Raw genomic sequence first — 71,016 nt, 5'->3', positions numbered from 1 at the left:
TTCCTTCTTTTTTTATTTTTTTAAGAGCATCTCTCACTGCTCCATTAGCTGAGTATGCTCGGATACGCGGGGAATAGCAGCATGAGAGGAGGAGAGAAAAAAAAGGGGGGGGGGGGGGGATACTAACATTTGAAGAGATAGAGGTTTGCTGAGTGCACTGTTCTGACTTTGGTGCTCCACTTATTTCCGATGCTCCGTTGCAGGAAACCGGAAAGAGGGCAGCGGGGGGGGGGAGATGAGTCAGAACTCCTACACTAATGACTGAAACGTGCCCTGCAGGTTTACATCCCAGATCAACGTTTTACTGTACGGCATTTAGCGGAATATAGGGCGAGCATAAAAACATAAACCACTTACGACGGTCAGGACAATAAAACCCACCTCAGACTTTAATCCGGAAAACGGGGAGGTAAAATGAATAGGTTATACTTTTTCTTATTATTAATCAGAGCGTCTGCGGGGAGCGCTCATTACTCACCCGGCATTCATTAACACGTCGTATGACTGTTCGAGGAAATCACCCCTTATTTGTTAAACATGTTATTCCAGCCGGCAGCGAGAGCGAGACAAACCGTGATGACACCCCCGCTGATTACACAGTATTTACCTCACTTGAATGACTGTAATAAACTAACGTGGAGATCGCACCACTCGGTTGTGTAATGAAGACTGGAATTCATATACAATAACTGTAATGTGTTGAATGGCACTCCAGAGTACGTGTCCCCCGCCGCCGCCACGTTTCTTCATGGCCCCGACATTGAGACGGCTGGGTTAATGGTGCAAAACTTGTGTGGCTCACATTCCAGTCTGCGTGTTCGGGGTCCTCCTCTGTTTAGTCAGACTGTTATTGGCTCATTATATCTAAAGGGAGAAGAGGGGGTGGGGGGGGGGGGGGGGGGTAGGTTAGGCTGCTGGTCAGATTTGTATTTACTCCCCGCTGTCTGTATGCAGAGATTTCAAAGTGCTGACCGACGATGAAAGTAATCTGCTTGACATTTGATCGAGGATTATTTATGAATTATGCAGCTTAACTGTGATGCACGAGAAGATGAAAGATTTAGCGATGACTTCCTATCACTCCTCAGTTTCTCAGACACGACACAGAGTTAACACATCGCCGTCATTCTTCTTGTCTCGAGCGGAACAATGCACGGAACATCTGCGACCTCGCGTTTAGCCTTGTGCCTGACGTCTGAGGATTCCTGATGTTTTTTTTAAGAGAGATGGGTTTTTATGGAGTTTTTTTTTTAGGGGGAAACACAGGGAGGTATCACACGTCTCATATACAATGCAGTGGCACAATATTATAATATAACATTCTATCTTAAGCTGTTTTCACAGCCCCGGAGAATCGTGGAGATTCTCAGGTCAGACATCTGCAGGCTTTTAGGTGTCGGGGGGGGGGGGGGGTTCACTGTGTGCAGGCAGAAAGTAACGCATCAATTCCACGGTGAAGATCACGTGATTTTGTTTACAGCAAATCAACACCAGGATTTCCTGCTGTGTTCTCGCAGGTGCTCGTTTGGACGTCATGCAGAGTTTCTACTACGGCGCTGGCCAGAGAAACTCCTGATAATGTTCAGAGCCTCTGACTTGGAGGTTTGTGTTCTCACATCGAGCCCCTCCAGAGAATGTCAGGAGAGAATCTAGAATTCAACGCGTGGCTAAAAGCAGATAACTTTATTTTTCTCCTTTGTCACATTCTTGTTCTTCTCTGCTGATAGGGAACCGAAGACAAAGACATCACATCATATCTGTGTTTACCTTCTAATGCCCGTCGGCAGCAACGGTTATGACTGAGCCGAGGTGTCTCCTCGAGTCCTTCTCAAGTCCTCCATGTGGCTCTCCTTTCACCGTTATGTCTGTGTCTTGTCCTCCAGTGCAGGTCGGCCATAGAAATGATGACAGTGTCCCCAGATGCATTATGTGAGATTTATATACTGTTGTGCCGTCGCTGATTTACTCATTTGTCTGGTTGTTCGTCAAGGACATTTCAGCTTCAAAATACAGTCACCTGTCCGTACAGTGCAGATTAAGAACAGATGGGATCAGGCTCCATGTTGCTCTTTGCTATTTGACCGTTTGAAAACATCGGCACATGTGTGAGGGAAGAAAACTGTGAAGGAGGATCCTCTTAGCTGCAGTGTGAATGTGCCTTTGTGGCGGAGAAGAAAGGAATGTTTTCTCTCATTCTCCCTCATGCTCACGGCTTGTGTTGAAACCTAATGATGGTAAATGCACTCTCCTGTGTATGTGCCATAAGTAGGTGGTGCACTTTTTCCCGAAAACAAGAAAACACATTACTATACAGTCTCCATCTTTTTCAATGTTCAGGAAGTAGACAAAATGAATAACGGGTGACTGAGGGATTATTTCTCTGACTGGCAGCCTCGTGTCACAAATCCCTGGTCCTTAGAAAACATCCAGAAATCTGAATATGTAAATATTCAGATTCAGGGGGGTTGGGTGTAAATGAAGCCATTAAATCAAGGAACGCTCAGTCTCACCCCTAAACCTGCGTGAGCCGGCCTTAATGGTTCTCAACTGCCAATCAGCGCTCCGCTAAATTCTACCAACCTCCGCAAATGAATTCAAATCCTCCGTCGTCCTCCTCTGAGAGGCTCCGATGACATGCGGGCTGTCTGGAAATGGATGTCCTCCGGAGAGGCACTCAAGTGATTCCTGCACGTTATTGAAAGGGAAAAGTGCCGAGGGACTGTAAGGTCACAGTCATAAAGAGTTCACCTCACCAGGGCTTATGTATTACATGGTAAGGTGTTGGTTTCTTAATGCGTTTAGCATGGGGAGACAAAGAATGAGGAGAGGCCCTTTAGAAAGACAGACATAGAATAATTAGGTGACATTTAAGATAATTAAGTTTTGAATTGTAAGATTCAATAGCTGCAAAATGACATGCAGTCAACTATATTTCCATGATGCCGCCGTAGATAAGGGTTTCATCTTTTATACTCTCACTGGAGAATCGAGTCGAGATGAGCAAACTGGTTTTATGTCGCCCGGAGTCACAGATTAGTCACAGTGTGAACAGAAGACAACCTCTATTCTTCGACTCTTGATTTAAATGGGCAAACATATTCAACAAAAAAATGTTAAGGTTCTACGAGAACAAAAACCTAAAGGAGAGGAACCATCTTCCAAGACAGATTCAGTAGATCAAATGTTAAATGTAAGGAGCAGACAGAAGTAGCAGCCGCACCGGGAATAAAATAGAGACCCCGGTTCTTCCCCCTTTTGGTCTTGCGTAAATCCTGCATGGTGCAATTTATTTATTCTCGAACAATCGTCAGCGCAAAACGATACTAACAAGGGAAAACGTCTCCTTCGAAACTTCCCAGAGAGTCACTCGCTTGTCAAGTTAAACTTTGAGACTTTGGAGCCAGGGACAGTGGCTGATGCTCCCCTCCTTCGATCGGTCACGTTAACCCTTCCAGTTTCCACGCTAAGGGCCCAGTCACACAAACAAGAATGTGAATCGCACATCGCGTGTCAAAGTTCACCAGGGGTCGAACACCACGTGAAGCCTCGCTGCGATTCGCCTCGCCACAGAAAGCGAATGTGTTGCACTCCTCCTCGCTCTCACAGATTGAACGGAAGGCGGCGGTTTGCCTCTGAAATATTTACGTGCCACCGGGCCCCAAACTCTGATCATCTAACCTTCTTCCCCTTTTTTCCAGCAATTGTAAACTTCTGTCGCTTGCAGAGTAGAAATGCTCCTTGGTGAGTAATAGTTTTGCCCTCGTGCGGTTGTGGTTTCTGTGCGTGTGCATATTGTGAGACTAAATGAACGCCATCATCCTGTCAAGTGCCCGTAGTGTACAGTGCACACAGCAGACTGCACATGGCGGCCTCATTACACTTTATCCAGACAGCGAGAAACTAACCGCTTATCTTATTCTGATATATTGTTCCTCTCTGCAGCTGCATCAGCAACACGGGGCTCCTCTGTGAGACTGACCTGAACCTGACACGAGCACATTGTCTGGACACTTGCTCCTCAGTGGTCACCAGCTCTAGTCACTAATTGGGTCAGGTAGCATACGCTGGGGGTTCGGGGGGGTTTGATGGCTCAGGGTAACGAAATGGTTCAAACAATGGTCCTGTTACAAAGAAAACTTTTCAATATGTCACAGTCGAAAAGCTTCAGTGTTAATAATCATATATTTTTTTGTATAAATGGTTAAAGGATTGAATTTCTACAGCGCTTATCTTGTGTTTAACTGCCGCTCAAAGAGCTTTACACTATGATTCATATTCATGCACATATTAACACACACTCTATGATGATCATAGCTCTAAGGCCTATTGTATAATAGTTACACTATTGCCCCATTAAACATAATTGATCATCAACATTGATAATCAATTAGGCTAATTGATGCATAGTGGGCATTATTCCTGAGGTTTGGAAACCCCGGGGGGAGTTTCCAAACCTCAGGAAGGCTAAAGTCCCAGTTCGACATTTAGCCTTGACTTGAAACTAGTAATAAACAGAAATAAAAAATGTCATATTCTCGAACGTACTGTGTATTACTGTGCTCTGTGTGTTATCAGCTGCAGTAAATGAGAGGGTTTCAGTTCAGGTAAAGTGTTTGTGCTCTGGCATAATCTTGCCGAACTGGAGCACATGTTTTGATCGCTTTTTCATTACCGTCTGAAAATCTCTCACACGTTGTGTCACACATTGTCGAGTTCAATATGACAACAAAGCCAACAATGCTGTATTAAGTGCCACAATAATAAGCACTTGTGTGCAGCTTTAAATACTCGGAGGGGTACAATACCTCCTCTCATTTGGTTGGTAACTACCACGCTGCTGCGTCTCAGCTTGTCAACAGCGGTGCCAAGTCCCCACTTGGGAATTTCCAGAGTCAGTCCCGTTACCTTCGCTAAACTCGGTGCAAGATGTAACAAAAGAAGAAATGCTCCATCAATCACTTTGCAGATGCAGGAAGTGAGAGTGCGTGTGGAAGCTGAGAAATAAACCAGGGGAGGCTCTGCCAACAGGCATTTCCTGCGTGAGATGATGGGAAAACTTCCCGGAGCTCTCCGGGGACATTATTTGTGAGAGTTGCCAACGTCCTCCAGAGCCCCCAAAGTTTCAGAGCGTAGAACCCGTGCACTTGGTCGAGGTGTTTTGAGCGTTTCTAAAGTGAAATCCTCTTTTGCCTCTGTTGCCTGCTCCATCAGATAAAGTCGGCCTGCCGAGGCTTAAGTGTGTCAATGAACAGGGAGGGGAGGATCAATGATAAGTGCAGCTTACCTTCTCAACTGCTCCGCACCAGCCAAATAGAGATTAAACCATTTCAACCTAATAGCACATGTCAGTCAAAAGTCATCCCCCCCAGCCCCCCCCCCCACCCACTCCCCTCTGCACTCTATCTATAATTGTCTAACTACGCAGGCTGGAAAGATGCTGCCATTTACCTAAAAAAACAACAATCAGAACAAACTGAACAAATTTTCAACACGAAGCCCCCTTTGTAGCACGCAGATCTCTAATTGTATCGGCTGCTTCTCTGAATCCTCCGCACTTTGAAGGTTACTGTATATAATGCGTTCAAAAACGCGACCCCAGATCAAAGGCGCTGACGTCTGTTATTACGTTGAATGCAGCCGCCTGTTTAAACAGCAGCTTTTGTAAATGCTGGTCATTTCTTGCTCTAATCACTGTTGTGGACAATGCTAAATCACTCACTGTGATCCAGGGAATTACTCGAATGAAACCCACAGCCGCCGCTTTGATTTGTTGTTCAGCGGCCTCAGATGCGAATACACCCCGTTGTCTGTAAATGAGAGCGTGTGTTGTTCCACCAGTGTCCCTTATTTAGACATCACAGTGCTCATTAGGTGGATCAAGCTGATATCAATGACTGAACACAGACGGACGTCAGTGTTGTGGAGAAGCTGGGACTGTCACTGTGGCTCTTTAATGATACATCTGCCGTCTACTCAGCTTCATTGTTGTTTCACTGTCATTTCTCCCTCTTTTATTTGATGTCTGGACGTTTTTTCCTGCAGGTACACAGTAGTTGTTCAGGGGATCTGTTTGGCAAAAGACTTGGACTTGGATGGAGGTTGCTGTTTTGTAAACAGCCTAAACGCTGTATCTGTTACCCCACAAGCTAATGTGGTTAAGTTTGGTCCTTGGCAGTAACATTACATTAGCATATAATGTGGGCGCTAAGCTATTTAGCTCAACATGCTGCTCACTGCAACTATCTTTAAGAAGATACATTTGAAATGCTGACATGGTGGGAAATCCAATCTTAAAGGTGCAGTGTGTAGAATTTAGTGACATCTAGTGGTGAGGTTGCATGTTGCAGCTGAATACCCCTCACCTCACCCTCCACTTCCAAACACGAAAGAGAACCTTCCAGTCTGGGCTGCTTAAAAAACATGGCGGCCTCTGTAGAGAGGACCCGCTCCCAATGTAAATATAAAGTAACAAACAGATAGATATCAGGTCCTTTTTTTGGCAAGATCTGTTTTTTCCCTTAGAAATTGGTGACAATGTCAAAAACAAATCCCTTTCTCGCAATGTTAAAGAAAGTTATTAAAGCAGTTCCTGTATTTGCCTCTTTGTCCAGATCTGTGCCAACATTTAATTGGTTCTTTCTTGGCCTATGTCCCATCCTTCCACAAGTTTTGTGGAAATCCCTTCATTAGTTTTTGCATAATCCTGCCAACTAACAAATAAACAAATAAACAGGCCAAAGGGCAGGGGTAGAAACATAACCTACTCTGAGGAGGTAACTGACATCAGTAGAATTGTGGGGTTTATTTTGTTGTAAAGACTTCAATTACCTTGTGGATCCTGGGTTATGCCTTTAAAACACAGAGGAGGAAACAGATAAACGACTTGTGAGATGGATATTTTCTGCAGTGCAGAGGTTTAGAAGAGAGACGTAAACAAAGAGATGATGTGTCACCCGCAGAGACGGCTCCTCCGATAGGTGGTAATGTGATAACTCATTTAAAAAGCCTCTCTCTCTTATTGTCTTTTGTTTTCTTTTGTTTTCTTTTGAAGGAAGATTAAAGACTCTCTTGTGCTATTTGATATCCCAGCGTCTCGGTGGTACTATTGAACAGCATTGTTCAGGGTTCATGCGGTGGACGCTGGGAAATCATTCAAATGCAGCTTATCAAAGTCCGTGAGGGGACTGAGCCGAGCAGACGGCATCCGGAGGTGTTGTGGGAATAATGTTCCGCAACTAGCACAGGCTCGGTTTGTTTATTTGTCTTGTTTTTTTTGTGTTCCATATCTCTGCCTTCATTTCAATGCACGGCCAGCACAAGCCTGTGTCGTCCAGCAAGTGGACTTTGTCATGTTTATGGTGATTGTCCTGATTTGAATCTCTACTCTTTCAGGTTTACACCAGATATGGGAAATGCTACACTTTTAATGGCAACAAAAGCACATCCAGGAAAACCAAGCAGGGCGGAATGGGAAATGGTCTGGAGATCATGCTGGATATACAGCAGGATGAGTATCTGCCCATCTGGAGAGAGACAAGTAAGCCTCAAAACTATTTGTCCATTGTAATCCTATCCTACGCTACTGCAGAGATACCTCCACTGGGCTATTTCTCTGGGACATGCACTGTAAATAATGCAGTTTTTGATTGCCTCCCTGACACCTGGAAATTGTGATTCGTAAAAGGAAATTCCTGAACACAATATACCGCCGCAGACACTGCTTGTCACATAAAATTATTCCCTGCTGACTTATTTTTCAAACCTGACTGAAATATGGTTCGCAGTTAACATCAAACTAAGTCCAGGCTGTCAGATGAGGCAGCAATCTGAAATTCCCTTGTACTCTCCCCTTTGCAACGCTCTGTGCTCTTGTTTCATCCCGAAGATGAGACGTCCCTGGAGGCCGGCATACGAGTTCAGATCCACAGTCAAGACGAGCCTCCCTACATCCACCAGCTGGGCTTCGGCGTCTCTCCGGGCTTCCAGACCTTTGTTTCATGTCAGGAGCAGAGGGTAGGTCTTCTTCATCAGACGCACACCTGCCTCCCCATCTCCCTTCCCCCCACCAGCAGATTACTGCTCTTCCTGAGACCGTTCACCCCTGATGGTTGATGCTGGGGTCTAATAAATCTCTGTGTGCTTAGCTGACCTACCTGCCCCAGCCCTGGGGGAACTGCCGCTCCACCAGCAAGGAGAAGTTCCCAGGATACGACACGTACAGCATCAGCGCCTGTCGCCTGCTCTGCGAGACCAACGAGGTCCTGCGAGTTTGCAACTGCAGAATGGTGCACATGCCTGGTAAGATCATCCCCTACAAGATTTGAATTTGTGCACATAAATTGTAAATGCACTCAATTTAATATATAATCATGTAGTACTAGTATTAGTTGTATTCATGCGCTCATATTAGGTCTTGTTACTGTAACAACTGGAAAAACAGGGAGGTACCAAGGAGAGAACATATCTCCACCCGGCCGAAAAATCCGTCACACGATTCTGAGTTTGTCTCTAATTATGCATTCATACCCAAATGTAATGATTTCTTGTCAGGCCTGTGCTCCGTCCCGGTACCAAGTTCGATGGAAAACGGTTGAGTAATTATTGCGTAAACCTGCTAATAAAGAATAAAGAATGACATTCAGAGAGTGCATATCTCCCCAAGGCCCAGCAGTCCCCTTATTTTAACCACATTTAAATTCACTACATCCAGATATATTTCATTTGGGGATCTGCACCACATTCAAGATCCATGAATTATTCTCTGGGAAAAATCAACAAAAAAATGTTAATGAACGTTTAATGATGTGAAAATAAATTCTTGCATCCACTCAAACTGAATATAGGGTCGTGGCCCGACCCTCACAAGTTTGGAGTAGTTTCTGCATCATCTTGCAAACAAACACACGCAGATAAAACTTGGTGGATGTAATACTAAACGTAGGAACACGCATCCTGTGGCAACCTTAAGGTCATGAAATAGCCTTTTCACAGTTAAAAATCTTATATTTGGAGATTTAACAAATTCTCCATTAGTCCGTGATTTCTTGGTTTTCCCTGTTTTAACAGTGAGTGGTCTTGTGTGATTTAAAAAGCAGCCGTCCCACTATTTGCATGATATGACCCACTGAGCTGTGGGTCATCATATTTGGCCCACTTGCAAACATTCCTACACAGATATAATTTGTGCTGCCACATGGCCGACCCCGATGCTTGATATCTGCAGTGGGATGTTCCTCAGCTCTGCTGCCAGCGACTCATCAAAATCAAATCAAAATTAGGTGGTTTAGTTAGTTATTTTTTGGCTTATTTATCTCAGCTTTTTGTGAATTACTCTGTGGTGGTATTCATGTGGCAGAAAGCAAATCAGAGTCTAATCTATGTTTAAATAATCAGGTTTGATTTCATCTTTAGGGAAATGGAAACATAAATTGGCCCAGTTTAGTAGAAGGAATCAGTGACAGTATTTGATATTAAAATATAACTGCATGAATGGGTGAGTGGATCCTCTATCACTTCAACACAGACTGAAATAAATGCAGACAATTTTAACGCAATATTTTTACGTTAACATGAAAAACATTTATATATATAACTATGTGTATGTTACTGAAATATGATACAACCATGTATTGAATCATGATTATTGGCATCGTAGAAAGCCAACTGCCGTTGTCTCTGTTCCGCTCGTTGTAAAGTGAGTCTGGTAAAACACAAAGTTAGATGTCTGGACACGGTGTGTCATCATAGAGTACATGAAGTCAGAAAGTTGAATCACTGAATTCACACTGTTTGACTGACGTGTCTAACGAGTCGCCATGTTTAGAGACGCTGCATTTGAAGTGAAGGCATGAAACCCACAATGAACGCATGACTCGCCCCCATTTCCATATTTACACAGTGCACCGGACATTTGCGGCTCTATTTAGCACAGCTAGAAATAAGTAGATATATTGAGAACACAGTGTCAACTGTTTGCTCTAAGGTGGTTTTGATATTGTAGAGTTTTAACAAAGGAAAATCTCTTTGCAAAGCATTACCGTATATATATATGTGTTTGTGTGTATGTGTGTGTGTGTGTGTTCTTTTTTGTTGCCTATTTTATTCTATTTTATACTTTCACGTGTTCTCTTGTCTACCTCATTCAGCTGCAGTAATTAGTCATTTCCTGGCATGTGATCAGTAAAGTTTAACTTAACTTAATGTATCCTCTGATGTGTCTCACATTCATGCAAACCCAGCTTCCCAACATTATACATTGGATCCAAGCCAGTAAAAACTCCTGTTTCATCAATTAGCTGTGTGGGGAGAAGTGCACCTCTTTCAAAAAATATTCTTCATTGCAATAATTATTCAAACGTATGAGACAAGGGCACTAAAGGGGGAAACTTTGGAATGAACAGATAGTGAGGAATGTTCCCAGAGCAGAGGTGTTTATGGGGCGGCAGAACCACTCTACCTCCCATGATGATGTATTACATCAGATTAGATATTTATTATATCAGATATATTAAACACTGAAGCTTTTCCAGGCCATTTGCCCATTGTAGCTTTAGCAGAGGCCTTCGGTCGCTCGCAATCGTTGACTGCAATTATCAGCAGTGGATATAATTTACTGTTGCATATTAAGTGCACTGAAATTCCTTCAGTGGGTTCCAGGGAGCGATTGCTTCTAAAGCTCGCCCAGGGAGCACGAGGCCGAACCGAGAATTGAAAAAGCTTTTTACAGCCTCGATGTGACAACACGGTGTCGATGGAAAATCAAAAGAGACAAAAGCCTTTTACAATTCACCGTACAGATCTTCTTCACCTCGGTGGAGCCGTGTTAGATCGCTGCTACAGATTTGTGTTACTCAGATTTACACATTAATAACGTTTGTTTTTGCGAAGACAGCTCAAATGTTTGTAATTCGTTTCTCCGTTTCTGTATCGCACTCACTTACACAATCCAGCAGCTGTTTACAGTCGACTCGACATGGCAGCAGATTCTCATTAACGTGCATGAGCATGAAACCGCACAGTCGGCTGCTTCTCGTTTTTCAGCTTGTTTGACTTCTGTCGGTTTCTTTTCATAGCTTTGTTGTGTGTTTGTTTTCTTGCCATGTAAACAACTGAACCAAGTTCTGTTGTTCACAGATCACAGTTTCCTTCGCCAAGGAGGTTATGTTTTCATCCCTGCCCGTTTGCTGGCTGGTTTATTTTTTGTCAACTGGATTATCAACAAATCCAATCGATCTAATTAAATTTGTATAGCCCATATTCACAAATCATAATGTGCATTATAGGGCTTAATGTGGTGCAACATCCTCTACTACACAAAAAAATACCCCTAAAAGGTTAACTTACTGGTTGATGGATTTGTTTAATAATTTATTTATTTAAGGTTTATGCAAAACAACTTTCACGTATATTTATATCATATCATATTATACAAACAAAGGGGCGGATCACTTTTTTATTAGGGTTTTTAACATTGTATGCTCTACTTGGTGCCATTCTCTTCTTTCCTTCATTCGTTTGTTATTACCTCCATCTTGAAGATTATGTTTTCAGAGACATGTGTACAAACATGTTTGTTAACTGGGTATCACATGATCACAAATTACTAAAATGTAAGTTCAGACCAAGGAGCAAGCCTTCACAGTTGGAAGTGGGGTTCACCAGCATGTGGCCGATAATAAAATATAAAAACATTTGATGCTTTCGCACATAACTCCTGCACTTTGAGGCATAGAAGCAAAACTGTGTTTCCCCCGATTTTTCAGTTCAAGATAAATATTTTAGTGTTTTACCCTATTTCTATATTTGGATGACCACCCAAAAAAACACTATTAAGTTGTTCTTGCTCTTGATATGTAGACAGCATACACAGACACTCCGCTGCTTCTGCCTCCACACTCAAAATATAAAAGAAATATCTCTTCTTCTTTTTTGTTCAATCAGTAAAGTTTCACGATCATTTATTTAGCTTTAAAGCAATGCATTTTTACTTTTTAAGAAAATGTCTAACCATAAAAATTATAGAGAAAGACTAAATGAGTGTTAAGTGCCTGAAAGACTCGTGAGATATTATTTTTCTGAGTAATAATTAACATTTCTTAGTAACGGGGACGGAGTCGTCCACAAAACATTAACTCACGGACATTTCACACACAGACAAACACACCTCTGCCAATTAATAGTGCTTCTGATGAATACCTGTCATTAATGGTGAGTCCAATATGTGTGTCTGCAATAAAGTGACTCATTGATTGGATTTTAAAGACCTTCTAAATATGCCTCGCAGGTGGAGCCACCATGCTCCATTTCTCAGTGCAATCAAGGACAGACGTCCGAGATGGTCCAGTCTCTCTGAATGGAGGCCGTCCTCGGCGTGTGTCTGCCATCATTTGGAGATGAATGATAAGCCGCGGAATGTTGTTCACAGCCACGGCTCCTCATCGCAGCAGACACGGGTCACTGATCATTTTGTTTCTGATTGATCAGACTCATTTTCTGTTCATTTTCTCCCCAGGAACCGCAGATATCTGCCCGCCCAGTAAAATCTACTGTGTTGACAAAGCACTCGGTAAGAAACAATCTCCCTTCATTTCTTTTCTCATTACAATAGATAGGAAATGGAAACACAATCAGTAAATATGATAAGGATTTTTTTTTTCTTCTGTCATACAAATACCTGCAGGTAGACGAGATATTTTCAAATGACTTTTCCTCAGTGTCATTTAGTCACTTCCGTGCGTGATGGCTGTGCCGCCACCATTGTTGAACTGTTCATAATTAACCGACGCTCCATCGCTGCAGATCTGCTCCCTCCCCCTCCACCCTCAGCCCTTTGACTCCAGCCCCACTCCGCTCCACCACATGCTGAATGATCCAAGGGGTCTTAGTTTCAAAGGCATTACAGTCGCAGTAAAAAAGGGACATTTTTATGGGGATGGCAGACATATAAGTACAATTATCATCTCTCGGCCAAATAATCCAGAAATTTAATTACGCCGCTCTTTGCTGAATTCAAACCCCATTTAAAATATGTCTGAGTGAAATCTTAGATATATCTTACAACAAAGAGTGGCTCGTATTCATGTGGGTCACATTACTGAATCAAATAATGTGGATAAATTCCCCCTCATTGAAAGGTAATAGATTAAAATATCATTCATATATTTATATTCTTCTTACATCAGACGGAGAATAGGTGCCACCATGCGTACAAGTTATCTTATTGTTCGAGTTATAAAATACATAAATCATCAAATTACAATTACTTGCTTACACTGCCTGTTTGTTGTTTGGGCTGAATGCATTGAGAATTTGAAAAGAGATATATAAAAAAAAAAAATGTTACCCTCCTGTGTGCATAGTGTTGCTTTAGAATTTGGATTATGAATGAATTTCCTACTCTGTAAGTAGTTCATGTCTGCATGGTAATTGGTTGAAAGCTAAGTTCCCCGAGCCCTCGGCCTCACTTTACTGCCCTTCATTGTTTATTCTCGGAGCAAATGCTGTAATTAAATTACTGTTACTATAGTCACCGCCCAATAAAGTCTGACATTACCTGACATTTTGTGAAACATATTGTCCATGAAATGATTTTGTAAACTAATTCATTCTTTATGAACTATGATTAATTTGTTACATCACAATTATCAATACCCTTCACTGTTAGTCATTTCCTGGCCATGGAATTACATTTAAAGGTCGTGAGTGGGATTTAAGTGGATCTATTGGCAGAAATGGAAAATAACACTCATGATTACTATGTTATTTGTGTGTAATCAGCACCATAAAGAATGATTGTAATTTTGTTACAGTTGAATGAGCTCCTCTCTTCTTTCTACACCAGAATAGTGTACAAACCAACCATTGGCTCTATTGAGGCCTTTGGCTTTTCTGTGATACCTGAATAACCCCTGAGGATTCTCCAGCATCCTTCTAACGTCCTTCGAGGGCCATGCAAAATAATTGAGCGCATATATTGTGCTAATCTCTCTGATGCGATGGCTGGAAGCTCCTGAAAACTCACCAAATGCCTGAAGGAGTTTTGCAAACTAACAAGCATACACACAGTGGTGCTACCGTTACAGTGGCACCTTTCTTCAATATACAATTCAGCAGTGATGCCGGACACAAAAAATGACTAGTTGTGTTTTCTAAGCTGTTTTTCCTGCAGCATTATTCAGTGTCTTCTTCTCAATAACTTGAAAACGAATCCTGCAACTTTCTTTTAACCAACTGGATCAGTCACTTGTCAGTTGCAATCTGCAACCTGACCACAAGATGTCACTACATCCTATACACTGAATCTTTATTGATGCATAGGGCTGACACAAAATCTGCTTCTCTTACTGAACATACTCTCTTCATTTTATCCTTCATAAAAAAGAATTCAAACTGTACTGTACTTATTTGTACTATAACATAATATACACCCTACGTACTGTTGTCATGGTAATTCTTAGACGACCATTTACTAACAACCATAAAAACTGAGATAATATGCACAGAGTTTACAGCTTGTTCTGCTGCCCCCAGGGAACTATAAACCTTCCTACTCCTGTCAGACACTCATTCTCCACATGTTTTTCTTTGTTGAAGATGGTTGGTTTTTCTTTAGACTCTTTTGTAGGTTTCTCGTGACCACCACATATCACACGCTGAAACTGACCCATTTAATATCTGTAAAATCACTTTTTCCATTGTGCTGCAGCACAGCAACAGAAGAACACGGGGGAAAGCTGTCCATGCGAGACGCCCTGTAATCTCACCCGCTACGGTAAAGAGCTCTCCATGGTTAAAATCCCCAGCAAGGGCTCGGCTCGCTATCTCTCCAGGAAATACGACAAGACCGAGGACTACATCAGGTACGACAGGGAACCGTCAACATGACCAAACTCACTTATGAGCAGTGGTGTTCAATAAAAAGGGTCATAAACTATGACCTCCAGTCTGTAATCACAAACAAATAACCATAAATATAAACAATCACACAAGCATCAAGCGTTTACGTTTAGTTCAGTAATAGGAAGCTGATTGTCAGACACCAGAATACACAGGTCTTGTTTTTTATTTAATCTTAAAATGGTGAATAAAAATGTTCTCCTCTTTTTGTCTGATTTTCAATAAATTTGGTGGTGGGGGGGGGGGGGGGGGTAGTTATGGACCAAGGACAAAGGGACAGAACCAGGAGTTTTTAGCACTTTCTCCAACATTTGCAAAAATTAATTTTAACTAGGTGATTTAATGCAACCATTGGGACAGAGTTCCTGCATTTGATGGCCTTCAGAACTGTGTGTGTTTGTACATTATCATAAAATATAGATAAATAGATAAATAAATCCAACACAACGTTAACATAATTATCATCGAATGATTCTTAATGTTTTAGGTGACCTTGCTACCTTTCCAGTTCCAATATCACAGAAAACAAATTATATTTAAAAAAAGTCATGGTTTCATATGCCAATTGTTGAATGAATACTAAAATAGTCCGAAGAGGATGAACCTTTTCAGTTTTGTTCACCCCTGTACACCCAGATGTGCAGGTTTGGGACAAACCACTATAAATGTTACATACCACAATCATCAAAATGTTTAGCATGTACGTTTATTCTTTTAAAGTAGTAGGATGTTATAATCGTAACACTATGTCTGCTCACTTTATTTTGTGGGGCTTATTGAGCATCTGCCCTCGACTCTGCACCAGCAAGTGAACACCATCTAATGACGGCTATGAAATGCAGCTAAGATAATATTTATTTGGTTCTAAGGTGTAATGAACATCATAACCCCCCCCCACACACACACACACACACTTGCAGGGCTTTAACTTTTTGTCTGTTCTTCAATACATCTCATGAAGCGTTTGCTCATATTTTGGTTCAATGAATTCAGTGCACTAACAATGTGCTTATACTCTAATTCCTGTCTGTGCCTAATCATCGGGGGTACGTGCTATAACGCAAAGACTCCTAAACCAAAGAGCCGATGATGCTTCTCACACTTAATTTTGCCAGACTTTCTAAATCCAAAGAGATCAGAGTCGGGGGAAGTGACGGTGCACGCTGTCAGTGCTTCTTTCTGCTCGTCTCAGTTTAAACCCTGAAACACCTCATTATCTCACGGTCGCTGGTTAGGTCTGAGCAAAGCGCTGTCGGCCTCACAATCCCATCAATGCAATTTACAGCCAGCATAAAGATGACTGGGTTTGGTATTTCTTTTTCCCCAAAGATGTGTTAGATTTGTAGAAAATGATAAAAATCACCCTGTTTTTCTTTTTTTCTGCTCAATTCACTCTCCACTTGTTTTTCCAGAGACAACTTCCTGGTCTTGGACATCTTCTTTGAAGCGCTGAACTATGAAACAATTGAGCAGAAGAAAGCCTACGATGTTGCAGGTTTATTAGGTAAGATTTCTGTCCGACAGTTTCCTGAATATCATGTAGACTCGCTGGTGCAGAGTGAAAGGTGTTGTTGTTATAGTAGCGGCACTCACTTTCCATCACAATTAGCAGGAAAACAATGTGTCCATTGTGCTTTTCCTTAAGTACTCTTTCTTTCCAGGTGACATCGGTGGCCAGATGGGCTTATTCATCGGCGCCAGCATCCTGACAATCTTAGAAATCCTGGATTATATATACGAGGTACTGTCCCCACACGGCAGCCGGTCACAATATGAATTCAGACCCACAGTAGCGGGTGATTAATAATAATTAGCAGCTATTGTCCTGCATCGTGTTCCAAGCAACAGTCGCTATTTACAAAACACATTAGTGCTCCGTCATTTATTCAAGTTTTCCTCAATATCGACTTTTTTTTTTTTTTTGTAAATGTTAATGGCTGAGCATGTTCGTGTGTGTGTCAGTGTTGTTTCCAGTGTAATCCTCAGAATGTTACCACTTATTATACAGGTGAGAAGTTTCAGGCAGGAGAAGCTAATATCCGCTCACTCGGGTGTGTGTTGAGGACATGCCACTAACTCCTGCCTCAGCTGATTCCTCTTAAAGCCGGCTGCCTGCTGACTGCCTCACATGTATGAATAAAGCCCAGTCAGAGGTGGTGGTGGTGATGGTGGTGGTGGTGGTGGTGGTGGGGGGTGACTTTAATGCAGACTTCATAGTGAATAAACTCCTAACTCTGCTGCGTCCCTTATCTCCCTCCTGTCTCTGCTGGTCCTCCGGGGGAAACCAGGGGATGAAGCAGCGGCTACGGCGTCTGCTGCGGCCGCCGAAAGAGGAGAAGAAGAGCAAGCCACCGACCAGCACAGTAGCAACAGTGGGCCTGGAGGAAATGAAAGCGAAGGTGCAGCACGTGCATATTGTACCACAACAAATGATCGCATTGTTTTCATGCCTCGACTTTCCCTGCGTCACTGTAGCTGCTGTGGCTGCATTAAAAAATGATGAGGAGAAACGAATTCAGGGAAAAGCTAATTAATGTTTTTCCACTCCTGAAATAATGAAGAGTGTAATGCTCCTAATTAATCTCCCCTGGAGCTCGCAGTTGTCTAACACAACTTTATCTGCGATGCTTTTTTCATATTATTAGATTTCATGTCTCACGTCTAACCACAGCTCCACGGAACAAAACAGGGTTTTTCCTTTTTAATCGAGTCCGCCAGAGGCACTAAAAAGGCAATCTGTTTATTACCATTCAATTATTACAGTTCTGATTCAGTTAAGCTTTAAGACTTTGGCTCAGATCAAATTTCACTGTTCAGTTTAGTAGTCGCCACACAATTAGCTCAGAGTACGAGCAGAGAGAACCCTGTATCATTTGAAAAATGTGTTAACAATGAAAATGACAATTGAATTCTGTTAAGATTCAGAGAGGACAGAATTACCCTCTCTGTTAATGTAAATTATACAGTAATGTGTGTGTGTGTGTGTGTGTGTGTGTGTGTGTGTTTGTGTTTTTATGTGTGTGTGTATGTGTGTGTGTGTGTAACCCTCTCACCCATAGAGAGAGAGAGAGAGAGAGAGAGAGAGAGAGAGAGAGAGAGAGAGAGAGAGAGAGAGAGAGAGAGAGAGAATAGTAGTCTACGTCCCAAAATGTTGACAAATGTTTATTTTAAAACACAAAAGGATTTCTTGTCTAAGAGTCGACTGTCTACCTCCCTCCAACAGGAGCCTCATGACGTGACTCGGACTCACCCTGAGGGGGCGTACGCCAACACGATTCTCCCCAATCACCACGTCCCTCACCACCATCACACTGGACACCACGGCGTGTTTGAGGACTTCGCTTGCTAGAGCCACAACCATCGTTCCCAGTCCTGGTGACAACAAAAGATATGAGCTGCCTGTGAGATTCATCACAGAGCCTCGGCGTCTTCTCCCCTCCTTTGCTGTCACCAGTGAAGAGCTACAGCCAAAGTCAGACAGCCGAGCTGTGCTGCTTACAAACCACTTGTATGTGCAGTATGTAGGCACAAAATGGACACAGCTTCTTTTTCTGTCCTCTCTTTCTTTCTCTCCGTCTCTCTCCGTCTCCCTCTCTGGATGGGACCCCTCTCAGCGTTGTCCTGCTTCACGTAAGAAGTCCAGGCGATTTGGGATTTCAGGACCAATTTTCGGTACATGATCACTTCAATGGAACAAGCGGAGGACTGCATGTCACCTTGATCCAGTTTATAATCAAAAAAAAAGGGAAATATGATTTATTTATTCAGCTAACGTCTCTCTTTTTTTCCATCTGAATCCCTCCTTCATCTCTTCTTAAACTAATCCTCCTCTTTCTTGGATTATAAAACACACTGTATCATACCAATTCATCTCACATTATAAATTATGTAATTATTTAAAGAGAAACTATTATCTATATGTTCTATATTGTATACGAGATGAGAATACATGAGTAAGCAAATCTTCTTCATGTTAAATCCATCAAAAGTACGGGGGGGGGGGGGGTATTTAGGTAAAAATGTATGACCTCGGCCTAGAACGTGCTAGAAGCATCTTTCCACATGATACATTTTGTCTGGTTGTGGTTGAGGTGTTAGACAGTAGCACTGTACTTGTACATAATGTCCAACTTTAAAATGAGAAAGTTCTAAAAGTTCTGTTTGAATCGTCGTTGTTTATATTCAGTTGATATATGACATAGGTAAGTTTAATTTTAGTCATTTATACATTTTAGGGAAAATACTTTTGTACGACAATAGGAATCACGATTGTAGCAATTTCTGTACACATAAAATCTGCAGATATGTCAGAGTGCCACGCATTTTTTTGGCCGGATCATGTCTGTTATTCACCTTCTGTTTATGTGTCACCGGAACATATTAACATACAAGTCGGCTGCACACGGACGAGGAACGGGTGATAGTTTCCGTTCTAACTTATTCCAATAATTTCTCATTTTGGCTAGCATCATAACTTTAAGCTGACTGAAGCAATAAGAAATATATTTTTTTGCCACGTCATCTTCCTCAGCTGTGGGCCAGAACCCCTGTATAACAGAGTAGCAGCTTTTTACAGTGTCGACCTGGCATCTGTGTGTTTTTGTCTGCATGTGCACTTTAACATTTTGCACACACGACTGAGCACATTGGACGGACGCCGCTCGGCCGAGCTGAGCCGTGAAAGGAGGAGATGGTAGAATCAGAAGAGATAGAAAGGAAGCTCAGAGAGTTTTATTGCAGCCGAACAGTTTCAATCTAATAAATCTAGTTCTACAGCCGCAGAGAGGAGTGTTGTGTAAACAGTAAACTCTGGAGGCCGAAATATTCTTATTGGTTTACTTCAGGCTAAAAGGGCGAGACAAGGTCGCCACAGATTTTAAGAGCACAAGGTTCACAGTGTGTGAATAAAACTAAAAACCTTGCATTTATCCCGTCATTATAATAGATGTTATCATGATGGAAGGTCGGCTTGTTCTCAAGCAGCTGTTTTCCACCGCATGAAGTGAACAGCCTCTAACAATGAGCATCAGGTCACCAAGTCTCTGAAGAACTTGGGAGGATTTGATTCAGGGTTTGAGTGGATTTTCACTTTTAAAAGGCAACAATACCAACGATACTAATGTGATCTATCTGTAAATGGCTGTGAGGAAGAAAACCAGAAATTAATTCAAACTACCGACCAGCACAAGACAGTTTTTCTGTTGTCCCGCTTCATATAGATGCAGTAGTGAAATGAAAGTTGCGTTTGTTGTTGTGATGTGATAAAACATCTGATGGATGAATTCTAATCATCAGCTCAGCAAAACCTAAAGCCACAGGTACATACTTACAGTTTGTTTGTGCATTTGCGAAAAACAGAAGGATTTGTGTGAGCGCAATTCTTCACATACTTGCTGTGCATTGGGCTGTGTACTCCACTAGAGGGCACACCACAGAACTCAGACCCAGAGAATGTATATAAAGATGGACCTCGCGTCTTCAATTTCTCCCACTATCCAGAAATAAAGCTAAAGTATCCTGAATACCATCGGGGATGGAGCGTTAGTGAGGTCCCTTCAAAGCCCATGCTCGACCAATCACATGGGTCAGTCTCGGCTGTCAATCAAGACATTTCAAATCGTTTTTATACCATCAAATCACTGAAAAAAAATCTGTGTGATAAGAGCTACCTAAGTGATTTAACTGTTTACTTTGGTCTATGTCCCCCCCATAAACATAGCGGAGGCGGGATTTATGATCTATACTGCCGCCAGCCACCAGGTGGCGATTGAGATGTTTTGGCTTCATTTTTTTGGGAGCATTTTTGTCGTCCATCTTTATTTACAGTCTATGCTAAGACCCTATAGAACTTTTGGATTTGACCACATACTGCCCCTACACTGCCCCTGCTGGTCATGTGTGTAATAGGTGCAGAATTTCACAAGGCAGCCATGAGTTAGACCAAATCTATCTCTGTCCTAAAATGACCCTGACTAAAGTAAAGTAAATTACTTTAGCGTGATTGTTCAAATTTGTTTCGGAACTATTCCCCAAAAAGGCAATGAGTAACAGTGGAAGTAACAATTAGCTAGCACTGAAGTTCTAACACTAGCTGGTCAACGAGGAAAAGTTTTGTAAGTATATGTTTGTTGAGTTCGTCTCCACTGAGAACCACGTGAAAAATGTTCAGTTGGATGATCTCTGACCTGCAAAATGTGAAAAATGTGGCTCTGAGTGTATTTCTGTTGTTTCACCATTCATTTATATATTTGACAATGTTTGGAAAACTGCTGACTCAGCTGTCACATAGGACTGCATGTGCTTAATGACAAGAGGGATGTTCTTTTCCTCGGTTGAGATCTTCACACGTAGCATGCAGGCAGCTAATTTGCGAAAGTGCAGCAGTTTGACGTCGGCTGCTTGTTTGGTTCAAAAAAGTGCGACAAACTACATTTCAACCTCAGTGAACTGACGGTAGCAGACAATCCACTCTTAGCAAATTAATAAAATGCTTCATGTCCCAGGATATCATGTTGACTAAGATAATATAAATAAGTTTCTGTTAATTGGACTGTTGATTTCTGTTTCCACAATACCGCCATAGATCACATTTGCTCACGGTGAGATTCCAGACTCCTCCATCTGTCAAATCCCTTCCTCCCGTCAAGTAATCATGGGCTATACATGGCTGCTTAATATTCATAATCATGTGTCACTTTGACATTTTCAAAAGGTTCCCAATCACAGTCCCTGATGGCACGCTGTACAGGCTATGCATAACAATCTTCTCCTCTGTCATCAATAATTGTAGCTATCCTCAGACAAGTCGCACGGGGGGCTGGTGTGTTGAGATGAATACGAGGCTGAATTATCACGGTAGTCGTGTTTGAATGGTTCGGCCTGGAGACGCTGGAAAGGGGATTTTATTTTTTTTATCCTCACGAGGCTGTGTTTATGTGCACTGTAAAACTCGGTCGGGAGTAATTCTGTATCCGAAAGCAGGAAAAATCACAGATAAGTCGATTGGAGAGAGTTGGTGCTACAACAGGCTGTGTGTGTGTGTGTTTGAGTGTGTGTGTGTGTGTCTCTGTGTGAGTGTGTGTGTGGGTGTGTGTGTGTGAGGTGCCACGGGAGCGAGCGGCTCTGTAGCAGACGGGACAATGTCACTGCTTGATAACATGTAGCTCACATTCCTGAGATCCCTCCAGCCTCTGCTCTATTTCCATTCTCGCTCAGCTCCTTAAGGCCGCCCTTTTTTTTACGGCTCTGTGACATTCAGCCTGTGCTCGCTTATTGCATTATCCATAGAAATCAATTTAATGCAGCCAGCCACCGATTATATGTTTCTGAATATCTTGTTATTTTGTCCTGTATTATTTTTTTCCAGCTGAATATGTTTAAGCCGAGCCCTGAGAGGTCATCTGAGAGGGGTAAATATAAAGTGCAGGGGGATGCAAGCGCTTGTCAGGAATTTATAATTTCATCCCATCTCTTGACAGGAATGGAAATGGTCCTTCACTGCAGCAACAAGGAAAGCTTACATTTTGTACAGAAATTGTGATCTTGTGATTATTCCCTCTGTTAGGACACGTTTTATAAATGTTACATATGGTAAATACGATGACTATTAAAGTTTAGATAAAAACCAGCGCTTCCTAAATCAGAGCCTAGTTCACTGTGTAACTCCATGTTTGTCTTATTATTTATTTATTTACTTTAGAACACGTTTCCACACATTTTAAGGTATTTCCACCTGTAATCTAGTGATAATAAAAAAAGATTTAAGAGACTGAAAGGGGAGTTTGGGGACAACTCATAGAGGGTATTTTATAATAAGAGATTTATTAACCTCTCTTCTTTCTGTGATTCCACTTCTTTGAATCCCCTCCAGGTCAACCCAAATTGTGAAAACAAATATCTACATTTTTCTATTCTTAGTTCCTAGAAGTCTTGAAACGCCTGTGTCGCCGTGTGGGAGGAGAAAGTCCTGGGATCGAACGTAAAACGAAGTACAAAATAATGACTCACAATTATCTCCCAGCTGCTCTGTAGTTATGTGGTTTTTACTGCGTGCCTCAGGGTAGTGCGTACAGACCCCTGAAATAACTAAAGCTGTAATTAAGGGTTCAACGTTTTCCCTGTTTTTTAAACCCAGCCCCAGACGTCGGGAATACCTCGGCTCTGACAGGAGAAGGAATGTTAACTGCAGCCGCACTGATCACATCCTGAGAAACGAGAAGGAGATGAGCGGATCGTCTGAATCCAAATAGGATTTCTAATGTTCACCGGGGCTGCTCTCCTCAGCCACCAGCAGCCAGCCCTGGTCAAGGAGCCGCTCCGCACTCAGACGGCAAACATGCTCTTCTGCTGACACCTAAAGGACAAAGTGGATTCTGTAGCTGCAGCGTAAAATCCACTATTTTCTAATCTTCAAAAAAAAAAAATCAAATAACAAAAACAGAATATTTTTATATTCAAATATTCTTTATTTAAAAATTACAATAATTCACAGTTCATTTGGGAATTACAGCACACAATACAAAAAACTTACAGAGCGTGAATTTAAACATATTGCTTTGGTTATATTAGTACCCATATATGCTTCAAATAATGTAAACCAATGAGTCAGATCGCGATGGAAATTAGAAACCGGAGCTCATGTATTTGCCTACTTTTTGAAAAGATTAACTTGATTCAAAGTGTAAAGGAAAAACACACATTGTAAATTATCTTCATGGTGAAAGGACAAGATTTTTCAAAGCACAAAACACAAGAGGATACAGCAAAAGATTGATTGTGTCAACAAGGAAATAAAATATTATTGCTGTGTAAATAAAGCAAAAAAAAAGCCATAAAAATAGTCTATAAAATATGTATACATGTACAGAGGATATCATGGAAGCCTCTGATAGTGCAGACGTGTTCAAAATCTGCTAAATGCATAGAGAAATAAGTTACAGACAACATGTTCTGCGACGGTGGCTGTGTCAACTACACAGGGTGAGGAATCTGCCCCTCGACCTCAGGCCTCTCACGTCTACAGAAGGCAAAGACGACGCAGGACACCAACGACTTCATGTTCACAAATCGCCTTTCACAGTGGTTCATTTATTTGGAAGATGCAGGTCTTTTTTTTTCGATTCTGCACATTATTAATGTCGTACTCTTGAAAATCACGCCGGACGCTCTCGCAGTCAGCTGGAGCACGGCCGCCGTGAAAGACTGCTCTCGTCAAGATAGAGATGCGTCATGAATATAAAAGGAAATTATATATATATATATATATAGAAATGCAAAAAGTCAGCACCAACTGACTGCGTCTGTGTTCACATGGCAGAAAATAGAGCAAACACTGCTTTTGATCACCAATGTGGATGTAGTGTCTGCTTTGAAAGAGGAATACAGATAAAGTGACTCACCTTAATCTTTATCTATTTCAAAGTTAATTTGATGACAAAAAGTTTCTAGTGTCTGCAAAATACATTAAAGTTCTTGTCAAAGTGATTACAGTGTATTTACTTAGCAATAAAGTATGAGTCCTGAATTAATGTAACATCAGGAACAGTATTGTAAAATACACACATTTGCTGTACTTGCAGCAAACATCTTTGACAGTAAAAGTCCTGTCCTCCATCAGACATCGGTCCAGGCCTGTTTTCAGTAATATTGCACAAAATGATAGAACATCAGAACTGTCTGGTGTTGAGTACCGCTGTGTGGTAACGTGGAAAAAGGCCTCCCATTGGATTGTACTGCAACTAGGAGAAAGTAGCCAGTAAGTGGAGGACGATGACACCGTTCAATAACTCACAAAGTCTTAAACTCTTTTCAGTGTCTTTTGGTGACACAGAAGAAATCTTTCATACATTCGTAACTTCAGTCATTTCTAAACTAATTAAATTCAGTTTTTAAGTACCGCTTACTTCAATGAGGACTCTTGAATAAATTAATCGCCTCGGCAATCACTTCAGACATTTTAGCAAGATGATTTTACCCCCATTATTCATAATCACCCTTTGACTCCACGAGTAAGAAATGGTATGCAACATCAAAAGATTTCAAAGACGAAGACTAAACGTTCTCTGTTGGCGGATTGTGACATCATCTAAGGACATTCGATACTTTTCAGGAAGCTTTTCCTGCTTGAGGCACATATACAACCTGTGGACGCCTGGGACCCTGATATTTCCAAGTCACCTGTAATATATAAAGTTTTTACCAACTACCCATTCAATTCAAAGCTATGTAACAGTCTCTATCCTCAGTGAAAGTAAGGATCTCCAACCAATGTTTAAAACTATTATTAATGATGTAAAAAAAGCAAAATTCTGATGAAAAACATCCGATGTGCAACATCCGAATGATTAATAAGATCATTTCAAAACAGCCAGCATATGAAAACATCAGTGTCAAGGCACATCCACAAACATGTGCTTTTAAGAATACTCAAATCAGTAAATATCAAAAGCTCAACGTTCCAGTGCCCTTCCATGAAAGGGCAAACAAACTATGGCGCAATGGGCCTTTTTCACGGTGGACATTTTGAAATGTCACGGTGCAAAAAAAGCACTGGTGTAAATAATAAGTGGAACGATGGCTGAATTCCATTTAGCTGCTTCAGTTCCAGGGGACCTGGTGTCGTGCGTGCTGACTCACCGTCACACAGACTTAGTCCTACTGGCACAGAGGAATAGAAGAGCAGCATAGATATCAGTTGTACCTGTACTTCTTCTATTCTTGGAGAAGAGAAGTGTTTTACTTAATTAAAAAGTAATTTGAAAGGCAACACACATGTTAATTAAGTTGTTCAAATTAAAGTTATTTCTACATGATTCACAACTTTAATTTAATTTGCTTGCTACCAATCTAAATGTATTTTAAGTTGTTAACTATTTTCTTTTCCCAGTGTACTTTAACAAAAAAATGTCTGCCATGAAAAAGGCCTAAATATTAACTTTACTCTAACCCCATTCAAAAATATCTGACATTAAAATCAGATTAACATTCTGTGAAATAGGAAAACGTTGCTGCTCGTTCTTCTGATGCCACTGAGAAGCAATAACCCGCTAAAGCTTTCTGCTATTTTGAACTCCTTGTATTAGTTCACTTGGTTTAATCCTCCGACTGCAAACAAAACCACGAGCAGCTGTACCGTGCACACTAATTCAGCCAAGCCTCTTCTGAGTCTTTATTCCAGGAGTTGGTGGATTAAACGAAAGTCCCTCTGAATATTGGAATTTCACTGGACTCGTGGAAAGTAAAGTGACTCAAATCACAAATGGCGGCGTCCACTGGAGGTTTGGAGGACACCGTCACAACGGGAAAAGCTAACCGTACCTCTAGGCTCTGCTGCTTTGATTTTCTGCCCTCTAGTGGTATAAAAATAGCTCGACGCACATTTTTAAATCGTCAGAGTAGCAAAAGCATTTTGGTTCTAGGTACTCATCTGTATGGACAAGTATTGTAAACATTTGTATATTTAAAAAAAATCATTTTAAAAGGGTTTATGAATGTACCGCATCGGTACTAACTACCTAAAAACTCTAACAGACCAAATAACCCTCGATGCACAAGATAGGGAATGTCCGATGAGGCCACATACAGTTCATGACCACATCTCCAAACATGGGGGGTGTTTCGGGCAAAGCAAACTTACGGGTGGAACCTCGTATGTTCTAGCTTGCATCAAAACGCTGTCGAAAAACAAAGTCACCTCTTTTAATGTCTGTTTAAAGAAGTGCAGGAGCCGACAGGTCAGTGGAAATTTCAAGTGCTGTTTCCTTGCTCTTGCTCAAACAGCAGCATGGCGAGCTGCGAGCGAGAGCCGAGGCCTTCCAGGTTGCTCTGAACACACCTGTGGTAGATGTCCTCGCTGAGTCTCGGGTTGCAAGTTTGGTAGCGGTACTGCTGGTGCAATGCTGGCTCCACCGCCCTGAAGACGTGCAGACCCGAGTACTTCACGAACATGTCATAGATGTCCGTGGTCTCGAGAATCTCCTCGTTCTCCTGGACGTCCGACACCATCCGCGTGCGCGTCGACATGTAGTCGGTGTTGTAAAAACAGGATTCTTCAAATGACAGGCGGTCGAATTGGCCCGCGTCCTTGATCAGATCGACCGTGGCCGGATGCGGTTGGTTGTGATAGGCCACGTCAGGATTGTAGTCCTGGAAATGGACGGGGAAGAACACCTGCCAGTTGTTTATGGAATTCATGCGACAGCGGTTCAGGAATTCAGTGTTGATATTTGTGTTGACGCCAGCCAAGAAGAACAGCGTGTCGACGGGGTGCTTCTTGGAGATGATGTCCATGAACTTGATCTGGGAAGGCGTCTCCGTCTTGACACTTATCCAAGGTATTTTCACTGTGGGATATTTGCGCTCATAAGTATTAATCTGAGTCTTTACACCGGCGAATATATCATTCTGATTCACCTGTTGCGCCTCCACCGGGTCATAAATAAATAAGAATGTTAGGATAGCATTTTCACTTGTCTCAAAGGCGTTTGAGGCAAAGACTTCAAGGAAATGCTGGACAAAGCCCTGGTCCTTCAGAGTAAGAGGTATTATGATGTGAACTCTTGTGGCTTCAGTCACATAGGGCATGGGAATTATCTCTATTTGGCTCAAAGGTCGCACCAGGTGAACCCTCTTAGTGATGGAACGGCTGTGACCTTTCTGGTTTACAACCTCCAGCTGAAGGTCCAAGGTGTACTCCATGCCCCGGACGGGGTCGAAGCGCCTGTAGCCGTTAATTAGCTGCTGCTTCTTCAGGTGTAAAACAGGCTTGTACTTCTTGTTCAGCTCTCCGACGGCCGTGTCGATGACATCAGCCACATCCATGCGGTCGATGCCACGCAGCTCACACTTGGGAGAGCCATCAATGCACAGATATATCTCCTCCTCTGTAAAGTATTCCCACTTCAACACTTCAAACCGGGATTTGGGCTCAAAAGGTGGATTGATCCCCACGGGCCACTGGGAGCTTCGGTTGCCATCAAAAGCAACAACACTCACGTTCTTTATTTCTGCCTGTGGTGAAACAAAAAGAGTTAAGACATTTACAGTTAACAACCTGTTATTCAAAAAATAACATAACGCTAAAACCTGGAGCTACAAAAGTGGAGGCCAATGAGGAAAGAGAGGCCAGGTGTGTATCTTTGACTGAAACTAAAGGTGATTTGTGACTCTTGGATATCAGCTTACCTGCAGCTTAGCGATCTCATCGTAAGTCTTCTGCAGCTCAATCTCAGTGAAGTATCTGTGCAGCCGGTACATCTGTTCAGGGTCAGAAACTGGATGGACGGTCAGAGCGTTCTTGAAATGTTCGTTCTGCTCTTTACTGGGATCAGAGTTTTTTCCCAGCTCGTAGTGGTGGTACTGCCGCTCCTGAGAAGAAACAGAGAGATCCTTTCATGAGCTGTCACAAATCTGCCATAACAAAAAGATGCCCTGGGTTATTTCAAGCTTAGTTGTTGTACTGCCTGTGCGACTTCCATTCCAATAGACTTTACATGTGATCCGGGAAGCATCTGGCTCAGCTCCACTGCAAACAGCCGGGTTTCAAACCATAATTACAAAGTGACGAGTGGACTGAGATTCACTTTTTTGAGAACAGAACACTATTGTTCTACAATAAGTTTTATTGAGTAATTTTCAGGAACTACAGTTGTTCTGGGAATATGGGCTATATTTTAATTAATTCCACCACAGGGTATATTTGTAAACTGATCATTGTTGCCTCAGGTCAGAAAAGCAACAGTTAAGGATTTAGAGGTGAAACCTGACTGGCTGACACTGGCAGCAGAATCCCACTTAAAGAGCCGGTAATTTAAACTGAAAACACAGTAACCACCTAAGGAGCTTGAGCGATTAAAAAAGTGAATCCAATCTGATCAAGCTATTAAAAGAACAAGGAGCGGAGACGCTGCTTAACTGAGCAATGAGGCCACTCTGGCAAATGTTTGCCCACAGCTCACAGCCTGTCATGGTGCACTTGGTGAAGCATTGTCAGGGCCTGATTGTCAGCAACGTTCTCTCTGAACAGAAACGTCGATCACTGGCTCTGTGTTCAAGCTCTCTCACCCTCACCAGGCCTTTTAACTTTCCCCTTGCTTATCTGCGGGGCTCTTCTGGCTCAGGGACGTTAGCGTCACCATGCAAGTCACTCTCAATTGCGAAACAAGATGGTTTCCTGCTCTGGGTCACAGCCAAGGAGGAGAAAATGGAGGCAAAAGGCATCATAACACCATAAAATATATATATCTAGACCTGTGTTTATAATGTGTCATGAGTATAGTTACATTTTGTGGTAGTTTTCTGCACAGTGCATTTTTTTAAAGGTGTCGTAAGAGACGACAAACTGTAGCATGGAGGAGTGAAAACTGCTGAATGCAGCAGACAACCACCTCAGAAGGGCACTGGGGCAGATCAAGGTGCTACTGAGCTTGTTTGACCTTAAATGCTAATGACATTACAGGAGCACAGCATGTTGACCCACAGGGGATTTTCACACCATTGAACCCAAGCAAGACTGATCTCAGCTGTGCTCGGCTTTGCCTGTTTACCCGCTGCTGGGATCAATGGAAAAGGTGGAAAAATGAAAGGGTAAAGGGTATTAGCAACCCACTCTGTTATATAAATACCACCTCTGCGCTAACATGGTAATTATAGTTTTATATAGCCTGTCTGTCAGTTTTAAGTGCAGTCCCAGAGGCCATGCATGATTTCTGCCTTGACCGGTTAGTTTCTGTTCAAGAAGGACAACCTGGGCAGTAATGTGTCACACAGCTGTTCTGAATGACAGTGTTAGAGCAGTTTTTCTTTGTAGCTGCTCATAATTCTAACTTTGTTACGAAGCAAAGAAACAGTTTTGTAAAAACAAAAAATATTTGCATCAACTAAAATGGCAAAATACACAAACACAGTCGCCAAAACATTGCCTGATTTCTTTCACCAAGATCCATGAAATTAAGAAAAATGTTGGAAAATGTCTTATCTTGCAATATTAAAGAACGGGATAAAAAATGTCCCTACCCTCTGATGTCGGATCCGCACCAAAATAATACCCACACCACATAATCCCACCAGGTTTGATGGTAATCCTGTAGTTTGTGTAATCTTTCTTACAAACACACAAACAGCCAGGGGTGAAAACATGACCTCCTGGGCTGAGGTAATGAAAGGACACAATCTTTTACTTGTGGTGAGGATTACATTCGACCTACCTCATATTCACTGACACAGTTTGTGTTGGTGTAATCGATGATGCATCTCCCGAGCCACTCGTCAGGCCTGGCGCTCAGGATATCGTTCCTACAGTTTTCCAAGAAGGGCTGGAGTCGCAGGAGCAAGGAACGCGACAGGAGGTACCCGAACCCCCCGTAGCAATACTTCCCTTCCATCTCCCCGCCGATGAACTCCTCAGGACTCCCCATGTAAAGCTCCCTCTCCATACTCAGGTGATCAACCAGGGTCTTGATCCTGTCAGCCTCCGTGTAGGTGTCGTCTTGGACGAAGTAAAACCAGTCGTACTCATTGATGTAATGGTCTAAAATATATCTGATGGTCTGGAACATGTTCCAGATCAGTCTCTCGTCTCCATGGGAAACCACAAACATGCCGTGGGGAACTTTGCGGTTGCGCATGCCGGTGAAGAAGATGACAGAGTCCAGGTGATGGCTGATGGTGCGATTGACGGCTACACCCATGGTGTTGATGGTGTTTTTGGATGTCAGGACCCCGACAAACAGACGCTCACGTATCCCCAACTCTGTGCTTATGTACCTCGCCCTGAAAGAAACATTAAAAAAAGCTGCTGATTAAGACAAACCTCCACCAACATGTCTCTGGAGCGTCTCAGTCGTCCAGGTCAGGGTATCTTCATCCAGGAGGCTAGTTCAGCTCTGAGCCTCAGAACTGAAGAAGCCTCTCGGATGTGAGGTACGTAAACTTGCACAGCTTCTGAAGAGTCCACCAACAAGGATCCACCTTACAGTCACATCATTATTATTTTAACTTTCAGGTATAGCTAATTGATTGGCTGTAGAATAAATGGGAATAATAACTGAATGAAAACCCCAGTTTATCGAAGGAGAAAGAGACAGAAATCTGTGGTTTGGTCCAAAAAGTGTCATGGAAATTGTTATTTCTGTTGATACACAAGACTAACAAGACTAACCAGACTAACCAAAGGCCCTGTTGAGGTAAACATGTAAGAACTCGTCAATCAAACATGACCAAACCTAACTTGAATTTGAATGTTACACTGTACAATGCATCAGTCAGGGCTAGGGTTACAGATCTAGATATATAGTTTAGTGGATTAAAAGAAAGCGAATGGGTAAATATTTGGATAAACTATGAATATCTCATAATTTTTCAAGCAAAAGTTCGAGGATGTGACACTGTTCTTTTCTTACATGATAATAAATGAAATACATTTGGTTGAACCAAAGACATTTGGGCTCTGGATGGTTGTGCTGGTTATTTTTACCTCCTTTTTCACATTCCAATGATTGAATCAATCCAGAAAGCAAAGCTCTGATCCATAATCGTCAGACCAATAATGAACGTGTATTTTGTGTCAGCTGTACCTCCTACTGTACAAACTGCAGCCTGGCATCGATTCGAAAAGGGGGGTTTGACACTTACAGCGCTGACCTCAGCAGAACTCTTCTGTGAGGAAAAGCGTTTCTCAGAAATGTTGTGAAATGCAACCACTGTGGTTGTGAGGGCTAACATTCACACAAGGGCTCTATCCAGGAAATCTTGGACGTGTTTGCCTGTTTACAAAGAAAATGTTGAGTCAGGTTGCCTTCAGCATGATGTGTGGGAGTCAAATATGTATTTGATATTATCTCTTTGGCATTGAATCATCGGAGGCCAATGACATGTCATACAAAAGAAGAAGAAAAAAGCCTTTGGTAAATAAAAACTTAGTTCGCTTTTTTTATACTGGATGTATATATTATGTTGTATTAAACTTATATTGCACCATCTAATTAGTTGTATTTACTTTATCTACTTCCTGGGATAATATATTTAGTTACTCTTGTCTTTTTCTTTTAAAGGTTTTATTATTTGTGGTTTAGAAACAGTCATTCTGATCATTTAGTTTATAATTATTGTGATGTATCAGAGTTAGTTAGTCAGCTTTACATATTATGTTGTGTTATACTTATTATTCTAGTTGACTCTATCATGTGAAGTTTGAATGATAACGTTATATTGTTTGTTGTGTTTTACTAGCTTATAATGTTGTATTGTGCTTGGTTATAATTGTGATTGACTTCTAACTGAGGATCTTTTTGTGTGAATTCATAAGTTGACATGACTACCAGGTTCACCTGTACACCCAGTGAGATGTACACACACACACACACACACACACACACACACACACACACACACACACACACACACACACACACACACACACACACACACACACACACACACACACACACACACACACACACACTCACACTCACCATCATCATCATCAGTAGTTACACAGCGGCCTGCTGCACTGTAACACACACAACTTGGTACATGTGTGTATTCAGTCATGTATGTACAGTGTTCTACGGGTACAGTGTGTATTTACAGTGAGCTGACCAGGGGGACACACACTGACCTGAACACTTTCTTGGGGGCGCCCTGCTGGACTTGTTTGTACGGGACGATCCTGGGTTCGAACTGCTCCTCGGACTCCCCCTCGCCGAGGCTGGAGATGGAGCTGGGCTTCCGGGCTCCTCTGAGTTGTCCGTCCGGCGCCGCGGTCACGTCCTCCGCCCCGGCCGCGCGACACGCTTCGTCCGTCCAGTTCACGCTCAGCAGACTCAGCGTGAACCCCAGAGAAATGCCGACGATCACCGGGCCAACAGACCGCAGCACCGACATCAACGCCGAGAACCTCATCTTGTGCGTCGGGCTCCTGTCTCCACCAGCCGCGGGTAGCCTCCGCCAACAGCCCGAAGAAGAAGCCTCTGGTCCCGGACAGGTCAACCACACATGGAGTCCGAGGCCGAGCAGCCGTCTCCACTCTCCACTTCAGGGAAAAAGATGCGGCGCCTTCCTTGAAGTTTAAGCAGGGTTGTTACGTGTCAGTGCCGCGGCTTCATGGCTCCTCCCCGGCAGGACGCTGGCGGAAGGCGAGGGTCTAGTTTCAGGAAGTGTGGATGGACTCAAGCTGCGCGGGGCGGAGGGATATTCAACGATACTTAACGAGGGGGAAATGTGAACTTGAACGTAACCGAAGTCCCTGTGTCCTTCCGAGGCCCCTGTTCATTTATACTGTCGCTTCAAGATACTGTATTTCTGTAAGTTTTAAATATCGCTGTGGTCGTTTATTTGTTACAGATAAGGAAATAACAACATGGACAAATTCAAACCATTATATTTGTTAGTATATATATATATTATATGATAAGATAACATAATCCTTTATAAATCTGACAATCAGGACATTTGCAATAGAACAGCAGCAAGAGTAAAAACATAGGCATCTGTAAGTAAAAATAAGTTACATGCAATACTTAGGTGTAAGGATAATAATACTTAAGTGTAATGCTGTGGACACAAATTAATGCTGTGTTTTTTTAAGCTTTCAGATTACTGCAACCCTTAAGGTTCAGTGAGTAGAATTTAGTGACATCTAGTGGTGAAGTTGCATGTTGCAGCTGAATACCCCTCACCTAACCTCCCCTACAAAACATGAAAGAGAACCTGTGTTATCCTTCAGTTGTTATCAAAACTCAGAAGGTGTTAATTTTGTCCAGTTTGGACGACTGTTAAAAACATGGCGGCCCCCGTAGAGAGGACCCGCTCCCGATGTGAATATAATGTATTTAGATATAAAGGGCCCATTCTAGGGTAAATAAAACAACAATTCGTACAATTTAGGTAATTTAGGGTCCTATCAGTGAAAACATGAGATGATTATTTTCTGTTCAATCTCTGCCAATAGATCCCTTTCATCTTAATCTGGACCTTTAATACAGTTATTAACTTTTGTTCCATTGTCATTGGATATGTATTTGCTAGTAATGTGCAATATTTGCAACTTACACTACTACACCCTTAAGTCTTAGTAAAAGTAATATTCTAACATTGCCCTTGCTTTTCCCCCCTATTTCTCAAAGTTGTCATTTTATGGCAGTGTCATCAATATTTGGAATCTTCTTTGGTCTTCATAAAGATTCAGTTTACTTCTGTTCGTTTATATTTAATCTATGCTATCTCTGTTTGGGTATGTGCATGTTTAGTTAGGATAAGATTTAATTAATTATGAAAGAAAGGTTTTCACCAAAGATGCTCAGTAGACATACAGCATGTACATATAGATTCATTTTTATACTTTCTATACTTACATAAATAAGATGACAATAGAAATATACAATGTGTAGAACAGAGGTGCAAATAGCTGTATGTAATATCAATTTCCCAGAGAGTTTCGCCATCGCTCTCTGCAGCTGCTCCATGTTCATATCAGTGATGATCAACTTTCAGCCCATCCATCATACTTTTCCCTATCAGCCTCGGTGTTATTCACACAGGTGCCAGGAGCACTCTGCTTTATGCTCTTCTCAGTCAATGCTTCAAACAGAACGTTATCTGCTTAAAACTCCCTGCCTCTGATCTCACCCAGTTCACTAAGACCTCCATCATCCCCCCTTCCTGAGCCCCTGATCCACGCGCACTGAGCAACATCAACAGCAGAATATAAGAGAACTCCTCATTAGGCATTTACAGGTCTCAACACTGGTGCATTTGCAGAATTGGCACGTTTTAATGTTCTCTATGCAGCTGTATTAATTAAGTCAAGTATTTGTGATTGGCAGTTTGAATAGGATAGAAGGGGATGAATCAATAAGGCCTTTGTGCTGGTGAGATGGTGCAATGTATTACAAGCTGGTTTACTTTCTTTGTATGCATTACATGAAGTCACAGCTTTACATGTATGGTGTTTGAACATGCGTTTATAGACAAGAACACCCTCAAATGTATTGATATCTCTAAATGTGAAGGGGAACCTGTGACTATTATAAGTCTAATTTAAGTGAATAATTTTGTCTTGCTTAATGTCATCACTTTAATGCCGCTTTTACACTGAAATGGAAATATTTAAACGTGAAATTCCCTTTTTAGGACACTATGATTGTCTTTTACACTTAATTTGATTTCAAAGTGAAATTAGTAGTTGTATCCCCCTCTTGTGCCCCCTAGTGGTGATCTAGACACACACCTCAATTGTTTTTTATTCAGATTGATTGAATATGATACAGGGTTACAGGCACTAATGAATACATAATTTCATTTGACATGAAAAGTATTTTGGTTTCCAAATAAGATATACAATGGAAAATTACATGTTTGTGTTTTAAAGAAAAGTCAATGGAAAGTCAGCTAGTTTCATAACATACATAGCTTTCTCCTATTAAATATTATTTTAAAGAAGTCCTTAAAAGCTGCCCAAGATTGTCTGTATGCCAAGTTTCAGAATAACATACAAATCCTCCTCCTCAGGGGTTAACATTAAATGTGAAATATTAGTCATTGTCTCAACTTTACTACTGAAATATAACATGTAGTGATTTTGCAGGTATTTACACAGGAAACAGCCAAAAGTTATCAGACTCTGCTTTATGAAATCTAACTCAAGAATAACAAGGAGGGAAAGCGTTATGGTCCGGGACAATTCAGGGAATGGGAAGACTGACCTTCAGTGGTCTACTCAACTCTCTAGACGGAGTGGCTTCATCTGAGGCCATAATAGTTTTTATGACCACCAACTTCATTAGCAGGTCATTCATCTCAATTTTTCAAATAAATGTAACTCAATTTTTCAAATACAATTAACTCGAATATTTAGGTCAGTTTAACTCAATTTTTCAAATAAATTTAACTAAATTTTTCAAATAAATTTAACTCAATTTTTCAATAAATTTGACTCAAATATTTAAACCTGTGCCTTTTTCCCCTCCTCCTCTCTCTTTTTCTCCTTTGATGACTATGGTTACAGATGATTATGTCATCAAAGGTGCCTTCATAATTAAGGAGAGCTGTATTCCAAGACACAGCCACCGCTCCAGCTTGATCCTGTAGAGGATAGTCCAGGTCCTCATCATTAGAGAATTCAGACTCAGAATCAAGACAAAGAATTGCCTCCTCATTTTCGTCATCTTGTTCTTCATGCACCTTAAGTCTGAAATGATTGAAGTGACCAGCCATACTAACACTCTGTATAAATACAATTTAAAGAATATATTTTCAAATGCATATCAATCAGTATATTAAGTGTATACTGTTATATTCCGAGTTTTATTTTGTTGATCTAGCTATGGTCAGCATTGCAATTAGTATGGTACAAATTTGTGCTTCTTTGTAAAATAAGACTAACATGCATCAGATGTGCAAAAAGCAGTTGTGTGAAATGAATGATATGTGTTCCGTAGTGAACACCTACCATTCAGCAAAACATATTTATCTTCACAAGACAGTTACTTCCTTCATAAAAAAAGTTGATTTATTTATTAATTCTGGTAAGAAACTAAGTCAGTGCCCCTTTCTCCCACGTTTATCGCGAACCCTTAAACGCAGCAGTGTAGGTGTCCTTACAGTTGCCTGAGAAGAAACAGCAACTCTCAGCAGCAGCAGCGCTTCCGTCCGTCCGTCAATCTTTGGACTTGTCCGTCACACGCCGAGCTGCGGTGAACCTCTCGTCTCCAGGCTGTAGCCGCCTGCGCCTCCGTCCCGTGTGTCCTCAGACGCAGTCATGGAGTGTCGCGTGCTGTCCATTCAGAGTCACGTTGTCAGGGGATACGTCGGGAACAAGTCGGCATCGTTTCCTCTGCAGGTGAGAACTGGAAACTGCTGCTGGGGAGGGGGGGGGAACCAGTTCAGTCTGTTCTGCTGGGGAGGGGGGGGAACCAGTTCAGTCTGTTCTGCTGGGGAGGGGGGGGGGGGGGACCAGTTCAGTCTGTGCTGCTGGGGCGGAAAACCACCAGGAGAACAGTGAAAGATGTAAAGTTCCACTTCCTGCTTCGAGAGAGGAGTCATGCATTCAATATAACGGTGTATTAAACAACACTTCCCCCTGCTCCTTGAAAACACCACAGGCCATTTGTTTATATTATGTGCTTTCAGTCACTAATCTTAATCGGGTAGTGGCTGTAAAATAGCTTAGGGATTAGCAAATGTGCTGTTTTATAAATGAGGGAAATGCCCCTTTGCAAACAGCATGTTCACCATATTGTTGTCAGGTTGTCTTTTACTATTTCAACTAGTCCTCACCCGGGGAAGCTACAGGTAGCAAACCATCAAACGAGAAAGACCGGTAATATGTATGGGTCTGTGAGTCCAGGGCAGATGATCATAGTGTAATAATGAGGGGACTGACTTCTCTGTTAGTTACCATCAGTTAGAGCTTTGTTGTTGACCATGTTCATCCCTTTATGGCCACAGTTTATCATCTTCTAATAGCTCCAATAAGAATTGATATTGTGATCACAGTATTGTGTTGACAGTGGATATATTTGTGAAATGATCTAAATCAGGGGTTCCCAAATCTCTTCAGCCCCTGAGACCCCATTATCCTAAAGTATATTGACTTGACAAATAGTGAGCTTCATGCACACGTCACAATGTGTCCTGTTTTTCTAAATTGACCTTAATGCGACTGATGCTTCCTCTAATTTGTCCTCTTCACCGTAGAGGTCATGTGGGGGACAAAGCAAATCAGAAGGCTAACAACATGTGATTTCTAAATTGTATTTGTAATTCTTCAACCCCTTCTCTCAGACATTGCTCTGTTTAACTCTTTAACTTGTTTTTATCTCTTTTGTCAGGTGCTGGGCTTTGAAGTGGACTCTATCAACTCCGTCCAGTTCTCCAATCACACAGGTTGGCTCAGTGATTTCATGCGCGCATGACAGATTCTCAGCACTTGGTTGTAATGCACTGTAAATGACAGGAACACATCAGATAGTAAAAGAGCAGAAAACAAATACTAGAAGCTCATATAACCAGTGCAAGTTAGGAAATCTTTTGTTATCCACGACAATGATCAGAAATAGATACATGTTAGAAGCAGTGATTTTTTTTTTAGGAGTTAAACAACTTGTAGGAGATTTGGAAACAATGAAGACAAACAAACCCTTTTGATCACATGAGGACTCCACTGTGAATCTTAACCAGGCCTTTTAGGTGTCGGGGCAAAGGTGCAATGTGCAGAGTTACTCACTGTCAGTGTAATTTGCCTTGTTTGTGTAAACACCTTTTGATCAGACTCGGTGGAATACAGTCACATCAGTGTGGTCCAATCAGAAAGTTAAACCCCATCTCCTCACAGTTTACAAAACGACATAGTCCAGATGGGACCAGGTCCATTTGAGTATGTTGTGTCATATAGATACTGTTGTGAATCATTTACTTTTTAATTTTTATAGTTCAAACAGTTAAAGAACAGCTGATGCATAGTTCAACACTTGAGCAGTCAATAATCTGCTCTGTAAGGAGACTACAATAGATAGAATACCTTTTTAAAATGAGTCTCAAATATGTTATAATAATGTTACAGGGTTCCGTGAGGACCAATATAAAGACAGTTGCCTCATTGTTTAGATGCATTGTGACAGAAGTTCATGTTAATTCAACTTATATAAGTGGATATTATCTTAGGCTATCATTTAAATAGATAATAAATGCAGTAAAATCATTACAATGGAGATATTGTACACAAGGTAGATTACCATACAGTTAACAGACTTGTTTGATGGTCTGGATTTTTAAAACCTCTTGTATTACGTCTCTGTCACTTGTTCAAGTAAAGAAGTTTTGAGTTGGCAGAAGTCGTTTCTGTCAATCCTGTCGATCATATGTGGAGGTTGATGAAAGACTGAGATCTTTACCTCCTGCCTGTTGGTTTACATTAATCAGTAACTCTATGGTCAGAATCCCACAGATATACAGTGTTAGTCATTTTGAGTAGTCGGGCAGTCAAAATGTCAACGTCTAAAATAACACGTGAACGTCAGAAAAAACACGTGACACTTTACTTCTCAGGATTATGATCTGAAACCCATGGGCCGAAGTATGTGAAAAATGTGCTTTCACCACAGGTGCAGTAAACATGATTTAAACATCAGCTCCTCTGACTGGGAGAACTGCTCAGTGACCAGGCTGCAGTCCTACTCCGAGTTCATTCTAGTTTGAGTAAACAACATTAATATTCATAAAGTTCGACCATCAGTGGGGGCATTAATGTTCATATTCCCCTCTAACTCCAACCAATGCCTCTTCTTGTGAGCTGTGAGTTTGCTTTATTTTAAGTTTCCTCTGCAGTAGGAGCAGCTTTTCAGGATCTGTTCTAGGTTAAGGTTGAGAGGGGACAAACACAGTGGGAATCTAGCAACCAGGACACAAGCATCCCATTGAGTCGGGGTGGAGGCCCCGTTTGGCCCTGGACAGCACACAGAGGAGGGACCACAGCTGAGGGAGAGTGGGGGATGGGAAGACAGAGCGAAGAGCGAATGTTTTCTTAGATTTTCTTAAATTTCATCACAGCTGGGATGATACAGTGAAGCTGTGTTTGTATGAGTTTAAGTAATACAAAAGCTTGTTTGTCATGGTTTCCCAATGACTCAAAAAGAAAAAGTTTTGAGTTCAAAATTCGAAGTCTTTGACCTTTGAAAAAGCTTGAATCCTTAAATCTACATTTGTCTCATCACAATGTTACAGCAGCATTTTCTTTTAGCTGATGTTTTTGCACATTTCAGCTCTTGTGTATGTGTACAAGTTTTTTTATTGAAATCCAAACAGCATTTGATCCAAATGTCCTGTATCTCCTGATTGTCAGGCTACTCCCACTGGAAGGGACAAGTGCTGACAGCAGAGGAGCTGAACGTCCTGTATGAGGGCATCAAGCTCAACGAGGTGAACCACTATGACTACATCCTCACAGGTCAGTCAACGCATGATAACGTCGATCCTGAGCAGCTGCAGAAGCTACAATAAGTCAACTAGACCTAATTTTCGTTTTGCCTTCTTACTCAAGGTTACAGCAGGGACACGTCCTTCCTGGGAACGGTGGTTGATATTATTCAGGAGCTGAAGCAAGCCAATCCGAGCCTTGTATATGGTAAGTGTGAAATTGTATTTTTCAAATTAGAAGGAAGGATGTTGCTTTTCTGAAAACATTTTTTGATTAATGTTCTTCCAAATCTGAATTTGAGTTTTATTCTCCACAGTTTGTGATCCTGTTATGGGTGACCAAGGTGCTATGGTAAACACTGAATTCCCATACATCTTACTTCCACATCATTGATAACACTTGTATCTGTGTGTTCTTTTGAGGCACACATTTCACAAACACTTTATTCAGTCTCTAAAACTAACTTCCAGGAATCATGATAATGTTTGGTCATGCAGCTTTTCTCTAACAGGGGTTACTTTTCTTTTTAGTATGTTCCAGAGGAACTTTTGCCAGTCTACAAAGACAAAGTAGTGCCTTTGGCTGACATCCTCACCCCCAACCAGTTCGAAGCAGAGTGAGTTCACCTTTTGACATCATCACTGAAGAAAGTACAGAATTATCAATGCAATCTGTCTGTCATTACTATTACATCTGAATAACATTTGTTTTTCCACAGGCTATTAACTGGGAGGAAAATCCAAACAGAGGAAGACGCTCTTGAGGTAAATATCATGAGCAACTCCAGTTTTTCGCTGCATTTGGATTTAATTTGCGTCACCAAGAAGCAAAATATTTGAGAAAATGAGACCGTATATATTTTCCAGGTGATGGAGCTTCTTCATAAAATGGGGCCGGACACTGTGGTCCTCACCAGTACGGACCTGCCATCAAAACTTGGGGACCAGTTCCTTGTGGCCCTTGGGAGCCAAAAGATAGGTAAAGGGCCAGAACAATTATCTCCCAAAAGACTTCTTTCTTTTAGCCGTTAAGGAGAAATTAGATTTGGTATTTAGTTTTCTTAGCGGAGAAAATTATTGTACGTACTCAATGAAGGTAAACAAGGCAAAACTATGTAATTAATGGGGATGAGATGCTATTTAGCATAATAACACTGTGAAGTTCAACTACATAACAAGCCACTAATGCTTAGTGCTGTTTAATCACTGCCCCTGCCAACTTTGATATCACTCCGCCGTCTGTTTTCCTCACTGCAGTGAAACCAGATGGGACCAAGACCACTCAGAAAATCTGCATGGACATCCCCAAAGTGGATGCTGTATTTGTGGGGACAGGAGACCTTTTTGCCGCCATGTTGCTTGCCTGGACTCACCTTCACCCCAAGGACCTGAAGGTCTGCAACACATTTGTCTTTTCAGTCAAACAGTTAAAGAAATCTCATCAATCTTGTTGCACTGTGTAATTAATATATTCCACCTAAATGTAAACAAGTCTCTCTTCTGTTTTCACAGGCCGCCTGTGAAAAGACTTTGTCAGTGATGCACCATGTCATTAAGAGGACCATTGCTTACGCCAATGGTAGATCACTGTCTCTCTTCTTGGATATGATTGTTGTTATTTTTGTTTACGTGACATGAAGGAACAGTGCTTGCTACCTTTTGCTGTATATACGTTTTAAGTCAAACAGTAGTAATGTCTGCCACTATTGTGATTCATGATGTGGTCACTAGTAGTATCTCAAAGAAATAATGTTCACACACAGATTATAATAATCCACATTGTTTTTTCTATAGTGATGTATCTATTACAAGTAAATAACATTTTGAGGAAGGCAAATAAGTAATGTAATAACTCTTTTCATAAATAACTCTTTACAGTATTTATAGAGAACAGGATTTAAATTTGACTGCAAGTTTGACCCCAGGGTTATTGCAGGATATTAAAAAGTCATTTTTAAGTAATTTTAGGGCTTGGAAATTATGTCACTATATATAAATGCATATTGGCAGGTCTTAATGTTTAAGCCCATTTAAAATTACTTGCTTCACAATTAAAAATTAGCTGTAATAAAACTACAAACGATACCAACGTGGAACTGATAATGTATAGTCTGTACCTGTGAGATATCTTGGTATTTTGAGTGTTATTCTGTACTAAGCCACTTCACTTTATCTTCAATTATGATGGAGTATAAATATTTCTGGGTCTCTGATATTCCTTTATATCTGTTGTCTTAAATTTCATTATTTATGGTCGCAAAAGTCTTACATTTAACTTGTTGAAACATGCAGAGACCCTGGACCAGTAAGTCGGTCCAAAACCCTGGTGATTTACTTAAGCCTCTCTTTTTATCTTTCAGAGGTCGCTGGTCCCGGGAAAAGGCCCAGTCCTGCACAACTGGAGCTGAGAATGGTTCAGAGCAAAGCCGACATCGAGAATCCTGCCATCGTAGTGGAAGCAAAGGTTTTAGAAAAGTCCTCTCAATGAAGGCAGTAGCATTGTGTGTGTGAACATTCACATCGTGCTGGTACGAATCGGATTAGAATCTGGGCGCTCCGCCAGACACATGTAGGATTTTCACGTCAAAGACTGTCACATGTCTCAGCCTTACTCTCTGAGGGAGTACTACTATGTTTTGGGCTCAGAAGGATTTGTTGTATGCACATACTGGAATCACTGCCATGTGTCTGTAATATGGCCTTTTTAGATGGTACCTACTATGATCAAGATTATTTTGTGCGATAAAAACGTTTAATCTTGTTTAAAGGTTCAGTGTGTAAGATTTAGTGATATCTAGTGGTGAAGTGTCATGTTGCAGCTGATACCCCTGCCCTAGGTTTAGATGTTTCGATTTTACAATCTGGGCTACTCTAAAGACCTGGCGGCCTCCACAGAGACGACCCATTCCTGATATAAATACACATATATATATATATATATATATATATGTATAAGTATTTAAATCTAAAGGGCCCATTCTGGGGTAATGAAAACCACAATTCGTAAAATTTGGATGAAACACACTAGTGAAAACATCACTAGGAATATTTTATATTCAGTTTCGGCCAAATGACCCCTTTCCCCTAAATCTTACACACTCACCCTTTAAGCTGAGGAGAAAATACACAACTCCAGTGTCTTCTTGTTTTGGTTAGGATAGTTAGTCAGCCTTCATAACGTGTACTTAAAGTGTGATGCTCACAAGGCATTATAAGCACAGCCGTGTTCTATAATATATTATCAAAAACATGTGTTAGGTCAGAAGTAATACACAATGCAGAAGCAAAGAGGTCTCAGTCCCCTGGTTGGGAAGGAAAAAATGGTAAATATACCAACCATTCTAATCATAGTGATGATGTCAATGTCCTTTTACCGCATTGTGACTTTTCTGAAATTGTGATAAAGATATGAACGCATGCAGTGTGCTTATATTGCACTTGGGTGTTTATCATGCACTTTAAGTCCTTAAACATTTAAGATTGGATGCATTAGCCAATATGAATTAACATCAAGTTACGTGATTTCAAACTTATTTTTGTAGTGCAATTTCTTTTCCATGGTTACATAAAATACAATGTCTGTAATTGCTGAGGTAATGTAACTTCCATTTCATGCAATGAGTATGTAGTCTTTAAAGTTTTAATTAACGCAAATGATGTGACTTTGTTTTGTTTTAGAGAAATCGTTACTTTACTGATTATTCATGAATCTAGGTTGTCTAAGATTTTTTCAAACTGTTTTTGACCTCCTTTTTTAAATTATGCAATGCTTTCTTGAACTAGCGGATGTGTTACATGTTAGTTTAATGTCTTAAGCATCTCAAATTGAGGTATTTGCACAGATAATCTTTAAAATATTTACTAGTTATTTTCATGTTTGACTTTTTGTCATGTCTCAAGAAAAGAGTCGGTTATATGAGACCATGCTGTGTAATAGCCTTAACAGGGTTAGGAAGGAGAAAGAAGACATTGGTTGTGAATGTTTTTTGTGTCCCGATAGCTGAGCACCAACAACACATAATATTAGAAAGTCAAGTGCCAAACCTTGAACTGCTGCTCTGATCTAGATGAATATGAGAAAAAGAATAATAAATGATTAATCTTTTACTGAAACTGTGTTTTGATATCCATCAATTATCTATAGCACTTATCTTTTGAGAGGTGGGGAGCTGGAGCTAATCCCAGCATGTACTGATGATTAATATTATCAATTAGTATTATTTAATCATTGTTAGGTTTCAAGATAACCCTCCTGGGGGTGCAGTGTTTCTCTTTACTGAAACCTTTTTGCTTTATGTATAATCGATGCAGAAATATAATCCTCAAATTAGGTTCACTTTGAATAGTGCTATTGATATTGGGTGGTTGGGCTTGGGGCATCACTCTGGAATTAAAAATAATGTGTCTTAATTACAACCTACTATAAGAATTACCAGTTGTTTAGTATTTTATTGCTACTCGGCTTTCTTTTCGTTCCTTTTCTAAATGATAGTGTCTCTGAAAAAGTAAAGAAATAAAAGCATAAGAAGTGAAGAATAAAGACTAGCAAGTCAGTGTGTGTTAGCTCTGCTGCCAGGTAATTACTATAGACAGGTGACACAGCTCTGTTTTCTCGACACTAATCCACAGTATGAACAGCCAGCATTAACCCAAATAACCAGACGGGACTAACGTGTCTGCTCATCTGCATTCTGAACACACTGAACCAAGTTAAAATGTGTGCATCTTTTGTGTGGCCGGTATCCAAAATGTAATGTGAACAGTTTAGCTGTGAAATTAAAAGGATGGTTTTGCTGTAGTGGCTGGTTGGTGTCTTATGCTGATAATTCCAAATGCCATATGTTATCAGCCGACACACCAGACTGCTCTCACAGGAGGCCCCAGAGGGGTTTTACCCGAACAACAGGACACTGTTCTCACAGCTGTGGTCTCCAAGACAACTTCAGCTGCAACTATGCATATGCACCAGCAGAGGGCTAAAGGGGGGTAAAGGTAAATCAAGCAAACAACCAGCTATTCAGGGACTGACACGTCTTAAAGTGACAGTGCTCTGCAAGGTTGTCCAGATTCAACAGAAAGGAATTTGTTTAAAAAATAACTGAACTTTTCACATGCAGAGTTAAGACAAATAATCACTATGCGCAGACTGTAAAACCACAAGTGCAATTAAATTGTCCTTTAAGTTATTTAAGTGCGTCAGAATCCTTTTTAATCACACTGCTGAAGCACAACAAGATTAGATAAGATAGGAGATAAGATAAGATAATCCTTTATTAGTCCCTGAATGGAGAATTTTGCAACATTTCATCAGCAAGAATCAAAAATAGCAATCAATAATAAGTAACATGCAATACTTAAGTGCAAGGAAATGTAAAAAATATAGACAAATAGGAATTGAATAACAAATAATATATACAATGTAAAATCAAATCTAAATGAGTAGTTGCTTTTAAATGATGTCTGATTTCAAATGAAATTATATTAGCTTGCTTCTTGCCTTTGATATTTAGGTTTTTAATTATTTTTCATATATTTGTATGTATCTTTTTCATTTAGAGTAGGGAAATGAATAACAAAATATGTGAATATCAGTATATTAAACGGCAAACTGTTACCTGAGGATAACATACAGTTTATTTCTGCACTAGGGAAACTTTGCAATACAAAAATAAAAGTTGACTATTATTATTTATTATGTATTTATATATAAATTAAATACCAACCCCATGTGAACTGATGTAGAATAACAGGAGTAATGAGTATAATATTCTTTCAACAGTACTTATATTTGTTGTTCTTGGATCAAAGACAGATACAAAAAAATGACAGGTTGTTTTATTTGTGTGAGAATGAATGAGGGGCCGGACCGGATGTAGAGTGCACTACCTTCAGATGGGCTTTGAGGAAATGTGGAGCTTTAACCGACAAACAATAGCGGTCTCGCAGATCGCATCACCTCAAGTCGTTTTTATTGCGTTCCGGGAAACGGACGAAGTGAGAAGCGCTCAGTAGCAGAGTCGCTTCAGTCCGCCGGAGAACGTTAAGCAGCGGAGAACCTCCACCGGAACACACACACAGATCCACCGACTTTCAGGTGAGCCCACAGCACCGTTACTGACACTGACCGCTAACGCTAGCTGGCTAACTAGCTTAGCATGACGTACGCAAGCGCCTCGGGTCGGTTAAGTGTTTACTTTACGTGTATATCAGGGGAACGTGGTTGTTGTTAGCTGGTGAACACTCCGGCTAACCGACTCCATCCTCCTCCTTGAATTATAAATACGACTTTAACCGCAGCGGGCTAGCTCAGTTAGCATGCTGCCCGTGCACCATTAGCAGGTGGCCCCGTCCTTCCAGACCTGACACCCGGGTCCAGGCTGGTGTCAGCGAGCGGTGAGTTGTGCTCCGTCGCTAGCAGGCGGTAGCTCGACCGGCCGGCTCGTTTTTACTGTCTCGGGGTTTGAGGTGTAAAGAGCTGCTTGCTGGCAACTTTTGAGTTGAGCACGCTGCTAGCTTATTATGACATGTCAAGAGACACGCGCAGTCACTGGTAGTGCTGGGGCGGCGTGGTTGTGTGGAGCCGTGCCCGCACTGATTGCATGTTAATATCCACTGGGTGTGTTTTACATTCACCAGCAAAGTGGACATGAACTGAAACATGACACAATGGGCTGTGCTGGAGTTCATACTGGGTTCATTTAAAAAAAAAAAAAAAAAAAAAAACTGCTTTTACGCTGCGAGACCCTTGTGCGCCGCCGTACGTCATGTGCGCCAGCTGGCTCCGTGTTGACCTGCGTCGTACCACTCACGAACACACACACACACACACTCACAAAGTCGCCTGACGTAAGGTTACTGGAGTTCATTCAAATCTGCGGCTCAGGGCCAGCACTAACATTAGGACTTGCAACTCAGTTTAACCCAGAAAGGCGAAGGAGAGCTAGACACAGGCAAGTGCTGTACTCTGATCATTTCCCCGTGTTAACGGTTTTTAATCTCGGATCATTTTAATGGTGAGACTCTGGGAAGGAGGCAAATAGTGTTAATATTGTAGAGCCACATGTTAAATGTGTGGCATGCTCTATTACTGGGCTTTACTCAAGAGTTCATCAGTCAGACAGTTGTCTCAGTTGCAGTCTTTACATTTATTTTTTTAATGGCTACAAATTGACTGTCTAATGTTTTCAGAATAAGTGGAATCTATTTCACCTTCAACTATTATATTTACTGTAAATGCAACCCAAGTGTGTGCTGCAGTTTCCCCTAAGGAATAAGCCATGTCAGTGTTATTTTATTGCAGTTTTTGCAGGAGGCTTAAAACTACATTGGTCTTACAAACTGCACAGTAACAATGCAACCTCTGTGAGACATGCACGTGTTGCAGTGGTGGCCAAATTACATGCTGAAGGTTTTTTTTTGGGGGGGGGGGGTAATTTTCCCTTTCTCTTGAAGGCGTAACCTTATTAAGCCCTATGAGGCAAATTGTGATTTGTGAATATGGGCTTTACCATTAAAATATTGTTGAAAGCATTTTCCTCAAATCTTCGCAGGTGGTATATCTGAGCCATACAGTTTCATACAAATACAAGGTTGGTGTAAAGTCCAGTGATGTGTCAGTTTACACGTGGTGAACAATCAGACTCTTATCTTTCCATCAAGCCAAAGTATGGCCCAAGAGGACTTTGAGACACAGAGATTCAGAGATATGCTTATATCTGAGCAGTTTCATCATTCTCTTTAATCCCTCATCAGGGACATATTGTTTTATGAGCTTCTCAAGCATTTTGTGACAATCTGGTTAATTCCACAGTAACTTTGACATTTCATGTTCAACATAGACATGTCATTTCACTTTTTACTTCCACTTTTAGGCCTCTAAAATGCAAACTCAGCAGTATCAGCAATGGTGAGCTCAATCTCTTCTGTTGTTGGATCATATTTCATAGCTTCCTGACCTCTGTAGGCTTGTTCATGGGGCTGGTCGATATATGTCAAGATAAAAAAAAAATCGTATCACTCAATATCGAATATTATAACGATATAGGTCACATTTTCATTTCTTTAAATAATATGTTAAAGACAAATTTTTGTTCCTGAGTAAAGGACCAACATTTGATAAATGTTAAACCTTTTACAAATATGAGGTAGGTCAATGTTCTTGACCTCCTCACTGTGCTTACACAAAGCATAAACATTATGCATATATATATATATATAGGTATTTTGTTACATTGTTGTTGACGCAAATTACATTGTGATAAGTATTGACATTGTTTTTATTGCCCTACTTGTTCATGATAAAATTAATTGAATTCAGTGTTGTTTTACCTGCTTAGTGTAACAGTATTTTAGGCCTGTAGTGGTTCTAAGTGGTGTGGCTTTTAAGTGTCTCATTGCCTAACATACAGTTGTATGTATAATTATAGTTGTTTTTATTGAGAGTTGGGCAGTACAGCGTTCTAATGTGCACGAATATGCACTGTGCTTTGAAACATGAATGACCTTTGTTGTCCAGCTATCACAATGTATTTTTATCTCTTTGCATATTTGGCTTTAATGTCCACTGGCACACCCTCGGGTCTATACTCTAACCCTTGACCTATTTGGTGCAGTAAGTGCTTGACAGTTTATTTCTGCATCTTTCTGTGTGAGCCTCATTTGAAATTATTTCTTTGCAAGAATCCAAAGGCTTTTGTATACTTGCCCACCAGCTCCATTTACCATCTTTGTCTGACTGAGTAATGTAGATATGTCGTGAATAATATTCTGTGCCTAAGGTTCTCGCAGTGGGATTTATGATAGTGGATCTCTGATATCCAGGCATTGGGTTAAATCATCCCTTATTACACTTGGCCAACGAGATTCAAAGCACAGCTTGGAAGCGGCTGTTTCAAGGACATTACTGACTCTCTGTCCTAGGTCATCCTGCCTGTCTATTGGTTTGTGTTACCAACAGTTCATATTTATCCGATAGATCCTTTAGTGTCTCCATTAGTAACTCAACCTGCTCCTCAGGTCCTATCTCCTGTGGTGTCCCCCAAGGTTTCACACTTGGTTCAATCCTCTCTTCCATCTACTTGCTTCCACTAGATCACAGTAAATTACTCTAATAGACCACAGCATCTTATTAGTGACATTTCTCCTCATCTTGGTCATTTGGTATTCTCATAATAATGAAAACACATTTTTATTCTTTAGCCTATTGAATGTGCCTACATTTTTGTGTTGTGTAGTATTATGATTGTAGTTGTTATAGTTATTGTTATCACTTATCTGTTATCACGTTTAAAAGCACTTTGGATCAACAAAAATGTGTTGAAAGCATCATATAAATAAAGTTGAAGTTGGCCAATGGCAAGATGAGGCATGAAATTCACCACTATGATTGGCCCTTTAGCGTGATGGATACCATTAGCGAAACAGAAGCCAATCTGCTAACTCTACCTTGTTCGGCAGAGCCCAGCCTTCTTATTTGTTAATGTTAATGAAAAGTGACACATCCAGGGTGCCCATAGCCTGCTAATAAGCACTAATCTGATCCATTGGATTAGAGGATGGGAATGCATGTAAGACAACGCTTATGTGGGAGACACTGCGCATGTGTGTCTCCCTCCTTCGAGAAGTGAGCCATCTTTCAGTCTATCTGGCATTCAGTAGTACGCTCTCTGAAGAATTTTCTTTTTTGCACTTGCGCTCAATGTAGAGCCACTGTTGCTGGTCATCTTCTGGATGATTGGAAATATTTTGGTCGTCAGTGAACGACCAAGCAAGAGCTTGGATCTGGCTGTGTTCTTGCTGTCATCCTCATAATCTCTCTTTCCTCCTGTGGGATTATCATGGCGATGAGGCAGGACAGCCTGTGACTATCCACTGCTCTCTGCAGGCCCTTCTTTATGTTTTTATTCTGGCTTTGATTTGGGAGGATACCAGTAGCCAAAATGCTGAACCAGAGTGCTGTGATGATCTTTACTGGGATCTGTGGGGCATTGGTCCTCATGGCAATGGCCTACTATGTCTACTGGTAAGTTAAACACGAGAGAGATGGTTCGTCTTCTGGTCACAGCCGATGAGGATGGCTCATACTAGATTAATTAGAACTTGTAAAAGAGATAGAAGTCATGTAATTACTACAGGGCATAACTCAGCCCTTCACTGTGCAGAGCAGAAGTTGCAAATAATATTCAATATGTAGAATTAAAACAACAAGGGTGTGCTACCTACCAAGATGTGTTGAAACTTTTTCAACATTTAGCTGGCGTCTGTTAAGGTAGATTTCAACAGCCTTTTCTCATACGAGAGAGTCCTTGCAACCCATGTTTATTTGTTGGCACAGAAGCTGTGCTCAGGTGTTTTCCGGTTAAGGAAAGTCGAAGCATCTGTCCTTCCTTAAGCAGCTTTAAGTCAGGCAGCGTCTCTAATCTTTCCTTCAGGCTGTATGGGGCCACAGGTGGATCTCCACAGACTCTTTGGACTGTCAAACTGATTTGAGGTATATCAGAGTAGATAATAACAAGAAATAAATATATAAGTGTTTGGACTTGTCTCTAGACCTTTTTAAATCTAGCAAATATATTGAGAGCTTCTGCACAATACACACAGAGTCTATGAATTAGTGCCTGTTTATTCCAATTTAAATTACTTCCTAAATGGGCAAAGATGGGAACAAAAGGTGTTGAGGAAAATGAAGTTTACGGAATGTTTGTCTGACCTGTATTTCTGTTAAGGAGACCTTTTGGTATGCTGCCTTTGCTAGCACTGAACTTTAACAAGCTGGAATATCGCCGCCCCAGTGTGTGAGAGCTAGATAAAAGTGTGTCTGGTTTTTGGCCAACATGCTAGCTCTATCATTTTACACAGACGTTGTCCTGGTTTTGTGACTTCCTCACCTGCCCCCGCCCCAATTCCATGTTTGTACCTATTTTACCACCTATATTATCTTTATCATTACTATTATTATTACATTATTACCTCCTGTTTTTTAATTACACCTCAATCTACATCAACTTTTTATCTCATATCCCTTTTATTTATGATTAAAACCTTCCTGTTTCTTTATATACATATATATATATATTGAAATGTTTCTATTTTTCTTTGAATGTTTCTAGCTTTTTATTAATATTTTTATTTTAATAACTGATTTCAGTTATCAGGCAGAGACAAGAAAACTGAACTTCATTGCATTGATAACTTGTTTATTTCTGCATATGACATTGATGCCTTTGAACCGTTGATGCTTTGAACCTTTAAACCTTTGAACCTTGAACCGATGCAGCAAAGTATAATAAAGGTCAACAGGCTGTGTAAAAGAGGCGACAGAAGTTGGTTAGCAAATGTTGGTTATGGGAACTTCTCTATTAAGCTTCACTATTGCTACAAGGTAAATTGTGCAACAGTCAGGCCTCAGTAGGCCACTAGGAACGAAGGTAAAATCTCGCACATTATACAGAGACAGCGACAATGACTGGCCTTATAATCAGAAACATCAGCATGCCTAACAGTATTTTAACACATCTTATCTAAACTCTACTTAATTAGAAACAATTGTATGTTTGTAGGCTCAAGAAAACCAACTGAACTCTGCATGTTCATGTATGACTTTTATCCCTTCACATTCAGGCCAATTTGTTTTTTCTCTTATTGAGTAGCAGTGTTGGTAGAAGGATTGATGACACAGGATAAGACTTGTTGCCGCCAACAAATTGGCCGTGTGTCAACTATGTCTGAAAATTATATTACTACGTTCTTAGGCTCTTTGGTTTGCTTAATTTGTGAAATGAAAGCTAGTTGTAAGGTAGGTTGTTAAAGGCATACAAACTAATAAAAGTTAATGTAAATGTATTGAGGTTACTTGGAAAATTACTTAAATTACATAAAGCACCTTCTTCAACTGTTCATGTAGTTATATGTGAAGGATGGCAACCGGATATCTGCTCTTGTACTAGACATATTAGACGATTGTTTGTTTTTATAGTTGAACTTGTGAAAAAAACATTTGGTAATATAATATATTAAGAAACCAGACAGCCTTCATCCCGAAAATCGCCCTGCAAACACTACAGTGTCTGTGCCGGAAGACTGACATGAGTGCCGCACAGGGAGATATGGTCACTGTCTCTCACTTGTTGTACAGATTGCAGCCTGCTGTAGAAAGCAAACACCAGAAGGCCTCTTTTTTTATACTGATTTGCTGGCACAGTAATAGCAGTGAATGCAGGTGACTGTCCATATGTTGTTGGTGCTCGTACTGCAGTTAATCTGGTTACAATCGGGAGCAAGAACGTTTAGCATTCACAGTGAATTGGGTCATTAAGTCCAATATTGATGCACTGCTATTAAATCTGGAGTGTGGAACTTTTACATGTAAATGAACGTCTGCTTCATTTCCAAACCGATGATAAATCCTGCCTTTGCCAGGTTTATGTGTTCTTGCGCTACCAGAATGGGGAGACAGAAGTTACCCCCTGCAGGTTTCAATTTTATGTTTTGGTGAATCGAATCAAGAGCTCTATTTCCACAGATGAAATGTCTCATAACAGAGTAAAAAAGGAGGTTAACATCAACCAACGTTCTCCACACAGATCTGAAGAAATAACATATCGGGAAGATCAGAAACTTTTTTAATCGTCACTTCAAACTAAAATATTTGACATTTCAGTTGCTACTCTTAAGATGACAGTGGTTGAACAAGCAGAGCTGCTTTGTTGGCCAGTATGTCATGTAATGTGAGATGTTCTTGAGAAAAGTGAGCACCTAGTGTTTTTGACAGAACATTAACTGTTATCTGTGGCAGTTGCCAACTTTTTACCCACACTATCTCTGCTTATTCATCATCCGCCTGTTCCAGCATGCCTTGCTCTAACATGGAAACACCCTAAACTGGTTCCTAGTCTGATGAATGCAGTCACATCCTTACAGAGGGGCCATTACATATTTCCAGATCATCTGTTCCATGAACCTGAAGGTCCAATAAGGAAACTCCCACAGGCCCAGACAGAACTGTAAAAATCCACACTAGTACTATTACAATCACTGGCCGCATGTAGTGCAGTGCCCTGCATCTTAGACTGCAACAATTCACCACATTTTCGAGATCAATTAAGCAGTTAATGATATTTGAGATGTTGTAATGAACAAATGCACACAGAAGTTGAACTATGCAGAAATTATGTTGACTCTGCATCTTGTAAAATACCTTTTTTATAATCTAGTAAAATGCAATTAGCTCCAACAAATCTACAACAGTGTGATTTAAGGCACCTCTTTAGCCACTAAAATATGCTATTAGAAATCCTGTCACAGCAATAACCCTTTTGGTTCATGTTGACTTTCCACCCACACTGAGAATGATGGAGGATATTTCTTTTCTCCTGGGTCATTATCTAACAAAGTTCAAACTGGCTGAGCAAACAAGCACAGCATATATTATTAATATCCCTGTAATGACACTGAAATGTTCCCTTTTTTTGTTCTATGTCACTTGGCTCCTGATACCTCAACCTCTGTTCTGCTCTATCACAGGACAATAGTATTGGCCGACGGACCGTGTAAACGCGGCTTGTAAAAGGATCCCACCGTGGTAAGAGACACAGAGATTTAGTTTAATTTCTTTTTTGAGAACTTTTTTGTCTGCAGAATAACATGTCTTCTATTATTTAATTGTTTCAGATATAGTATACCCATTATTTTCACCCTCGTGCTCTTTGGTTCTCTGTCTCTCACTGATGATGTCCTCTTTGCTGTGCTCTCTCACTCAGGTTGGTCGTAGTGTGTAGAGAGGAGCCTACTCCGCCCTCCAGGCTCCTCAGCCATGGCTCTTCTGGACTACCTGAAGAGCCTGTTTATCCTGCAGTTGCTGATGGGCTTTGTGTTTGTGGTGAGCGGCCTCATCATAAACTTCATCCAGCTCTGCACCTGCATCCTCTGGCCCATCAACAGACAGCTCTACCGCAGAATCAACTGCCGGCTCTCCTACTCGCTCTGGAGTCGTGAGTAGATGATACCAATTCTGTTATTTTTATATTTTGGATAACATAAAGAAAGAAAGAGGCAGCGTGCTGTCTATTCACTCTTGGTATGGCCACCTATCAAATGTACCTAGCTTTGAGTGAGATAAATATTAGTCCTCTGCAGCTTCATCCTCCACAATGTCACCAGGCTCCAACTGACTTGATCTGTCTGCCATTTTGATACTGGCCTGACAGTGGACTGTGGGTTTATCAGAGCTTTTTTGCCACAAATGGCTCCCTGAATGGGTTAATGAGAGCTGCCGAGGCTCAGATACACATAACTGTAGCAGCAAAATAATGATCTTAAAAATTCTAAAACACTAATTCAGCTTGCTGATAATAATCTGAGGATAAAATATTACTGTTATTATTTAACAAAACTGTCAATGATATTTACTGTAAGAAAAATGCTTAGGTTCAGTAGTTTTAGTCTAGTTCATATTTTAGATTTTATGTAGTTGCCAATTATATTTTTTAACCTGCTGAATGCAAATTAAGTCTTGTGCTATGTGCAGAGCTGGTGATGCTGCTGGAGTGGTGGTCAGGCACAGATTGCACCCTATACACCGACCAGGCTACGGTGGACATGTTTGGAAAAGAGCATGCCATCATCATCCTCAACCACAACTTTGAAATCGACTTCCTCTGTGGCTGGACCATGTGTGAAAGATATGGCATCTTAGGGGTTAGTATAGTAACATAGTATGACTCAGAGTTTCCAACACACATCTTTGCATAACTTTTTTGCAATATGCCACTCTTGATGACCTCAATCCATTTTGTGAGGGATCCATGCTTTTGTAATAACAACGTACACCTGTCCTTTGTCTCTAGAGTTCAAAAGTGCTGGCCAAACACGAGCTGCTGAAGGTTCCTCTGATTGGCTGGACCTGGTACTTCCTAGAAATAGTCTTCTGCAAAAGAAAGTGGGAAGAGGACAAAAATACTGTCTTCAAGGGACTGAGCAGACTCAAAGATTATCCTGAATATATGTGGGTAAGTTCACACAGACCTAGTGGATCTGACCTCTGATGTGCGTAAGAGTTTAAGCAGCGCTTTGGATTTCTTTATTTTTTCTCTTTTCTTTTCAAGCTCCCACACAACCTTTTGCATGAATACCATATCAGTGAACTCTAGCTCAGTTGCTCAATAAGGTTTCCTAAATATCCTCTGGGTATAGACTTCTTATGAAGAAACAGACATGTAGTTGCCTGAGCCCAACATTTCAGCGAAGTGCAGATATGAGTCTTTCCATTTACAAATCTAAAAACACTATATGGATAAAGTGGGGTCTGAAAGTAAGTCAAGTCATATTTATTTACATAGAAAATTAAAAACCAGAGTTGAGCCAACTTCTTGAGGGAAGTTCTTCAAGCTCAGTTGGACTCATGAATCCCCTGATTAGATTCTGTGGTCAAAGGTCACGGTGACCTCATTTACCAGTGAACAAGAATGTATCACCAACACCCATAGGGAATCTAATTAAACCTGGCACAAACATTCACTTGGAAACAAGGATAAACTGATTACAATTTGGAAGGCAAAGGTCAAGGTGACCTCACAAAACCTTTATTCCCCTCCTGAACATGTTCTCTTTAGAAACGCAAGAGAGAATCCTCTCCAGTTTGGCAAAACATGCTCATGTAGACAAGGATTGGGCTCAAAAGTCAAGGTCACAGTAGTCTCACAACAATGGTTTCGGGCCTCTTGAACATAATAGTCTGCCAGTAGGGAATCTCTTCACATTTTGACCAGAGGTCACTTGTTCTCAAATCTCAGCTGTTTTTATAGGGAGCACAGTGTTATTAATACCAATGGAAACAATAGCTAAAAGTACAAAGACAATATCAGAGTTGTGATAAACTGTCAGTGGTTGAGTTTTCACAGAGAAGATATATTCTTCTTCTCTTTTTTAAACATATATTGATCTTGGCAATGCACAGATATCATGTTCTGTGTGTGTGAATGTGCACCAGCTGTGTTTGAAATGCAGCGACGGTAGGGAGCGGGTTTATTGTATTTTCTGTTAAACTTCATGAACTGGACTTTCCACAGAGCACAGTGTGAGGGAGCTTTCATCCTGTTCGGTGATGCACAGCAGTTCTTTCTCTTGAAATAACGAGTGTTTTACATTCAAACCTGCTTAGGACAGCACTCACTGGTCGTTGTAGGTCACTGTGAAGCACCTTGTGTTACAGATAACAGAAACACTCCACCGGTTCACCAGCCGAGATTAGGCTGATCAGCAGTTGATCTAATTACCTCTTAAGTTGAGCATCCGGCAACTGCTAATGACAGTTTGTTTTGTGGTCAGATAAACCAAGTCAACTGCCTTTGGTTGAGCCGAGTCGCTCCCAGACTATTACCTGGGATGTGAGATGGGGTCATTCCGTTCATGTCCTAGATCTTAATGACATTTCTTTTGCTGATTCGGTCCAGTAAGATATTTCATGTGTCCCAGACCCTAACCAAGGGAGAAGCAGATTAACTTTGAACTTTTCATCGACTCTGTAACTCTGACTAGCGATACCAAATGGTTATGAGTGATTGTATAAGTTTAAGTTGAATTGCAAAAACCTATGTTTGATATTAGCCATTTCCCTCCAAAGTTGCTTTATAAATTCATAAAGACCTACAAAAAGACTTGTCGTGGTGGAGATGTCATTACTTATCTAAAGTAATTCTGTAATTAAACCAAGCAGAAGAAGGGTAGTGGATGGGAAAAGAGAAAGGAGGTCACCTTAAGTCTGCATGTGTGTCTGTCGCTGTGTGTTTGTTAACACCTCTCTCTCTTCCCTTCCCAGTTTCTTCTGTACTGCGAGGGAACCCGTTTTACAGAGAAGAAACACCAAATCAGTATGGAGATTGCAGAGAGCAAAGGTCTCCCTAAGCTCAAATACCATCTACTACCCCGAACAAAAGGATTTACCACAACACTGCAGTGTCTTAAGGGCACAGGTACTGTATAGAAATACACGCACAGAGTTCATCATGTTTAAATGTTTTTGGTTCTTTATGTGATTTTCGTTTTCTCCACTTTCTTACAGTAACTGCTGTGTACGATGTGACTCTGAACTTCAAAGATAACCAAACCCCCACTCTCCTGGGCATCGTCAACGGCAAGCAATACAAATCTGACCTGAGTGTGAGGTGAGTGCCGCCTTCGCCTTCCATTTTCCTCAGAATGACCTGTTATTGTAAAGATGATGCATCACACTGCCAGCTGTGCCGGGTCTCTTCGAGTGGAAGATGATGAATGTGGTTTTAATCTCGTGGCCTCCCTCCAATCAAATTTTTGTCCTCTAACATTGAAACAGACAGTGAGTGTGCTCGGGATGTTGGCAGGCTTCCCAGTGTGTTTATGGTTTCAGAACAGTAACTCTAATGGGCAGAGCACGCCTACTGAGTGTAGAACAGATCAGGAGGGCTCCTGCTGAACAGGCCTGAAAGACATTTATTCTAGATAGCAAAACTGAATGAGAAAAAATAGTCGTTTTTTACTCAATTAAAATGAGGGAGAGAACCTTTTTAGTTTTGCGGAAACATGGAATAGTTAGTTGAGTAGATTATTGTTAGTAGAGTCCTCTAGTGGTGAGTCACTGCCATAACAGAATGGTATTGGTCACGTTGGCTGGATGTTTGCTTGAGTTTGTGTTCTCCCAGGATTTAGGTGGTTGCTTGTTGACGGTGCTCTAAACATAAATGACCTCCACCCAGTGTGTCGTCCTTTGCATTTGTCTCGGTTGTTCTTTATGTGCACATTTCTAACTGTCATTGCTAACATTGTAATGAGGCTAAAACCAAATGTGATTCAGATCTAGCGTTAAGTTATTTATTCTGTCCCATCCAGACGGTTCCCTGTGGAGGAAATACCAGATGATGAGAAGGAGTGTGCCAATTGGCTGCACAAGCTCTACCAGGAGAAGGTAAAACTGACATTTAAGACTTAATATAGGATTAAAATGACAAAGAATGGATTAAAATGATGTAGCAGCGATTCCAGGTTCAAGGCCCTTATTGTGCTCAACAGAAAAAAAAGCAGCACAATCAAGCCACAGTTAAAGACACATCTTCATAAACAAACATCAGAGAAGTTGTGCACATTCTCTAGAGTTGTAAAATGTTTCTGAGATTGAAGCAAGTGGTTTTCGAATAATATGTAAACACACAAGTCCAGAAGTTCCTCCCAATACTATCAATTAAACTTTGTTTTTATCATTTATTAGTTTGAACCGTGACTGTTTGTGCATATTTAAATATGGTGACTGTTTTTCATGTCATACATGATCACTTAATGTTTTCTTCTCTGACACAGGATGCCTTACAGGAACACTACAGCAAGGAAGGCAAGTTCCCCGGACCCACAATAATCCCACCTCGTCGACTATGGACGCTGCTGAACTTCCTGTTTTGGGCCACCCTGCTGCTGTCGCCCCTCATCAATTTTGCTTGTGGAGTGGTCGTCAGCGGTTCCCCCCTCCTCATCATTGGCTTCATCTTATTCCTCATCATAGGTAACACATGCATGATATATCTTCCACATCCAGACTGTAGCGCTTCACATGGAAAAAATGTAATTCAAGGTTTTGGATTTACGTTTTATTTAGCGTTTAATTTTCTCTCTTTGTTCACTCAACCTCTTTTTTTGCCTTTGCTCTCTCCCCAGCTTCCATAGCTATCCGACGCCTCATCGGGGTCACGGAGGTGAAGAAAACAGGCTCCAGTTATGGAAACCAGGAGGCCAAGAAACAAAACTAAAGTGCGTCACCCCCTTAACCCCAAACACCTCCCGTCCCCCTACTCCCGTGTACGGCCGTCTCTGTGTGGCCGTCCCGAGGTGTCTCACCCCTACCCAACTACTTTCTCCTCCTACCGTCGAGTCGGTTGGTAGGTCGCAGAGGAGAAAACTAAATAGAGACCAGAGTTAGAAATTTGAATAGCACTTGAGTGAGAGAGAAAGAGCATGGAAGGTCTGGGGGGGTGGGTCAAGCTCTCTGGTTTAACACAAAACAAAATGGAGAGGGAGACACTGCATCGTACCCTGTTGCATCTTTCTTAATCCAGCTCGTCCCCATCCCAGACACATTCATATTCCCTAAACACCCAAGGTCAAGCTCCTCACCTGTCACATGGACAGCCAGTCCGCCCATCGTCTGCTCTTGCACTACCTACCTCCAAATCCAGTCATGGTCATCAGCCAAACAGGGTGTGGGGGTGTGCTCAGAACACAGAACACAAATGAATCCACATTTGTTCATCTCAACCATCCAGGGGCAGTTTGTCACTGCAACATCTGTGACATGCAGGATGTCTCCCTTGGTCTTTTCACCGGGTGGAAGTGGGAACCCCCTAAAGGGTCGATTCACCCAGATCACAAAATACATGTACCATTTCAACTTTCACATATCTAGCAATGCAGATAGTTCTGGTTTTTATACAGGCAAAGTCTGCGATTTCCACTATCGTGCTGAAAAATGGAGGTGAATAAAAATAAGTTCATCATGTTCAAATCATTGTTGAAGATTATTTGACAAAGGTAAGAGCAGAAACGGTGTCTGTCCTTGTTGGAAAATAATAGTTTTCATTGGAAACTATGTTTTAAATGTAAAGAAAAGGGAATTCTTCATCTGATTATCCAGATAGTTTCTGTGAAGAGACAATTCACTTGAGTTTTTCAAATTTCATTCCGTTTCATTTAAGCAGCGTTGGTCACATTCAGTTTCCTTTTTTGTATCCGGGCAGGCACAGAAGTCTCAGAGCATGGAACTCAAAACTATATAAATTCCACATCATATCTGGGGCTGAAGTGTGAAAAATATCTGTTTTTATTTGAATCTTGTGATGTTGGTGAATCAACCCGTTGACTTCCTGGTGTGAAAACCTGCCATTGGTTACAGGGGTCATGTGCAGCCCGCAGCATCAACACACGTTCATTCACTCCTATTTTCATTTGATTTACACAGACAGAAATCTGCCTACATGTTATCATTTGTCTTTTTAACATGCCTGGATCAGCTGACCCTGAGGGACTGCTGGTCATTTACCCAGAAATCCCAGTCTGAACACTGAGGCACTTCAACCTACCCACTAGCACTCTGATGCCAGTTCAAGTGCAGCTCACGCCGCTCTGGTTGATGTGACTGATGTGCTGCTGAGTGGCGGTTGATTCCAGAGAAAGGTCACGGACTGTCTCCATGAACCCTCGCAGCTGTTGGCACATTATTTAGCTTTCCTGATATAGAACTGATATTTTAACCTTTGCCTTAAATCAAGCTTGCTCAGGCGAGGGATTTGCTTATTTGCCGGCCCTTTAAAACAGCACCCCCCCTCTCTTCCCTTCTGTTATGTTTGAAATACCAACCCAAAAAATGAATGAATAATTGAGAACCACTGTTAGTCTTTTAAAGTGGAGAGTGAGGAAGGTGTTGCTTTGTTTAAGGCCGAACTTCGTGTGCAACTTTGTTCCTCTGGATATCAGCACAGTGACATCTGGTCATTGCTGCTGCTCTTACATTTCTACACATTTTAGAATCGCTCATCCCAGAGTTTGTGGTTTTTAACTCCATCATTCAACATGAGCCACGTTTCCTGGTCCTCAAATTCAAACAATGGTAGCAAACCACGAGGGGATATCCCATTCCCTGCTCTCTCTCTCCTCCCCTCCGCCCTGCTGTGCCACATGTAGTATCTCACATTTCTCTTTTCAGTTTCTGTTTTTCCCCCGTCACTCGTCAGCAGCGATATGTTGTGTCCTTTCTGTAGAGCTCTCTCAACCCAGACAGACTTCATGCAAAGCCTTAATAGACAGTGCTGCTTAGTTTTTTTTTTTGTGTGTGAAAATGTAGAAGCTTACTTGAGCCCCAGTTGTAGTGAAGGATCAACATGTGAAAAATGTCCTCCAGTATAGCAAGCAAGTTTCTGGGATTAGCTGTCAAGTGACTTGTTCTTAAGTTATAAGATAAAGAAATAACGAGAACTGAGAATGGATTAAAGTAACGTTCATAATTTAACCACTTTTTCGTACACAGAGATACTTGGAGTTGCTTTTACCTCAAATTCTTGTGAAAAGCTTTAGGATCTTAGCCAATTTTTCTTTTAAGATTATCCTAAAATGTGCAGCATCAAATTCAGAAGCACTTCAATCCATCCTGTCATTCAAACTCATTTTCAACAGCAGTTCAAACCAGTAGAAAAGCTTTTGCTTTGGGTGTTTGTTTTTTTACAGTGCAATTAAAGTATTTAGAGTCCTTCACCTTTTTCACTTGGCAGCGTTATGCTAAAATCATAGAAATGTTTTCCCCAGGATAAGATATTGACAAAAGAGAAACTGAAATATCACATTGACATACATTCTGCGGACACGTTTCTATGACACATAACGTTTGGCTGAAATGTTTCTACAACTTGAATTCACAAGTGGTAAACTCAACTGGTTTGGTCTGGCACAAACCAAGTCATGAGGTCAAAGGAACTTCTCTGGGTGGAGGGAAAGCTGAGGAAGATCCTGAATACTCAGGACCTCAGATTGTACCTAAGGTTTGTCTTCCTTCAGGACAATGACCCCAAACTGACGGACAAGACGAAAGCGGTCTGACGATTCTGCTAATCTGCTTGAGAGAGACAAGCAGAGCTCTGACGTGAAGATGTCTGGACAGAACTGAAAATGGCTGTGCACTGACAGCAACCCAGAAGACTTGAGGCTCTGATCGCTGCCAAAGATGCAACTGTAGGAACTACAACTTCTAATTACTTTCTAAATGTGATATTTCAGTTTTCCTTCTTTTAATACATTTGCAAAACTTCCTTAACTCTGTTTTCACTTTGTCTTTATGGAATAATGATTGTAGGGGGATCTGAGGATGCTAATGTTTTTAGCTTCAAGCTGTAACACGATGTGAAAAAGTTGAAGGTGTCGAATTGTGACGCTTTACTTTTCTTTTCTGATTTTTCTGGAATCAAATATCAGAAATTGATTATGATTTTCAAATTCAAAGATATTTCCGTTAGTGGCTCCTTTTGTGGCAGTTTTTCTGTTTTCTAAGGCGGTTTTAATGTTTTCTTCAAACAAAAACACTTAAACATTAAAGGATTTCATCACTAAGCAACACTTACTCTTGACTTCTTTGCATTTGTGTGAGTTTCTCTGTTTGCACTGCAGTTGAAGTGAAAGGAAAGTATGTTTTCCGCCCTCCGATGTTTTATCTCCATCGTCATCAGCCATTTTCACAGAGACACACTGGCATCCTCCTCCTCCTCCTCCTCGTGATCATGAGACAGCCATATCCTTCCATTAACACACTGTAAAGTCCCTAATGTTGTGTTGCTATGTAGAAAGTAAACTGAAAGTTAAATGATGAATGTCACATTCACTTTCAGAACTTGTAGAGTTGTATGTAGCAGTTGTTTTGCAGTAGACCCGAATGAGACAAACCAACAGGACATGTTGGATCCACTCACAGAAATGTGAAGGCATAAATATGTACATAATGTAAATGACGCCGTGACATTCAGTTGCAGAAACGGCCGAGATGCTCTTCTGTTATTTTTGCACGCCGTGCATTCCGGCTACAACCAAATGTAAACCAGTGTTGAAAAGCTGCAGAGCGAGAGTCCAACGGAGCCGGCCTCACGGGAGCAGTTTACAAAGTCATCTGCAGAGGTTGTTCTCCCCGTCGCTGTCTCGCCTGTCAGGTCTGGAGCTGCAAATACCTCTGATTCAAACGAGAAGACTGTGGTCACAGACGATGCTTACCGAGCATTTTCACTGACTTTGTAATAAATCATGGTTTCTTACTGTAGTCATTACTTTTTGCATGATGTGCATCATTGCACAGTCACTGAATCGAGTTAATTCTGACTCAGGGACTCTTTTAAAGACTGGCAATGCAACAGCTGTGGCATTAACTGAATTTGAATCTGAATAAAAGGCTTTCTGAGGAAGCTTAAAGACTGTGGCTCTTTTGTCAACATGTATACATATATACATAGGCTATATACTTATTGTACAAATAGCTTGACTTGAATTTCTGAAAGTTCATGGAAACGATTTTAAGACAACTTAAGGTTCTTAAATTAGAGTTCATCTGATTTTAAGCCAAGAACTTTCTATGTCCCTTCTTCCAGTTTGTTCAGCTACAAAATTCCATATTGGCTTCAAATATAAATGTATTCTACAATTGAAAATGAATAATAAATTATTGTGAATACTTTTGCTTAAAAGTGTCTAACATAACTGTGGAATTTAGGTTTCCCTACAAAGACATTTACAAAGATATGACATTACTGTAGATCAACTGATCTATGAACACTGATGTTTCAGTAAAACAACAAGCCACACGTCTGCTTATAACCGAGCCAGATCGTTTATTTTGTTCTCAGGGGCCTTACGGATATTTTTCCCTCTTCACACTAGTGAGAAGAACTCAGAAGAAATGTACCTTCATATCTTTCTTGTTTCTTTATGGTCACATCCATCAGCTGCCACAGAGGCAGGGAGTGGGCAGTAGAGGGAGCTGTTGAGCTGTTACACGACAGTGATATTCAGCATGTACTGACAGGGTGGTCTGTGCAGGGCTACTTGGCAACACACAGGCTCTTCCCTGGAGAGGTGTGGACACAGACCCCCCCCCCCCCCTAACCCACAGGTGTTTGTGCAGAAGATGAGGACACAGGGGTCTTTTGGGAAATGTGAAAGCTTGTGGAGCCTCCAGAATAAGAGAGAGGGGAAAGGAAACGGGTAGAAACCAAATTATTATTGTGCAGGCGGTTAAAAGTACACTAAGAACTCTCAGCTTATGTCCACTGCCCTTTATGTGGATAAAACTCTGCTGTTGTATAGATAAATAAAGCTTCTCTAAACCCTTTTGAAGGAGAATTGTGGAATGGGAACGTCTCAATCCTATATAATCTTCGGCTGCGCTCTGACCTGGATTATCTAACCGCTGAAAATGTGATGAAACATCCCTCGCTCTTGTGTAAGACATAAAAATTCACAGACATCAAGTTACCGGCTTGTCTCAGAGGGAAGATAACACATTTGTTGTGTAGTTTCTTAAACAGGACAGCTTTTCACTGTGTTTAGTTTAACCAGGTTTAGAGGTAATGATGTCTAATCTACTGCTTAGCCGGTAGCAGTCAGATTTAGCCTCAGCGTCCCCTCGGGTTTGACTTTGAACGTTTATGCGATTAAAAGGCCGAAACACCTGACACCTGACCTGACCCCCCCCCCACCCCCTCGCTATCTCTCTCTCTCTCTCTCTCTCTCTCTCTCTCTCTCTCTCTCTCTCCTCTTGTCTTCTCTCCCCTTTTTGCCAACCGCCATAAATGTTGAGAAGCACTTTGTAACCTGGTCTAGATAAGTGACATTCAAATTAAGTTATTATTAAAAGTTCATATGACTCATAATGTGTGAGTGACAGCAGGTACACAACACTGACTTGTCTCTGTCCTCACTTGTCCATATCATGTACCTGAATGTTGTGAGTCCATCTCCAGATGCAGAGTTAAGCTTAAATTAAATATTCTTTCTAAATTATTTTCCTAAATCCTGAATTATTTTTGAAAACTAAGATAATCTCCTTTGATTTCTTATTCCTCAAATTCTGATTGAGAACACGTCGTTATAGGAACAGCTAGATAAGTCCTTCTTGGGGATGAAGTATTTTCTGCATCCATCATCACAGCTCATCAGGGGTCAGTGTCGTAGCCACGTAAACAAGTCACGTGTTCCTAACCAATTGAGACTCTCCCATTGAGTTGTTCTATGTTGCGAAAGATTGAGAATATTTTTTAAATGAAAACAAAAGTGGAACAAATTTGATTTAAAGGCTCTGAACACCAACATAAACATGACCTGCGAGCTGAATCTTTACTTTTCCTTCCTGTCTCCAAAAGCTTCTGACCTATCCGATAATGAAGAGGAGAGTGTTAATCAAGGTCGCAGCTCGAACCATGCCTACCAAAACCTAAAATATTAAACTATTTATATTCATATTAAGGCACATACATGTATAAGAATATAATGTTGAATCATATTTATTTTTATTAAAACATTTGAGAGAATCCCGTGATATGATGTCAATGTTTGAGGGATACAGTATTTCAAGCCACAATGTAGAAACTGTAACATGTCCACTACATGTAACATAACCAACTAAAAGGATAAAAAAGTAATAATCTTAATCTCAATAATAATAATAATAATACTAAGATTATTATTATTATTTTAGTAACAACAATAACCATAGTAAACATTAACAATACACATTATTTATTTATATAGCATCTTTTAAAACACAGTTAAGGTGCTTTAAACATTTACAATGAAAAATTGATGACAACAATAAGAAACTATTTAAAAGCAATATGAAGATATCACAGCAATAAAGCTAAGATAAAGATTTGTTTTTACAGATGAGACAAAATAAAATAAAACATTATAAAATTATAAAATTATTAAAATAGACTGTAGGGATATACTAACTTTAAAAGGTGTCTTTAAGAGAGATTTTAAGAGGATGAGACAGATCTGCTCACGGAGAACTAACCTTAGTTAGACTCTGAATAAACATTACAGCATTAAATATGTTGCATTACTTCCTCCTGAAGAAGATTAATCTGTTTTATTTCTTTTTACATGGAAAAAACTTAAAGTAAATCAGATAAAAGGTCATTTTCTTCCACCTGGAATTAATAACAGAATTCTATTTCGTATTTTGGTCAGTTTGAATCCGTATATTAGAGGATTCAGGAGCGGAGGAATGAGGAGAAATTCTATAGCGATGAAGTTTTGAAGGCCCTGAGGCAAAACTGTGGAGCCAAACCGCATGTACATCAAATCAAAAACGATCACAACAAGGAACGTGGTCATGGTAATCAAATGGGGCACACACGTCTGCATGAACTTTCTACTGTCGTCCTTGGACCTCACACAAGTTCTAATAATATGCATGTACGTCCAAATGACGAAAACCCCATGAAAGAAATAGATTAAAATTATAGCAGAGGAAACTGCCTGGTTTGAAAATGTGTCGGCTTCAGAGCAGGCAAGTTTAACGATGACCCAGTTCACACAAAAGAGTTTCTGTAAGTTTGCGCCACACAGCTTCAGTCTGGACGTTAGCCCGACATTGATGGAGAAAGCACAGAAAGGTGTAAGCCAGGAGAAACACACCAGCTGAGAGAGCCTCCTCTTGGACATCACAGAGTGATAGTGCAGCGGTCGACATATAGCCAGGTACCTGTCATAGGCCATAACTGCCAGATTGGACAACTCACAGCAGGCAAACGAGTACATGACAAAAGCCTGGAGGAGACATCCTGCATAGGAGATTTCAGGAGCAGGCGACAGCAGATCGAGAAGAAATTTAGGATAGAAACCTGTGGTCCCGTAAAGTCCATTAACACAAAAACTGCACAACAAGATGTACATCGGCTCATGCAGGTCTTCATCTAAGATAATGATGGCGATGATAGAGATGTTGAAAAACAGAATCATACAGTAATACAGTAAAGTGAATGAGAAGAGCGTTATTCTGTAACTAAATGACTCGTTGAAACCGACCAGAATGAAATTTCTAACGATAGAAATATTTTCCATGATCAGATAAAATAATCATCACACCTCTCTCTTCAGACTCTACAGTTCCTGTGTCTTAACATCCGTGGTGACAGAGTACGAGGGTTGAGGTGTGATGTGGTCACATCCCTTAAAAGGTCTCCATCTCCCTCCATACCTTCTATTAATAACAGCTTCGGCAACAACAACAAAACTTAGGGGAATAAAAAAAAATTGTTGTTTATGTTGAGCAAGTGTTGAAGTGAACAAAACACAAAGCTAGTTTGACAACATGGGATAAAATAAGATAAGTCTTTATTAGTCCCACAATGAGGATATTTGCAATTTAACAAAATAATGTAATTTATATAATATAAAGTTGTATACAAATAAGTTTTGTTTTCATTCATTCTTACTCATGAAACACATTGTGTGTAACAGTGAGGTAACGAGCTGAACTTTAAATTCAAATTTTAATTTGTTTTACACCAACAAGACACGACTCATAGGAGCTACTGTATACACTTTCATACATGCCTAGAGTTCCCGATTATGTTTATTGTTATGACCAAAGACTGTAAGCAGAGATGGGCAAAAATACATCAAAATGTATTTTGATACAAAATACAAAATACCCCTCAAATAAATGTATCAAAATAAAATACAAAATACTGGTGCCAGAAAATTTAACAAAATACAATACATGTATTTTGTAACTGAAATATAGGAAATACTTTTTATGGATTTTCTGTTTTCTCACAATTTGGTATAACAGAGCATTCAGGTTTGGGCTGTATAATTTACACAAAGCTTTGGTGAACCCCACAAAAAGGAAGAACAGTCACGGAATGTCAGTGTAACTAAGCAGAGCTAATAAAAGACAACAACTTGATTGATTACGTATATATATATACAGTGGTGGCCAAAATTATTATAACACCATTAGGATCTGACAAAATTGGTAAACTGATAAAAAACATGATAAACTGGACAGATCTATTGTACATTCAAAGGAAAGCCTTTGGCTTGAGTTGCAGAAGGCATGGGATAAAATTAGGGTTGAGGTTCTTAGGAAATTTATTGACACTATGCCAGAGAGATGTGCTGCTTTAATTGCTCCAAAAGGTGGATGTACCAAATATTAAAGTTAAAAGTGGATAAAATCAGTAGGACTCACTTCATCTGTTATTTGTTTGTGCTCAGAGCAACCACCTGCATGTTTCATGAACATTATGACATTAAATCATGATTTGGAGGCAAAAAAAGTCAATTTTGTCAGATCCTAAAGGTGTTCTAATAATTTTGGCCACCACTGTGTGTGTATATATATATATATATATATATATATATATTAATGGGTAAACAGCCCAAAAACAAATATTCCTCACATATGAATAGCATCACACATTAGGCCTATGTATAATATTAAAGCAAAATATAGAATTAAAACCAATTTTACACAGGTAAATAGCCTAAATAAATTACTGTACATAAAGTTCTGCACAGAAAAATAACTAAACAAGTGAGTAGCCTACTTACTCCTCTTTTACTGAACCTTGGCCAGTGGCATGGTAGCCTACTAATTTCTCTCTTACATTGGCCAGTGGCATGGTAGGCCATAGTTATATATTACAGTGTAAAGTGTAATATTCACACTGACATATTTATGATATAATAATCCTTCCTTTTTGGTTCTTGAGACCCAACCATTGATATGGCATTATGACATTCACATTGAGAAGACAAAGCAAAACTTGTAATACAGTGCAAGATTAGATGGTCAGACGTCTCTAGATAAGGTTATCATGAACATACAAGCTCCTAATCTCCCTCTTCCTATAGCTAGCTACTCAACTGATAAATTAACTTGCTAAACACTAGCTATGCACTAGCATAGCCAGCATGCTAGCGTCATTAGCATGTTAGCATCTATCGCTAGTTTGATATTAAAACCATCACCATGTATTTATACAATAGGCTATATAATGTAGCCAGACCCTGACATAAGTTATACATCCAAGCTAGTTGATATCTGTCACACTCAGATAAAATATTTACCTTGACAGACAATCTGCTGCACTTGAAGATCTGAAGACTGAACTCGTGAACTGCTTTTTGATTAGTGGAGAAAGTATTTTGAATATTTAAAATACTAAATTACTCAACTCTAAATTATTTTGTTACAAATTACATTTGATTTGTATCGGCACTATCAAATACAAATTACAAAATACTTAAAGTACTTGAAATACGTATTTCAAATACAAGTAATTGAAATACCGCCCATCTCTGACTGTAAGTAAAGATGGACGACATGACAGCCCCTTTAAAAGTGAAGCCTAAAGAATCTTGATCGCCCCCTGGTGGCTGCAACCACTGAATTTAGTTTAAGTGTTACTTTTTATAGTAAGTTTAGTTTTTATTAGTTATTTGATGCAATAAAACAGGATGAAATGTTATGATTGACAGCTCAGTTTGTCAGCAGGACTTTCAAACGAATCCTGTTGCACATATTTGTGAACAAACATGTCATTGCACCTGTAAACCGTAGCAATATGGTGCAAAATGTTTTGAGATTGAACATGACCCCGTCCTTCCTGGAGCAAAATCCCCTTCCTCTTGGTTTGGTCAGGTGATCTCAGCTATGACATCATACCATAAAACCAGGAAATGCTGAGTGGCCTCCTCCTGCACATTGGATCTGAACTGAGGAACACACATTTCAGTAGTGTTCAGACATGCCACACAGGAAAGTAACAACTGACTCATGTGTCTTTGTGTTTACTTGAATCTAGTCATGTGTTTTAATGTGAAATATTTCATTGCTCACAGAAACAAACCTGTCATAATAACTGTGCATTCACCATTCATCGGCTCCCGGGAAGGTCCAGAGTTGTTAATTGTCATATTTATCCTCAGCGTCCCCTCTGGTTTGGCTTTTAACGTTTATGCAATTAAAAGGCCAAAACACCTGACACCTGACACCTGCTCTCTCTCTCTCTCTCTCTCGCTCTCCATGCAAACTGCCTCCCCTCTCCTCCCAATTTTCCTCCGCTCACCCCAACCAGTCGAGGCAGATGTCCGCCCACACCGACTCTGGTTCTGCTGGAGGTTTCTTCCCGTTAATGAGGGAGTTTTTTCTGCCTTGATATGTTATAATTTGACCTATAAAATTGAACTGAATTGAACTCCTTTGATCTGTATTCATTCATTTTTTTTGCCGTAGATGTTGAGAAGCACTTTGTAACCTTGTTTAGATACGTGACATACAAATAAAGTTATTATTAAAAGTTCATATGACTCATGATGTGTGAGTGACAGCAGGTACACAACACTCACTTTACTCTGTCCTCACTTGTTCATCTCATGCACCTGAATGTTGTGAGTCCATCTCCAGATGCAGAATAAAATTAACAGAGAGCCCAGAGTTAACTCTCAAGTTAATAGATATACAATTATTATTAAACTGAAAAAAATGTTTCTCTGTTAAATATTGTCTCAAAACTAATTTCCAAAGACCTGAATTATTTTTTTTAAACCAAGAAAATCTCCTTTGATTTCTTATTCCTCAAATTCGGATTGAGAACACGTCGTTATAGGAACAGCTAGATAAGTCCTTCTTGGGGATGAAGTCTTTTCTGCATCCATCATCACAGCTCATCAGGGGTCAGTGTCGTAGCCACGTAAACAAGTCACTGGTTCCTTTCCAATTGAGACTCTCCCATTGAGTTGTTCTATGTTGCGGAAGATTGAGAATATTATTGAAATTAAAACAAAAGTGGAACAAATTTGATTTAAAGGCTCTGAACACCAACACAAACATGACCTGAGAGCTGACTTTTAATTTTCCCTTCCTGTCTCCAAAAACTTCTGACCCATCCGATAATCAAATAAAATAAAATCAAAGTTTATTGTCACATGCACCAATGACAGCGTCATCGGAGCAGTGAAATACTTGTGACATGGCAGGGCAACATCTACGCAGTAGACGACTTTACAAAATAGTAAATTACTATAGAAATGAAGAGGAGAGTGTTAATCAAGGTCGCAGCTTGAACAATGCCTACCAAAAACTAAAATATTAAACTATTTATATTCATATTAAGGCATATATATATATATAAGAATATAATGGTGAATCATATTTATTTTTATTAAAATATTTATAAAATCCTGTGACGTGACGTCAATGTTTGAGGGATATAGTATTACAAATTCATGATGTAGAACCTGCAACATGTCCACTACATGTAACACAACCAACTAAACGGATAAAAACTGTTATAATCTTAATAAAAATAATAATAAGATTATTATTATTATAGTAACGACAATAATCATAGTAAACATTAACAATATACATTATTTGTTTATATAGCATCTTTTAAAACACAGTTAAGGTTCTTTAAACATGTACAATGAAAAATTGAAGACAAAGAATAAAAAAATATTTAAAAGCAGTTTGAAGATATCACAGCAATAAAGATTTTTTTTTTACAGATGAAACAAGATAAGATAAAACATTATTAAATTACTAAAATAGACAATAAGATGAGCACTAGGAGAAAGCTAACTTTAAAAGGTGTCTTTAAGAGAGATTTAAGAGGACGAGACAGATCTGCTCACAGAGAACTAACCTTAGTTAGA

General features: G+C 40.5%; 5 protein-coding genes across 13 annotated transcripts in view; 3 read left to right on the top strand and 2 right to left on the bottom strand.

Moving 5' to 3' along the window:
* Positions 1-18,244, top strand: part of asic4a (acid-sensing (proton-gated) ion channel family member 4a) — a 67,013-nt gene extending 48,769 nt beyond the window's left edge. The window contains exons 2-10 of the mRNA XM_053440126.1: positions 7,393-7,537; positions 7,886-8,013; positions 8,145-8,298; positions 12,512-12,565; positions 14,705-14,858; positions 16,308-16,399; positions 16,557-16,636; positions 17,184-17,294; positions 18,119-18,244. Coding sequence (XP_053296101.1) covers positions 7,393-7,537; positions 7,886-8,013; positions 8,145-8,298; positions 12,512-12,565; positions 14,705-14,858; positions 16,308-16,399; positions 16,557-16,636; positions 17,184-17,294; positions 18,119-18,244 — 1,044 coding nt within the window. The remainder of the gene's footprint in view (positions 1-7,392; positions 7,538-7,885; positions 8,014-8,144; positions 8,299-12,511; positions 12,566-14,704; positions 14,859-16,307; positions 16,400-16,556; positions 16,637-17,183; positions 17,295-18,118) is intronic.
* A 5,095-nt stretch (positions 18,245-23,339) lies between these two features.
* Positions 23,340-33,031, bottom strand: chpfa (chondroitin polymerizing factor a). Its single transcript, XM_053439139.1, has 4 exons — positions 32,510-33,031; positions 30,099-30,663; positions 28,078-28,260; positions 23,340-27,903 (listed from the first exon to the last, which is right to left on the bottom strand). The coding sequence occupies exons 1-4, from the start codon at positions 32,791-32,793 to the stop codon at positions 26,641-26,643; spliced, it is 2,295 nt and encodes a 764-aa protein (XP_053295114.1). The 5' UTR covers positions 32,794-33,031; the 3' UTR covers positions 23,340-26,640.
* A 3,459-nt stretch (positions 33,032-36,490) lies between these two features.
* Positions 36,491-43,917, top strand: LOC128455466 (pyridoxal kinase). Its single transcript, XM_053439138.1, has 11 exons — positions 36,491-36,730; positions 37,722-37,776; positions 39,731-39,835; positions 39,929-40,012; positions 40,122-40,156; positions 40,336-40,421; positions 40,524-40,569; positions 40,672-40,783; positions 41,062-41,198; positions 41,317-41,383; positions 42,165-43,917. The coding sequence occupies exons 1-11, from the start codon at positions 36,650-36,652 to the stop codon at positions 42,290-42,292; spliced, it is 936 nt and encodes a 311-aa protein (XP_053295113.1). The 5' UTR covers positions 36,491-36,649; the 3' UTR covers positions 42,293-43,917.
* Positions 43,918-45,665: 1,748 nt separating this feature from the next.
* agpat3 (1-acylglycerol-3-phosphate O-acyltransferase 3) lies at positions 45,666-61,914 on the top strand. 9 transcript variants are annotated; one of them, XM_053439265.1, is made up of 11 exons: positions 45,666-45,898; positions 47,676-47,710; positions 53,326-53,383; positions 53,562-53,792; positions 54,329-54,498; positions 54,648-54,809; positions 56,618-56,771; positions 56,861-56,963; positions 57,664-57,739; positions 58,129-58,327; positions 58,480-61,914. In XM_053439265.1, the coding sequence occupies exons 4-11, from the start codon at positions 53,615-53,617 to the stop codon at positions 58,569-58,571; spliced, it is 1,134 nt and encodes a 377-aa protein (XP_053295240.1). In that variant the 5' UTR covers positions 45,666-45,898; positions 47,676-47,710; positions 53,326-53,383; positions 53,562-53,614; the 3' UTR covers positions 58,572-61,914. The 9 variants fall into 9 exon arrangements, with proteins under 9 accessions (XP_053295240.1, XP_053295237.1, XP_053295238.1 ...); XM_053439266.1 differs by lacking the exon at positions 45,666-45,898 and adding an exon at positions 47,378-47,393; XM_053439262.1 differs by lacking the exon at positions 47,676-47,710.
* Positions 61,915-65,481: 3,567 nt separating this feature from the next.
* On the bottom strand, positions 65,482-66,411 carry LOC128455593 (olfactory receptor 11H6-like). Its single transcript, XM_053439272.1, has one exon. It carries the CDS (start codon positions 66,409-66,411, stop codon positions 65,482-65,484), a length of 930 nt encoding a protein of 309 aa, XP_053295247.1.
* Positions 66,412-71,016: the final 4,605 nt, after the last annotated feature.

Source organism: Pleuronectes platessa, chromosome 14, assembly GCF_947347685.1.
Source record: "Pleuronectes platessa chromosome 14, fPlePla1.1, whole genome shotgun sequence".
Lineage (NCBI taxonomy): Eukaryota > Metazoa > Chordata > Actinopteri > Pleuronectiformes > Pleuronectidae > Pleuronectes > Pleuronectes platessa.
The sequence above is the reverse complement of the archived record's forward strand: the minus strand, read 5'-3'. Positions and strand labels throughout refer to the sequence as shown.

Excerpts from the sequence above, each read along its gene's own strand:
- chpfa (XM_053439139.1), bottom strand. The coding sequence starts at position 32,793 with ATGAGGTTCTCGGCGTTGATGTCGGTGCTGCGGTCTGTTGGCCCGGTG. Across the intron at positions 30,664-32,509 it reads GCCCCCAAGAAAGTGTTCAG|GGCGAGGTACATAAGCACAG; the intron begins GTCAGTGTGTGT and ends TGTTTCTTTCAG. Across the intron at positions 27,904-28,077 it reads ATGAGATCGCTAAGCTGCAG|GCAGAAATAAAGAACGTGAG; the intron begins GTAAGCTGATAT and ends GTTTCACCACAG.
- LOC128455466 (XM_053439138.1), top strand. The coding sequence starts at position 36,650 with ATGGAGTGTCGCGTGCTGTCCATTCAGAGTCACGTTGTCAGGGGATAC. Across the intron at positions 40,013-40,121 it reads CAATCCGAGCCTTGTATATG|TTTGTGATCCTGTTATGGGT; the intron begins GTAAGTGTGAAA and ends TATTCTCCACAG. Across the intron at positions 41,384-42,164 it reads GACCATTGCTTACGCCAATG|AGGTCGCTGGTCCCGGGAAA; the intron begins GTAGATCACTGT and ends TTTATCTTTCAG.
- agpat3 (XM_053439262.1), top strand. The coding sequence starts at position 53,615 with ATGGCTCTTCTGGACTACCTGAAGAGCCTGTTTATCCTGCAGTTGCTG. Across the intron at positions 54,810-56,617 it reads ATTATCCTGAATATATGTGG|TTTCTTCTGTACTGCGAGGG; the intron begins GTAAGTTCACAC and ends TTCCCTTCCCAG. Across the intron at positions 56,964-57,663 it reads AAATCTGACCTGAGTGTGAG|ACGGTTCCCTGTGGAGGAAA; the intron begins GTGAGTGCCGCC and ends TGTCCCATCCAG.
- LOC128455593 (XM_053439272.1), bottom strand. The coding sequence starts at position 66,411 with ATGGAAAATATTTCTATCGTTAGAAATTTCATTCTGGTCGGTTTCAAC.